The following is a 72,089-nucleotide window of genomic DNA, read 5'->3' as shown; positions in this document are numbered from 1 at the left end:
CTCTCTGCCATACCGTGTTTTATTATCTCTCTGCCATACTGTGTTTCATTATCTCTCTGCCATACTGTGTTTAATTATCTCTCTGCCATACTGTGTTTAATTATCTCTCTGCCATACTGTGTTTAATTATCTCTCTGCCATACTGTTTCCAACCGTATTTAATTATCTCTCTGCCATACTGTGTTTCATTATCTCTCTGTCATACTGTGTCCAACCCGTGTTTAATTATCTCTCTGCCATACTGTGTTTTATTATCTCTCTGCCATACTGTGTCCAACCCGTGTTAAATTATCTCTCTGCCATACTGTGTTTCATTATCTCTCTGCCATACTGTGTCCAACCCGTGTTTAAATATCTCTCTGCCATATTGTTTCCAACCGTGTTTAATTATATCTCTGCCATACTCTGTTTCATTATCTCTCTGTCATACTGTGTCCAACCGTGCTTAATTATCTCTCTGCCATACTGTATTTTATTATCTCTCTGCCATACTGTGTCCAACCCGTGTTTAATTATCTCTCTGCCATACTGTTTCCAACGGTGTTTATATTATCTCTCTGCCATACTGTTTCAAACCCGTGTTTAATTATCTCTCTGCCATACTGTGTCCCACCGTGTTTAATTATCTCTCTGCCATACTGTGTTTTATTATCTCTCTGCCATAATGTGTCCAACCGTGTTTAATTATCTCTCTGCCATGCTGTGTTTTATTATCTATCTGTGATGCAGTGTTTAATTATATCTCTGCCATACTGTGTTTTATTATCTCTCTGCCATACTGTGTCCAACCCATGTTTAATTATCTCTCTGCCATACTGTGTCCAACCCGTGTTTAATTATCTCTCTGCCATACTGTGTCCAACCGTGGTTAATTATCTCTCTGCCATACTGTGTTTTATTATCTCTCTGTCATACTGTGTCCAACCGTGTTTTATTATATCTCTGCCATACTGTGTCCAACCGTGTTTAATTATCTCTCTGCCATACTGTGTTTTATTATCTCTCTGTCATGCTGTGTTTTATTATCTCTCTGTCATATTGTGTTTTATTATCTCTGTCATGCTGTGTTTTATTATCTCTCTGTCATGCTGTGTTTTATTATCTCTCTGTCATACTGTGTTTTATTATCTCTCTGCCATACTGTGTTTTATTATCTCTGTCATGCTGTGTTTTATTATCTCTGTCATGCTGTGTTTTATTATCTTTGCCATGCTGTGTTTTTTTATCTCTGTCGTGCTGTGTTTTATTATCTCTCTGTCGTGCTGTGTTTTATTATCTCTCTGTCATGCTGTGTTTTATTATCTCTCTGTAATGCTGGGTTTTATTATCTCTCTGCCATGCTGTGTTTTATTATATCTCTGCCATGCTGTGTTTTATTATCTCTCTGCCATGCTGTGTTTTATTATCTCTCTGTCATACTGTGTTTTATTATCTCTGTCATGCTGTGTCCAACCGTGTTTTATTATCTCTCTGTCATGCTGTGTTTTATTATCTCTCTGCCATGCTGTGTTTTATTATCTCTCTGTCATACTGTATTTTATTATCGCTGTCATGCTGTGTTTTATTATCTCTGTCATATTGTGTTTTATTATCTTTGTCATGCTGTGTTTTATTATCTCTCTGTCATATTGTGTTTTATTATCTCTGTCATGCTGTGTTTTATTATCTCTGTCATGCTGTGTTTTAATATCTCTCTGTCATACTGTGTTTTATTATCTCTCTGCCATATTGTGTTTTATTATCTCTGTCATGCTGTGTTTTATTATCTCACTGTCATGCTGTGTTTTATTATCTAACAGTCATACTGTGTTTCATTATCTCTCTGCCACGCTGTGTTTTCTTATCTCTCTGTTATGCTGTGTTTTATTATCTCTGTCATGCTCTTTTTTATTATCTCTGTCATGCTGTGTTTTATTATCTCTCTGCCATGCTGTGTTTTATTATCTCTCTGCCATGCTGTGTTTTATTATCTCTGTCATGCTGTTTTATTATCTCTGTCATGCTGTGTTTTATTATCTCTGTCATGCTGTGTTTTATTATCTCTGTCATGCTGTGTTTTATTATCTCTCTGCCATGCTGTGTTTTATTATCTCTCTGCCATGCTGTGTTTTATTATCTCTCTGTCATGCTGTGTTTTATTATCTCTCTGTTATGCTGTGTTTTATTATCTCTGTCATGCTGTGTTTTATTATCTCTGTAATGCTGTGTTTTATTATCTCTCTGTCATGCTGTGTTTTATTATCTCTCTGCCATGCTGTGTTTTATTATCTCTGTCATGCTGTTTTATTATCTCTGTCATGCTGTGATTTATTATCTCTGTCATGCTGTGTTTTATTATCTCTCTGCCATGCTGTGTTTTATTATCTCTCTGCCATGCTGTGTTTTATTATCTCTGTCGTGCTGTTTTATTATCTCTGTCATGCTGTGTTTTATTATCTCTGTCATGCTGTGTTTTATTATCTCTGTAATGCTGTGTTTTATTATCTCTCTGCCATGCTGTGTTTTATTATCTCTCTGCCATGCTGTGTTTTATTATCTCTCTGTCATGCTGTGTTTTATTATCTCTCTGTCATGCTGTGTTTTATTATCTCTCTGCCATGCTGTGTTTCCCTGCTGCAGTGTGTGCAAACCTGGTCAAGAACTACAGCAAACGTATGATCTCTGTAATTGCAAACAAACGTTTCTGTACCAAATATTAAGTTCTGCTTTTTTGATGTATCAAATACTTATGTCATGCAATAAAATGCATATTAAATGCTTAAAAATCATACAATGTGATTTTCTGGATTTTTGTTTTAGATTCCATCTCTCACAGTTGATGTGTACCTATGATAAAAATGATAGACCTCTACATGCTTTGTAAGTTGGAAAACCTGCAAAATCGGCAGTGTATCAAATACTTGTTCTCCCCACTGTATCTCTCCCTCCCTCCCTCCCTCCCTCCCTCCCTCCCTCCCTCCCTCCCTCCCTCCCTCCCTCCCTCCCTCCATCCCTCCCTCCATCCCTCCCCCTCCCTCCGTCTCTCTCCATGTCCCTCCCTCCCTCACCCTCTCTCTCTCAATGGGATCCCACTGCTGCCACCATCACACAGATTGAGCTTCTCCTCCCTGAGGCTCAAAGGGATTCCCTCTTTCTTTCTCCTCTCTCACTCCCTTGTCCCTTTTTCTTCTCTCTCTTTTCTCTATCCCCCCCTCCCCCTTTACTCTCTGTCTCTCCTTCTCTCTCTTTTCTCTATCCCCCCCCTCCTTTACTCTCTTTACTCTCTGTCTCTCCTTCTCTCTCTTTTCTCTATCCCCCCCTCCCCCTTTACTCTCTGTCTCTCCTTCTCTCTCTTTTCTCTATCCCCCTCCTTTACTCTCTTTACTCTCTGTCTCTCTCTTTTCTCTATCCCCCCTCCCCCTTTACTCTCTGTCTCTCCTTCTCTCTCTTTTCTCTATCCCCCCCTCCTTTACTCTCTTTACTCTCTGTCTCTCCTTCTCTCTCTTTTCTCTATCCCCCCCTCCTTTACTCTCTGTCTCTCCTTCTCTCTCTTTTCTCTATCCCCCCTCCTTTACTCTCTTTACTCGCTGTCTCTCCTTCTCTCTCTTTTCTCTATCCCCCCCTCCTTTAGTCTCTTTACTCTCTGTCTCTCCTTCTCTCTCTTTTCTCTATCCCCCCTCCTTTACTCTGTCTCTCCTTCTCTCTCTTTTCTCTATCCCCCCCTCCTTTACTCTCTCTCTCTCCTTCTCTCTCTTTACTCTAACCCCCCCTCCTTTACTCTCTGTCTCTCCTTCTCTCTCTTTTCTCTATCCCCCCTCCCCCTTTACTCCCTGTCTCTCCTTCTCTCTGTTTTCTCTATGCCACCCCCTCCTTTACTCTCTGTCTCTGAGACAGAGCTGATCTGAGTTGAGCTGTTCTGTAGGCCCTACTGAGAGTCAGACTCAATTGCGTTAGTCAGCACCTCCGAGGTTTAAACCCTTGATTCTAGTCCTCCCAGTCCTCACGATTACCTGGAGAGTATTCTCACAGGAGGAATTTGAAAAACAATCACAGAGGGCTGCAGGATTCAGGCTGCTCAGAGCAAAGTGTAAGAGGCAGTGTAATTTTTCCTGCTCATGCCGTGGCTTCGCTCAACTTGTGTAATAACATATTTTCTATTGTTTTTATTATTTTTTTATTTTTAAGTACTGTAAATGTTTAGCCATAACTTTGTATTGACCATCCTAAAGGGTGGACCTTTACTACAGCAATGACAAGCAGGTCGCCCTTTGGGCTAGGAGGCCTGGGACTTCATTTACAAACATTGCATAAGCACAAAATATGCCCCAAAACATGCATGGACCAGTTGGCATTTGTAAAAACTAAACTTGATGTGAGAATGTGCTCATTTATGTGCACATAGAATTTTTAAAAAGTATATATATATATATCTATTCACATTTTCAAACAGTCCATTTATATTTCCCGTATCGGCCTCACGGCCTTCCTCAGAGCTTTACGTATCGGCCTCACGGCCTTCCTCAGAGCTTTACGTATCGGCCTCACGGTCTTCGTCAGAGCTTTACGTATCGGCCTCACGGTCTTCGTCAGAGCTTTACGTATCGGCCTCACGGTCTTCGTCAGAGCTTTACGTATCGGCCTCACGGTCTTCGTCAGAGCTTTACGTATCGGCCTCACGGCCTTCCTCAGAGCTTTACGTATCGGCCTCACGGCCTTCCTCAGAGCTTTACGTATCGGCCTCACGGTCTTCCTCAGAGCTTTACGTATCGGCCTCACGGTCTTCGTCAGAGCTTTACGTATCGGCCTCACGGTCTTCGTCAGAGCTTTTGTGATTTTTTTTTTAAATTAGCACCCTTAGCCCCACCCACATCCGTTCCACACATGGAAGGGGGTTGGAGGCAAAAGGAAAAACAAATAAGTGCTGCCAAATATATCAATATGCATTTCATAAATATTACATAAGTGTATAAATAAGACGTATGAAACACGTCTGTAAAACCACACTGAGGACATAGCAAGTTTACATTAGTCATTGGGTACATCTTATGAAAAACAGAGTCATCTTAAATAGGCACATAATTCATGTTCAAATTCACAACATAACATACATAGGCATTTCATCATTAAGTCCTTTAGGAAATAATGTCTGGAGGGTGAAAATCCAAAAACGTTCCCTTTAACTCAGAGTATTCTTAATTTCACCTCCCCCTGACTGATATCTTAACTTTCTCTATGCCACAAAATCTAAAAGGTAGAAATGTCATGCTTTAGGTCATTAAAATGTACGTACATACATAACACAGCCCACATGGATATTTAATAATGTAGATAACATGTGTGGTGGAGCACGTAATAATGTCATTTATTTAGAACCGTTTTCCTGTGTGTGGGTGGCAGAAATATTCACACTTCATCATATTGTTGCACTGTGCGCAACCTCTGCATTTATAGCTACCATTTGGAAGAGGGCGTAAAAGGGCCTGGCTGATTTTCTTTTGTGGCTGGCAGTTGGCATGAACCAATTTATCGCGTAAATTGCGACCTCTCCTATAGACAATAAGTGGTGGATTTTTTAAATTCAACCGGCAAAACTGGGTCCGATAATAAAACATGCCAGTGTTTCTTGACCGCATCTCCCACTTTTCGCGAGTTCAAAGTATATGTAGTTGTGGACATTGTGTTCTTTAGCTTTAGCGGGTCTTTTTAGTAGCAGTTCATCTCGTGTTTTTTACAATGCCAAATTAAAGAGCTTCATCCACACATTGTGACGAACAGCCTCTTCTTAGAAACAAACCTATTGCTCATCTCCGCTACTTTCTCTAGAGTGACATACACGTCACAGTCTGAACAACTGGCTTCTTGGAAGTCCTCTTTTTAATGGCTCAGGGTGGAAGCTGTCAAACTGCAATTGAGTATTTCTGTCTGTTTCTTTTCTATACAGGGTAAACAGGGATCCATTTGATTTCTCAATCCACATATCGAGGTAATGAACTCGTTGAGTGTCACGTTCGATAGTGAATTTGAGATTTGGGTCAATGTCATTGAGTGGTGCCTTAAATTCTGACAGCTCGTTTGCAGTTCCTTCCCATATGCAAAAAAAATGTCATCAATATATCAATACCACTTCAGGACTTTATTCAAAAATGGATTTTCGTTTTCATTATTAACAAAACGTTATTTAAAAAAGACCCACATAAAGGTTAGCATATCTCAGAGCGAATGTGGAATTTTTCAGTTTTTGATTTGTTAAAAAAGTTTGAAATATCCAATAAATGTCGTTCCACTTCATGATTGTGTCCCACTTGTTGTTGATTCTTCACAAAAAAAAATACAGTTTTATATCTTTATGTTTGAAGCCTGAAATGTGGCAAAAGGTCGCAAAGTTCAAGGGGGCCGAATACTTTCGCAAGGCACTGTACACGTCAAAACATATTCAGCTCTAGAATGAAGTTTGTTGGTGGATATTCATTAGTATCTCTGTCTCCCAAATACTCCCAAATAGTGTGCTAGTGCACACATAGTCTAAAACAACCACAGCACCCCCACTAATCTGCAGGTCTTATAACCAAAGATGGATCTTTCATTAATTCATTGAGTGCCTTGTTCTTCTGTTCTTCTGAGATTCTTCTGAATGTGGTTTGTTTGTCTGGTATATACTGACATGGCTTCTTGTTCGACTAGGTATTAATCGAGGAGTTGTTAAACCATAGGACCGAATTTGCTTTTTGGGGCTTAAAATGGGTACCAGTTCTATGATGTGTTTCTAGGCCCGAGAAAGTGTTTTGTGAAAACACATGCTTAAGTTTAATCTCGTGAAATAACTTAAACAGATCTACTTTCGTATTCGAATGGTTTATCTGTACATGTAGGTGTACAAAAGAGAGGCCCTTAGATAAGACTGAGACTTGAGCGTCAGTAAGGTTGCCTTTCAACCTGGAATTATTTTTTTTATTTTTGGGGGGGGGGGGGGGGGGGGGGGTTGTATCATTTCCATTATACAACATGCCACTTTGAAGATTCAACATATTTTTATTGTGAAACAAACATGAAATACAAAAAACAAAATACTTGGGCCCCAAAGTCAATACTTTACAGAGCCACCATTAGCAGCATTTACTGGTGCACGTCTCTTGGGGTATGTCTCTATAAGCTTGGCACATCATAGCCACTGGGTTTTTGCCCATTCTTCAAAGCAAAACTGCTCCAGGATTCCACTGGCGTATAGCAATCTTTAAGTCATACCACAGATTCTCAATTGGATTGAGGTCTGGCCTCTGACTTTGCCATTCCAAGACATTTAAATGTTTCCCTTTACACCACTAGAGTGTTGCTTTAGCAGTATGCTTGGGGTCATTGTCCTGCTAGACGGTGAACCTCCGTCCCAGTCTCAAATCGCTGGAAGACTGAAACAGGTTTCCCTTAAGAATTTCCCTGTATTTAGCGCCATCCATCATTCCTTCAATTCTGACCTGTTTCCCAGTCCCTGCCGATGAAAAACATACCCACAGCATGATGCTGCCACCACCATGCTTCACTGTGGGGATGGTGTTCTCAGGGTGATGAGAGGTGTTGGGTTTGCAACAGACATAGCATTTTTCTTGATTGGCAAAAAGCTCAATTTTAATCTCATCTCACCAGAGTACCTTCTTCCATATGTTTGTTGAGTCTCCCACATGCCTTCTAGCAAACAGCAAGTGTGTTGGCTTTTTTTCTTCTTTGAGCAATGGCTTTTTTTCTGGCCACTCTTCTGTAAAGCCCAGCTCTGTGGAGTGTATGGCTCAAAGTAGTCCTATGGACAGATACTCCAATCTCCGCTGTGGAGCTTTGCAGCTCCTTCAGGGTTAACTTTGGTCTCCTTGTTGCCTCTCTGATCAATGCCCTTCTTCCCTGGTCCGTAAGTTTTGGTGGATGACCCTTTCTTGGCAGGTTTGTTGTGGTGCAATATTCTTTCCATTTTTTAATAATGGATTTAATGGATTTAATGGTGCTCTGTGGGATGTTCAAATTTTCTGATATTTTTTTATAACCCAACCCTGATCTGTACTTCTCCATAAGTACACCCCTGACCTGTTTGGCTCCTTGGTCTTCATGGTGCTGCTTGCTTGGTGGTATTGCAGACTCTGGAGCCTTTCAGAACAGGTTTATATATACTAAGATCATGTGACAGATCACGTGACACTTGGATTGCACACAGGTGGACTTTATTTGACTAATATTTGTGACTTCTGAAGGTAATTGGTTGTACCAGATCTTATTTAGGGGCTTCATAGCAAAGGGAGTGAATACATATGCACACACCAATTTTCAGCTTACATTTTTAAAAATTTCACTTCACCAATTTGGACTATTTTGTGTACATCCTTTACATGAAATCCAAAAATAAATCCACAAATTGGAAAAATGCTAAGGGGGATAAATACTTTTGCAAGGCACTGTACACTTGTTGTTAGCCCAGCTAGCATGGACACTGACAGTTGTGATGCAGCCGAAGAGCTACTGCCCCCTTACCCGGGAAAGCACCAAACTACTGCCCCCTTACCTGGGAAAGCACCAAGCTACTGGCCCCTTACCAAGGAAAGCACCAAGCCACTGCCCCCTTACCTGGGAAAGCACCAAGCTACTGCCCCTTACCTGGGAAAGCACCAAGCTACTGTCCCCTTACCTGGGAAAGCACCAAGCTACTGTCCCCTTACCCAGGAAAGCACCGAACAACAGACAGGAACGTTGGACCATCGAAGAGGCGCAAATATGACGAGAACTACATTGATTTGGGGTTCACTGATATTGGGAGTAGTGCCTTTCCTCAGCCACAGTGTGTTATGTGTGCAAGAGTACTATCTCACAACTCAATGAAACGTTCACTCTTGCGCAGACATTTAGAAACAAAACATGCCAATTTGAAAAATATGCAAACGGGAGTTTTTTTGAGCGAGAATTAAGATGCCGTTGAGTAGTAAAACAAGAATAAAAACAACAGATACAATTAATAAGAATTAATAAGAATTAATAAGAATTAATAATAATTAATAAGAAGGGGCTAGAAGTGTCTTATATGGTGAGCTACCGAGTGGCTAGGACAGGCAAGACCCATACTATAGTGGAGGACTTAATTCTTCCTGCTGCCATGGATATGGCCTGAACAATGCTCGGAGAAACGGTCCAAAAAAACTAGTATACAGACAATACCTTCTTCAAACAACACTGTTTCACGACACATCAGTGACATGGCAGGAGTTGTTTTGAAACAATTACTGCTTTGCATACAAGACAGTTGAATTCTATGCGTTACATCAGTCAACAGACATGGCGGGCCTGGCACAGCCTGGCACAGCTCCTGGTATATATCCGTTACGTTAATGGGGGGTCAATTAAGGAAGATATCCTCTTCTGCAAACCACTGGAAACCAGGACAACAGGAGAGGATATTTTTAAAGTACTGGACAGCTTTGTGACATCAAATGGACTTTTGTTGTCAAGATGTGTTGGTATCTGTACTGATGATGTAAAAGCCATGACAGGGAGACAGGGTGGAGTGGTAACGCGCATGTAAGCAGTTGCTCCCGACACCACTTGGGTCCACTGCAGCATCCACCGAGAGGCTCTTGCTGCCATGTTTTGGACACTACAGTGAAAATAGTTAACTGTTAATAACTGTTAATAAAGCAAGGCCCCTGGACTCTCATGTATTTTCTGCACTATGCAACGACATGGGCAGCGACCATGTGTCACGGCCGTCCTCCTCTTCATCTGAAGAGGAGAGGCGAGATGGATCGGAAGACCAAAATGCGGCGTGGTAAGTGTCCATGGTAAATCTTTAATAAAGAAAGTACTGACACTGCATACAACACAATAAACAAATGACGACCGTGAAGCTACAAATTAGACCTGTGCTGAACACAAGCCACTGACATAGACAATCACCCACAAATTGCACCTGGGCTGGAAAAATACATTATGGCCTTTCTCTTGTATTTCAGAGATGATGGTACAAAAGAAAATCGCAAAGAAAAGAACGGTTGGTTTTTAATTTTTTTACCAGATTTATAATGTGATATTCTGCCACATTCCTTTCACAAATGTCAAAGTCTTTCATTTCAAATGGTACCAAGAATGTGCAACACACCAAATAACGCATACAGAGCAAAATTAGGCCAAAAACTGCTAATTATCAATATCCAGAAAAAAAACGTTAAATTCAACAATCACTTAAAATGGAAGAGATTCACAAACTTTCCATAACGTAGAGGTGAACCTGGAGAAGAGTCCCCTAATCAAGCTGGTCCTAGGGCTCTGTTCACAAACACAAGAGAGAGTGATAGAGAGTGACAGGGAGATGAGCGAGAGACAGATAGAGAGTGATAGAGAGAGACAGGGAGATGAGCGAGAGACAGATAGAGAGTGATAGAGAGTGACAGGGAGATGAGCGAGAGACAGATAGAGAGTGATAGAGAGTGACATGGAGATGAGCGAGAGACAGATAGAGAGTGATAGAGAGTGACAGGGAGATGAGCGAGAGACAGATAGAGAGTGATAGAGAGTGACAGGGAGATGAGCGAGAGACAGATAGAGAGTGATAGAGAGTGATAGAGAGTGATAGAGAGAGACAGAGAGTGATAGAGACAGATAGAGAGTGATAGAGAGTGATAGAGAGAGACAGAGAGTGATAGAGAGTGATAGAGAGAGACAGAGAGTGATATAGAGTGATAGAGAGTGATAGAGAGTGATAGAGAGAGACAGAGAGTGATAGAGAGTGATAGAGAGAGATAGAGAGTGATAGAGAGTGATAGAGAGTGATAGAGAGTGATAGAGAGAGACAGAGAGTGATAGAGAGTGATAGAGAGTGATAGAGAGTGATAGAGAGAGACAGAGAGTGATAGAGAGTGATAGAGAGTGATAGAGAGTGATAGAGACAGATAGAGAGTGATAGAGAGTGATAGAGAGAGACAGAGAGTGATAGAGAGTGATAGAGAGAGACAGAGAGTGATAGAGAGTGATAGAGAGAGACAGAGAGTGACAGAGAGTGATAGAGAGAGACAGAGAGTGACAGAGAGTGATAAAGAGTGATAGAGAGAGACAGAGAGTGACAGAGAGTGATAGAGAGTGATAGAGAGTGATAGAGAGTGATAGAGAGTGATAGAGAGAGACAGAGAGTGATAGAGAGTGATAGAGAGAGACAGAGAGTGATAGAGAGTGATAGAGAGTGATAGAGAGTGATAGAGAGAGACAGAGAGTGATAGAGAGAGACAGAGAGTGATAGAGAGTGATAGAGAGAGACAGAGAGTGACAGAGAGTGATAGAGAGAGACAGAGAGTGACAGAGAGTGATAGAGAGTGATAGAGAGAGACAGAGAGTGACAGAGAGTGATAGAGAGTGATAGAGAGAGACAGAGAGTGACAGAGAGTGATAGAGAGTGATAGAGAGTGATAGAGAGTGATAGAGAGTGATAGAGAGTGATAGAGAGTGATAGAGAGTGATAGAGAGTGATATAGAGTGATAGAGAGTGACAGGGAGATGAGCGAGAGACAGATAGAGAGTGATAGAGAGTGATATAGAGTGATAGAGAGAGACAGAGAGTGATAGAGAGTGATAGAGAGTGATAGAGAGTGATAGAGAGTGATAGAGAGTGATAGAGAGTGATAGAGAGTGACAGGGAGATGAGCGAGAGACAGATAGAGAGTGATAGAGAGTGATAGAGAGTGATAGAGAGTGATAGAGAGTGATAGAGAGTGATAGAGAGTGATAGAGAGTGACAGGGAGATGAGCGAGAGACAGATAGAGAGTGATAGAGAGTGATAGAGAGTGATAGAGAGTGATAGAGAGTGATAGAGAGTGATAGAGAGAGACAGAGAGTGATAGAGAGTGATAGAGAGAGACAGAGAGTGATAGAGAGTGATAGAGAGAGACAGAGAGTGACAGAGAGTGATAGAGAGAGACAGAGAGTGACAGAGAGTGATAGAGAGTGATAGAGAGAGACAGAGAGTGACAGAGAGTGATAGAGAGTGATAGAGAGAGACAGAGAGTGACAGAGAGTGATAGAGAGTGATAGAGAGTGATAGAGAGTGATAGAGAGTGACAGGGAGATGAGCGAGAGACAGATAGAGAGTGATAGAGAGTGATAGAGAGTGATAGAGAGTGATAGAGAGAGACAGAGAGTGATAGAGAGTGATAGAGAGAGACAGAGAGTGATAGAGAGTGATAGAGAGAGACAGAGAGTGACAGAGAGTGATAGAGAGAGACAGAGAGTGACAGAGAGTGATAGAGAGTGATAGAGAGAGACAGAGAGTGACAGAGAGTGATAGAGAGTGATAGAGAGAGACAGAGAGTGACAGAGAGTGATAGAGAGTGATAGAGAGAGACAGAGAGTGACAGAGAGTGACAGAGAGTGATAGAGAGTGATAGAGAGTGATAGAGAGTGATAGAGAGTGATAGAGAGTGATAGAGAGTGATAGAGAGTGATAGAGAGAGACAGAGAGTGATAGAGAGTGATAGAGAGTGATAGAGAGTGATAGAGAGTGATAGAGAGTGATAGAGAGTGATAGAGACAGATAGAGAGTGATAGAGAGTGATAGAGAGTGATAGAGAGTGATAGAGAGTGATAGAGACAGATAGAGAGTGATAGAGAGTGATAGAGAGTGATAGAGAGTGATAGAGAGTGATAGAGAGTGACAGGGAGATGAGCGAGAGACAGATAGAGACAGATAGAGACAGATAGAGAGAGAGAGAGACAGATAGAGACAGATAGAGACAGATAGAGAGAGACAGATAGAGACAGATAGAGACAGATAGAGAGAGAGAGAGACAGATAGAGAGAGAGAGAGACAGATAGAGAGAGAGAGAGAGAGAGAGAGAGAGACAGATAGAGAGAGAGAGAGACAGATAGAGAGAGAGAGAGAGAGAGAGAGACAGAGAGAGAGAGAGAGACAGGGAGAGAGAGAGAGATAGGGAGAGAGAGAGAGACAGGGAGAGAGAGAGAGACAGGGAGATGAGCGAGAGACAGATAGAGAGTGATAGAGAGTGATAGAGAGTGATAGAGAGTGATAGAGAGAGTGATAGAGAGTGATAGAGAGTGATAGAGAGTGATAGAGAGTGATAGAGAGTGATAGAGAGTGATAGAGAGTGATAGAGAGTGATAGAGAGAGATAGAGAGTGATAGAGAGTGATAGAGAGTGATAGAGAGTGATAGAGAGTGATAGAGAGTGATAGAGAGTGATAGAGAGTGATAGAGAGTGATAGAGAGAGATAGAGAGTGATAGAGAGTGATAGAGAGTGATAGAGAGAGATAGAGAGTGATAGAGAGTGATAGAGAGTGATAGAGAGTGATAGAGAGTGATAGAGAGTGATAGAGAGTGATAGAGAGAGATAGAGAGTGATAGAGAGTGATAGAGAGTGATAGAGAGAGATAGAGAGTGATAGAGAGTGATAGAGAGAGACAGAGAGTGATAGAGAGTGATAGAGAGTGATAGAGAGTGATAGAGAGTGATAGAGAGAGATAGAGAGTGATAGAGAGTGATAGAGAGTGATAGAGAGAGATAGAGAGTGATAGAGAGTGATAGAGAGAGACAGAGAGTGATAGAGAGTGATAGAGAGTGATAGAGAGAGATAGAGAGTGATAGAGAGTGATAGAGAGAGACAGAGAGTGATAGAGAGTGATAGAGAGTGATAGAGAGAGACAGAGAGTGATAGAGAGTGATAGAGAGTGATAGAGAGTGATAGAGAGTGATAGAGAGAGTGATAGAGAGTGATAGAGAGTGATAGAGAGTGATAGAGAGTGATAGAGAGTGATAGAGAGTGATAGAGAGTGATAGAGAGTGATAGAGAGAGATAGAGAGTGATAGAGAGTGATAGAGAGAGACAGAGAGTGATAGAGAGTGATAGAGAGTGATAGAGAGTGATAGAGAGTGATAGAGAGTGATAGAGAGTGATAGAGAGAGACAGAGAGTGATAGAGAGTGATAGAGAGTGATAGAGAGTGATAGAGAGTGATAGAGAGTGATAGAGAGAGATAGAGAGTGATAGAGAGTGATAGAGAGTGATAGAGAGAGATAGAGAGTGATAGAGAGTGATAGAGAGTGATAGAGAGTGATAGAGAGTGATAGAGAGTGATAGAGAGTGATAGAGAGAGATAGAGAGTGATAGAGAGTGATAGAGAGTGATAGAGAGAGATAGAGAGTGATAGAGAGTGATAGAGAGAGACAGAGAGTGATAGAGAGTGATAGAGAGTGATAGAGAGTGATAGAGAGTGATAGAGAGTGATAGAGAGAGATAGAGAGTGATAGAGAGTGATAGAGAGTGATAGAGAGAGATAGAGAGTGATAGAGAGTGATAGAGAGAGACAGAGAGTGATAGAGAGTGATAGAGAGTGATAGAGAGAGATAGAGAGTGATAGAGAGTGATAGAGAGAGACAGAGAGTGATAGAGAGTGATAGAGAGTGATAGAGAGAGACAGAGAGTGATAGAGAGTGATAGAGAGTGATAGAGAGTGATAGAGAGTGATAGAGAGTGACAGGGAGTGATAGAGAGAGATAGAGAGTGATAGAGAGTGATAGAGAGTGATAGAGAGTGATAGAGAGAGATAGAGATAGAGATAGAGAGAGAGAGAGAGAGAGAGAGAGATAGAGAGAGATAGAGAGTGATAGAGAGTGATAGAGAGTGATAGAGAGAGATAGAGAGTGATAGAGAGTGATAGAGAGAGACAGAGAGTGATAGAGAGTGATAGAGAGTGATAGAGAGTGATAGAGAGTGATAGAGAGTGATAGAGAGAGATAGAGATAGAGATAGAGAGAGAGAGAGAGAGAGAGAGTGATAGAGAGTGATAGAGAGTGACAGGGAGTGATAGAGAGAGATAGAGAGTGATAGAGAGTGATAGAGAGTGATAGAGAGTGATAGAGAGAGATAGAGATAGAGATAGAGAGAGAGAGAGAGAGAGAGAGTGATAGAGAGAGATAGAGAGTGATAGAGAGTGATAGAGAGTGATAGAGAGTGATAGAGAGAGATAGAGAGTGATAGAGAGTGATAGAGAGAGACAGAGAGTGATAGAGAGTGATAGAGAGTGATAGAGAGTGATAGAGAGTGATAGAGAGTGATAGAGAGAGATAGAGATAGAGATAGAGAGTGATAGAGAGTGATAGAGAGTGACAGGGAGAGCAGAGCGATGAAGCCTTTAACGCTTCAAATCTGCCCCGTTCCCTTGGCCTTATATGGCAGGCGAGGACAAGCACGTCTAACTCACTGACAGCTGCATTCTGGGTAATGAACGTCTCCAATCTGACGATTCCGTTGAAGGTCAAGCCAAAAGGTAGCAATTCAACCTTCTCTGCAGCGTCATTTCTTTTCAAACTCTCTCTTTCTCATAATGTCATAATGAATGGTTCAGTAACACCGTCTCGCTTCACTGGATTCCCATCAGGAAAGATTAACTTTCCTTTTTTGGAATTACACTCATTACGTACTGTGACAATGTGGTGATGAATTCACACACACACACACACACACACACCCGTTCACACACACTCTTACACACCCCATCACACACTCACCCCATCACACACAGACATAACCCATCACATATACACACAGCAGCTCCTCTGACTCGTCTCATCTGCTCAAAGATCTGTAAGAACAAAGCTTCTGTGGACAACAGTAAGAGCAGAAAACAGAAGGCTGGTTTGAGGATTAAGGTTTTGTGAGAAATAGTTTTCTATTGGTCACTGTTTCTGAGAGGAGGAGAGGTGGACGACCAATCAAATGTTTTAGAACACCTACTCATTCAAGGGTTTTTCTTTTCATGTTACTATTTGCTACATTGTAGAATAATAGCGAAGACATCAAAACTATGAAATAACACATATGGAATCATGTAGTAAGAAAAAATAAATTTAGTAGTAAGAAAAACGTTATTATTATTATTTATTTATTTTTATATTTTTTTTACAATCGCTAGGAACCATTTCTTAGGTCACTTTTTTTCAAAACTCTTCACACAGTTCTCCTAACCAACTTTCAGCTTGACTGGGTCATTTCATTTCACCTCCAAAATCCACTAAAACTACCAAAACACTTCATACATGTCTCAAATCAACTCATTCTTCCAGAACACTAGCAAAGGTTGTCACCCAACAAGCACACGTTGTCACTCATAAAGCAGTGACCTTAAAAAAACACTGACAACAGTCAATGTTTTTCTTGTGTAAAATGTCTTTACAAAACAAGACTGACACCTCTCTAGAATTCACTGCATTTTATGTTACAGGAATGAATCAGACATGATGCAATTGACACCATATACTGGCACACCTCTGGCCCGGGACATCTCTGAGTTGGAAAATTGACACCATATGCTGGCACACCTCTGGCCCGGGACATCTCTGAGTTGGAAAATTGACACCATATGCTGGCACACCTCTGGCCCGGGACATCTCTGAGTTGGAAAATTGACACCATATGCTGGCACACCTCTGGCCCGGGACATCTCTGAGTTGGAAAATTGACACCATATACTGGCACACCTCTGGCCCGGGACATCTCTGAGTTGGAAAATTGACACCATATGCTGGCACACCTCTGGCCCGGGACATCTCTGAGTTGGAAAATTGACACCATATGCTGGCACACCTCTGGCCCGGGACATCTCTGAGTTGGAAAATTGACACCATGTGCTGGCACACCTCTGGCCCGGGACATCTCTGAGTTGGAAAATTGACACCATGTGCTGGCACACCTCTGGCCCGGGACATCTCTGAGTTGGAAAATTGACACCATGTGCTGGCACACCTCTGGCCCGGGACATCTCTGAGTTGGAAAATTGACACCATGTGCTGGCACACCTCTGGCCCGGGACATCTCTGAGTTGGAAAATTGACACCATATACTGGCACACCTCTGGCCCGGGACATCTCTGAGTTGGAAAATTGACACCATATACTGGCACACCTCTGGCCCGGGACATCTCTGAGTTGGAAAATTGACACCATGTGCTGGCACACCTCTGGCCCGGGACATCTCTGAGTTGGAAAATTGACACCATATACTGGCACACCTCTGGCCCGGGACATCTCTGAGTTGGAAAATTGACACCATATACTGGCACACCTCTGGCCCGGGACATCTCTGAGTTGGAAAATTGACACCATATACTGGCACACCTCTGGCCCGGGACATCTCTGAGTTGGAAAATTGACACCATATACTGGCACACCTCTGGCCCGGGACATCTCTGAGTTGGAAAATTGACACCATATACTGGCACACCTCTGGCCCGGGACATCTCTGAGTTGGAAAATTGACACCATATACTGGCACACCTCTGGCCCGGGACATCTCTGAGTTGGAAAATTGACACCATATACTGGCACACCTCTGGCCCGGGACATCTCTGAGTTGGAAAATTGACACCATATACTGGCACACCTCTGGCCCGGGACATCTCTGAGTTGGAAAATTGACACCATGTGCTGGCACACCTCTGGCCCGGGACATCTCTGAGTTGGAAAATTGACACCATATGCTGGCACACCTCTGGCCCGGGACATCTCTGAGTTGGAAAATTGACACCATATGCTGGCACACCTCTGGCCCGGGACATCTCTGAGTTGGAAAATTGACACCATATGACACCATATGACACCATGTGCTGGCACACCTCTGGCCCGGGACATCTCTGAGTTGGAAAATTGACACCATATGCTGGCACACCTCTGGCCCGGGACATCTCTGAGTTGGAAAATTGACACCATATGCTGGCACACGGGACCTCTGAGTTGGAAAATTGACACCATATGCTGGCACACCTCTGGCCCGGGACATCTCTGAGTTGGAAAATTGACACCATATACTGGCACACCTCTGGCCCGGGACATCTCTGAGTTGGAAAATTGACACCATATACTGGCACACCTCTGGCCCGGGACATCTCTGAGTTGGAAAATTGACACCATGTGCTGGCACACCTCTGGCCCGGGACATCTCTGAGTTGGAAAATTGACACCATATGCTGGCACACCTCTGGCCCGGGACATCTCTGAGTTGGAAAATTGACACCATATGCTGGCACACCTCTGGCCCGGGACATCTCTGAGTTGGAAAATTGACACCATATGCTGGCACACCTCTGGCCCGGGACATCTCTGAGTTGGAAAATTGACACCATATGCTGGCACACCTCTGGCCCGGGACATCTCTGAGTTGGAAAATTGACACCATATGCTGGCACACCTCTGGCCCGGGACATCTCTGAGTTGGAAAATTGACACCATATGCTGGCACACCTCTGGCCCGGGACATCTCTGAGTTGGAAAATTGACACCATATACTGGCACACCTCTGGCCCGGGACATCTCTGAGTTGGAAAATTGACACCATATACTGGCACACCTCTGGCCCGGGACATCTCTGAGTTGGAAAATTGACACCATATGCTGGCACACCTCTGGCCCGGGACATCTCTGAGTTGGAAAATTGACACCATATGCTGGCACACCTCTGGCCCGGGACATCTCTGAGTTGGAAAATTGACACCATATGCTGGCACACCTCTGGCCCGGGACATCTCTGAGTTGGAAAATTGACACCATATGCTGGCACACCTCTGGCCCGGGACATCTCTGAGTTGGAAAATTGACACCATATGCTGGCACACCTCTGGCCCGGGACATCTCTGAGTTGGAAAATTGACACCATATACTGGCACACCTCTGGCCCGGGACATCTCTGAGTTGGAAAATTGACACCATATGCTGGCACACCTCTGGCCCGGGACATCTCTGAGTTGGAAAATTGACACCATATGCTGGCACACCTCTGGCCCGGGACATTGACACCATATCTGGCACACCTCTGGCCCGGGTTGGAAAATTGACACCATATACTGGCACACCTCTGGCCCGGGACATCTCTGAGTTGGAAAATTGACACCATATGCTGGCACACCTCTGGCCCGGGACATCTCTGAGTTGGAAAATTGACACCATATGCTGGCACACCTCTGGCCCGGGACATCTCTGAGTTGGAAAATTGACACCATATGCTGGCACACCTCTGGCCCGGGACATCTCTGAGTTGGAAAATTGACACCATATACTGGCACACCTCTGGCCCGGGACATCTCTGAGTTGGAAAATTGACACCATATGCTGGCACACCTCTGGCCCGGGACATCTCTGAGTTGGAAAATTGACACCATGTGCTGGCACACCTCTGGCCCGGGACATCTCTGAGTTGCTTGACTCGTTCAGAGTTCCTCTCAAAGGAGACCGTGTACAACTGCTTCATCTTGACTTGACGTTGTTTCAGGACTCTAGAAATAGTTATGCTTGCATTGTAAATATTTCCAAAGATAATGTTGTCTGCCAACACTCTGTCCCGAATCTCTGTGAGTTTTATGCCATTGTTGTTTCTGATGACCATATCAACGATTTGGAGAAATGTCCTCTGGTCTGATGAAACAAAAATAAAACTGTTTGGCCATAATGACCATCGTTATGTTTGGAGGATAAAGGGGGAAGCTTGCAAGCCGAAGAACACCATCCCAACCGTGAAGCATGGGGGTGTCAGCATCATGTTGTGGGGATTCTTTGCTGTATCCATGAGTAACCAGCTCAAAGGAGATTGCAAGCCTGACTATTTACACTGACTACACAGGTGAATGATGCACTCACAAACTGAATGGGTCAACACCAGGGCTGATCCTTCAGGCCAACAACTGTTCCTTATAGCTTCATTATCTTTCCTCTCTCTCTGTAAGAAGAATCCTAGAGTGTCAGCTAAAGACTTACAGAAATCTCTGGAACATGTTAACTTCTCTGTTGACGAGTCTATGATACGTAAAACACTAAACAAGAATGGTGTTCATGTGAGGACACCACGGAAGAAGCCACTGCTGTCCAAAAAAAACACTGTGAAGCACGGGGGTGGCATCATCATGTTGTGGGGGTGCTTTGCTGCAGGAGTGACTGGTGCACGTCACAAAATAGATGGCATCATGAGGTGGGACAATTAAGTGGATATATTGAAGCAACATCTCAAGACATCAGTCAGGAAGTTAAAGCTTGGTCGCAACTGGGTCTTCCAAATGGACAATGATCCCAAGCATACTTCCAAAGCTGTGGCAAAATGGCTCAAGGACAACAAAGTCAGTCTGTTGGAGTGGTCATCACAAAGTCCTGACCTCAATCCTATAGAACATTTGTGGGCAGAACTGAAAAAGTGTGTGTGAACAAGGAGGCCTACAAGCCTAACTCTGTCAGGAGGCCTTACACCAGCTCTGTCAGGAGGAATGGGCCAAAATTCACCCAACTTATTATAACCTTCATGTGGGACGGTTGTGGAAGGCTACCCGAAACGTTTGACCCAAGTTAAACAATTTAAAGGCTATGCTACCAAATACTAATTGAGTGTATGTAAACTTCTGACCCTCTGGGAATGTGATGAAAGAAATAAAAGCTGAAATAAATCCTTCTCTCTACTATTATTCTGACATTTCACATTCGTAAAATAAAGTGGTGATCCTACCTGACCTAAGACAGGGAATTTTTACTAGGATTAAATGTCAGGAATTGTGAAAAACTAAGTTTAAATGTATTTGGCTAAGGTGTATGTAAACTTCCGAATTCAACTGTACGTAGAGTTTTGGTGGTGGTTGTGTCTGAGTGAGAAAGTAATTAATGAAATTTGAAAGATGTAGTCATTGAATGCATTTTGTGCCAAAGCAATGAAGAATGAGCCACAGTTTAGCCCACAGAGTTATGAAAATGCGACCTAAGCATTGAGAAATAGATCCTAGCGATTGTAAAAAACAAACTGTAAGCAAATCAAAATATATTTCATATTTGAGATTCTTCAAATAGCCAACCTTTGCATTGATGACAGTTTTGCACACTCGTGGCATTGTCTCAACCAGCTTCACCTGGAATGATTTTAAAACTGTCTTTTAAGGACTTCCCACATATGCTGAGCACTAGTTTGCTACTTTTCCTTCACTCTGCGGTCCGACTCATCCCAAACCATCTCAATTTGGTCAGGTGATTGTGGAGGCCAGGTCAGCTGATGCAGCACTCTGTTACTCTCCTTCTTGGTAATAATAGACCTTATACAGCCTGGAGGTGTGTTGGGTCATTGTCCTGTTGAAAAATAAATGATAGTTCCATTAAAACAAAAACCAGATGGGATGGCTTATCGCTGCAGATGCTGTGGTAGCCATGCTGGTTAAGTGTGCCTTGAATTCTAAATACATCACAGACAGTGTCACCAGCAAAGCACCCCCCACACCATAACACCTCCTCCTCCATGCTTCACGGTGGGAAATACACATGCGGAGATCATCCGTTCACCCACACCGCGTCTCACAAAGACACGGATGTTGGAACCAAAAATGCTCAATTTGGACTCCAGACCAAAGGACAATTTTCTACCGGTCGTCCATTGCTCGTGTTTCTTGGCCCAAGCTAGTCTCTTCTTCTTATTGGTGTCCTTTAGTAGTGGTTTCTTTGCAGCAATTCAACCATGAAGGTCTGATTCACACAGTCTCCTCTGAACAGTTGATGTTGAGATGTGTCTGTTACTTGAACTCTGTGAAGCATTTATTTGTGCTGCAATCTGAGGTGCAGTTAAGTCTGATGAACTTATCCAATTTCTGAGGCTGGTAATTCTAATGAACTTATCCTCTGCAGCAGAGGTAACTCTGGGTCTTCCATTCCTGTGGCGGTCCTCATGAGAGACAGTTAACTCTAATGAACTTATCCTCTGCAGCAGAGGTAACTCTGGGTCTTCCATTCCTGTGGCGGTCCTCATGAGAGACAGTTAACGCTAATGAACTTATCCTCTGCAGCAGAGGTAACTCTGGGTCTTCCATTCCTGTGGTGGTCCTCATGAGAGACAGTTAACTCTAATGAACTTATCCTCTGCAGCAGAGGTAACTCTGGGTCTTCCTTTCCTGTGGCGGTCCTCATGAGAGACAGTTTCATCATAGCCATTGATGGTTTAGGCGAATGCACTTGAAGAAACGTTCAAAGTTCTTGAAAATGTTCTGCCCTGACTGACCTTCATGTCTTAAAGTAATGATGGACTGTCATTTCTCTTTGCTTATTTGAGGTGTTCTTACCATAATATGGACTTGATCTTTTACCAAATAGGTGAGCCAATTTCTGTAGGGGTATACCACCCCTACCTTGTCACAACACAACTGACTGGCTCAATCGCATTAAGAAGGAAAGAAATTCCACAAATTAACTTTTAAGAAGGCACACCTATTAATTTAAATGCATTCCAGGTGACTACCTCATGAAGCTGGTTGAGAGAATGCCAAGCATGTGCAAAGCTGTCAATATATTAAATATATAAATATATTTAGATTTGTTTAACACTTTTTTGGTTACTACATGATTCCATTTGTGTTATTTCATAGTTGTTATGTCTTCTCTATTTTTATACAATGTATAAAAAATAGTAAAAGTAAAGAAAATCCCTTGAAGGTGTTCTTGAACTTTTGACTGGTAGTGTGTGTCTTTTCAAGTCTACAGTTCTATTTTTTCTGCAGTTGAACTAAATGACTTTGATAAAGAGTTAAGGCTGTTCTCTCTCTCTCTCCCGTGATCCTGACTTAAACTGGGAGACAGAGGGGAGTTCGTGAGAGTCTGCCAACTAGCTAATGAGGACAACTCCACCTTGTGGAGACAGCACAGAGACAACACGAAGACAGCACAGAGACAACACAGACTTTAAATAGACAAGCAGAGAAACCAGAGAAGGCAATTCTGTGTCACCTTCCTAAAAAGATGTGTACTTCTTAGCACTACTTTATACACTACACGGACAAAAGTATGTGGACACCTGCTGGTCGAACGTCTCATTCCAAAGAATTTGCCGCTATAACAGCCTCCACTCTTCTGGGAAGGATCTCCACTAGATGTTGGGACATTGCTTCTATAACCTTCTCCACTCTTCTGGGAAGGCTTTCCACTAGATGTTGGAACATTGCTGCTATAACAGCCTCCACTCTTCTGGGAAGGCTTTCCACCAGTGTTGGAACATTGCTGCTATAACAGCCTCCACCTGCACTCCACTAGTGTTAGTGAGGTCGGGCACTGATGTTTTGGCGATAAGGCTCGCAGTCGGAGTTCCAATTCATCCCAAAGGTGTTCAATAGAGTTGAGGTCAGGGCTCTGTGCAAGCCAGTCAAGTTCCTCCACACTGATCTCGACAAAATATTTCTGCATGGACCTCTCTTTGTGCACGGGGGCATTGTCATGCTGAAACAGGAAATGGGTTTTCCCCAAACTGTTGCCACAAAGTTGGAAGCACAGAATAGTCTAGCATTTCATTGTATGCTGTACCATTACGATTTCTCTTTACTGGAACTAATTGGCCTAGCACGAATCATGAAAAACAGCCCCAGACCATTATTCCTCCTCCACCAAACTTTAGAGTTGGCACTTTGCATTGGGGCAGGTAGCGTTCTCCTTGCATCCGCCAAACGCAGATTTGTCCGTCGGACTGGGCTCTTGAGTGGTGCAGCTGTCTAAGGCACTGCATCTAAGTGCTAGAGGCGTCACTACAGACACTCTGGTTAAAATCCGGGCTGTATCACAAACGGCCGTGATCGGGAGTACCTTAGGGTGGCGCACAATTGGCCCAGCGTCGTCCGGATTTGGCCGGTGTAGGCCTTCATTGTAAATAAGAATTTGTTCTTAACTGACTTGAATAGTTAAATAAAGGTTAAAAAATAAAAACTGCCAGATGGTAAAGCGTGTTCACTGGTTGATTAGCATGAGGTTATAAGTAAAATGAACATTTCCCAGGACATAGACGTATCTGATATTGGGAGAAAGCTTAAATTCTTGTTAATCTAACTGCATTGTCCAATTTACAGTAGCTATTACAGTGAAATAATTACCATTCTATTGTTTGAGGAGAGTGCACAGTTTTGAACATGAAAAGTATAAACAAATTAGGCACACTTGGGCAGTCTTGATTCCACGTTTTTAAGAGAAATACAATGGTTCATTGGATCAGGCTTAAATTTGCACATGCACTGCTGCCATCTAGTGGCCAATATCCAAATTGCACCTTGGCTGGAATAATATATTATGGCCTGTCTCTAGCATTTCAAAAATTATGGTAAAAAAAAATATACAATTATATATTCATCTCTTATCGCACAACCATCTCTCTCTCCCTATCTCTCTCTCTCCACATCTGTATCCCTCTCTCTCTCTCTCCATCTCTTCATCTCTCTCTCTCCCTATATCTCTCTCTCCACATCTGTATCCCTCTCTCTCTCGCTCTCTCTCTCCCTATCCCTCTCTCTCTCTCTCTCTTTCTCTCTCCCTATCCCTCTCTCTCTTTCTCTCTCTTCTATTTCTCTCTCATCACATTACTTCTGACTCCATCTCTTTCTCAATTCAATTTCAATTTAAGGGCTTTATTGGCATGGGAAGCATATGTTAACACTGCCAAACAAGTGAACTAGATGACACAAAAGTGAAAAAAAAGAATAAAAATTAGCAGTAAACATTACACCCACAAACGTTCCAGAAGACATTATACATGTTATATTATGTGTAAATAGTTAGGCTTAAGGTTATCTCTCTCTTTCTCTCCCCTCTCTCCCTCTCTCTTCTTGGTGAGAGTTCTGCCCTTCATTGCTTCATTTTCCCTGTTCATAGGTCTCTCTGTTCTGCTCTTCACTGCTTCATTTTCCCTGTTCATAGGTCTCTCTGTTCTGCTCTTCTCTAACCTATTGATTCCTCCTCCCTCCAGCTCACTGCTAGAGAAACAACTCTCTGATTGGGATCAGAATGTGATCTAATCTGTTTATTCTCACTGAATACATTTGTCCTCAGTGGACATGCAACGAAAATACAGTGCTGAAAATGTCCTTTCTCGTCCTCCTCCTCCTCCTCCTCCTCCTCCTCCTCCTCCTCCTCCTCCTCCTCCTCCTCCTCCTCCTCTCCTCCTCCAACTCCTCCTCCTCCTCCTCTCCTCCTCCTGATATCCTCCTCCTCCATCTCCACCTCCTCCTCTCCTCCTCCACCTCCTCCACCTCCTCCTCTCCTCCTCCTCTCCTCCTCCTGATATCCTCCTCCTCCATCTCCACCTCCTCCTCTCCTCCTCCACCTCCTCATGATTTCCTCCTCCTCCTCCCCCTCTCCACCTCCTCCTCCTCTCCTCCTCCTCCTCCTCCACCTCCTCCCCCTCTCCACCTCCTCCTGATTTCCTCCTCCTCCACCTCCTCCATCTCCACCTCCTCCTCCTCCTCCTCTCCTCCTCCACCTCCTCCTGATTTCCTCCTCCTCCTCTCCTCCTCCTCCTCCTCCTCCTCCTCCTCCTCCTCCTCCACCTCCTCCCCCTCTCCACCTCCTCCTGATTTCCTCCATCTCCACCTCCTCCATCTCCACCTCCTCCTCCCCCTCACCTCCTCCACCTCCTCCTAACTTCCTCCTCCTCCTCCTCCCCCCCTCCACCTCCTCCTGATTTCCTCCTCCTCCTCTTCTTTAAAACCCTGTTGTATTATTAAGCCCCAGGGCCTCACCTAGCTGTAAAACCTTCTCCTGGTTGACACGTTATCAGAGTTTTTCCGCAAACAAATGGCTCTGATTCCTATGGCTGCATCAGTCAGGACAAATTAGTTAAAAAAAAACCAAAGAGGACACTTAAAGTAACTGTCCAGTGTTTTCAGATTTCTATTAAATATGACCTATAATTAATTACAATATGAGTTGAGTCGTTTTCCTTCCTAAAAATGGTAAATAAGTATGTTCAAATGCAGCTTTTCTATGTTTGAAGGGTGTGGGCGTACCTCAACATCAGAAGGGTGTGGGCATACCTCAACAACAGAAGGGTGTGGGCGTACCTCAACTAAAGAAGGGTGCGGGCGTACCTCAACATCAGAAGGGTGTGGGCGTACCTCAACATCAGAAGGGTATGGGCGTACCTCAACATCAGAAGGGTGCGGGCGTACCTCAACATCAGAAGGGTGTGGGCGTACCTCAACAACAGAAGGGTGCGGGCGTACCTCAACATCAGAAGGGTGTGGGCGTACCTCAACATCAGAAGGGTGTGGGCGTACCTCAACATCAGAAGGGTGTGGGCGTACCTCAGCATCAGAAGGGTGCGGGCGTACCTCAACATCAGAAGGGTGTGGGCGTACCTTAACAACAGAAGGGTGTGGGCGTACCTCAACAAGACAACAGAAGGGTGTGGGCGTACCTCAACAAGACAACAGAAGGGTGTGGTCGTAACTCAACAACAGAAGGGTGTGGGCGTACCTCAACAACACAACAGAATGGTGTGGTCGTACCTCAACAACAGAAGGGTGTGGTCGTACCTCAACAACACAACAGAATGGTGTGGGCGTACCTCAACAACACAACAGAAGGGTGTGGTCATACCTCAAAAACAGAAGGGTGTGAGCGTACCTCAACAACAGAAGGGTGTGGGCATACCTCAACAACAGAAGGGTGTGAGCGTACCTCAACAACAGAAGGGTGTGGGCGTACCTCAACAACAGAAGGGTGTGGGCGTACCTCAACAACACAACAGAAGGGTGTGGTCATACCTCAACAACAGAAGGGTGTGGGCGTACCTCAACAACAGAAGGGTGTGGGCGTACCTCAACAACACAACAGAAGGGTGTGGGCGTACCTCAACAACAGAAGGGTGTGGTCATACCTCAACAACAGAAGGGTGTGGGCGTACCTCAACAATGGAAGGGTATATTATATTATATTTATTAATATTATATTTTATATTATATATTATATACATTATATTATATATATTAATATTATATTATATATATTATATATTATATTATATGTTAATATTATATTATATACCATATTCATTATACTATATTTATTAATATTATATTTTATATTATATTATATATTATCTATAGTCATATTAAATATATTAATATTATATATTATATTATATATATTCATATTTGAAGTGTTTAGCTGATAACAATGGTCAAGACATGTGTTAGGCTGATACAATAAACCAGGAGTATTGTGTTGATATTGGTCAACACATCTAATAGGCTGATACAACTAACCAGGTGTATTGTGTTGATATTGGTCAATACATCTAATAGGCTGATATAGTTAACCAGGTGTATTGTGTTGATATTGGTCAACACATCTAATAGGCTGATACAACTAACCAGGTGTATTGTGTTGATATTGGTCAATACATCTAATAGGCTGATATAGTTAACCAGGTGTATTGTGTTGATATTGGTCGATACATCTAATAGGCTAATACAGTAAACCAGGTGTATTGTGTTGATAATGGTCCTGTGAGGGTCAGCTGATAGAGCATAGTGCAACGCCACAGTGAGGGCATTGAGTTCTGCTGGGGCCGTCCATACATCCACGGACGCACTACTGCAAGTCACGTTGAATACAAGTGTCTGCTAAATGGCACGTGTTATTATATGATACAAAGAGCAGTGAGCTACCGCTGTCTCTGTTAGCGTTGGAAACTGACGCTAATTATGCCTTAACAATCTCCTGAAGGTGCTCCGGCTGGCTTCGCTTCGATGCACCTGGTTTACTTTACTATTCATGAATAATGCATCCCAAATGGCACCCTATTCACTATATAGTGCACTACTTTTTGATCAGGGCCCATAGTGCACTATATAGGGAATAGGGTGCCATTTGGGACGCTACCCTTGGTGTATTTACTGTGTCGTATCAGGAGCTCTAGATAGACCATTCATTATTGTAATAGGGAGCCACTGTAGTTACCCTGCCAGGGGTAATGGTCCAGATAATGTAAAGGTACTGTAGTTACCCTGCCAGGGGTAATGGTCTCAGTAATGTAGAGGTACTGTAGTTACCCTGCCAGGGGTAATGGTCTCAGTAATGTAGAGGTACTATAGATACCCTGTCAGGGGTAATGGTCCTGATAATGTACAGGTACTATAGATACCCTGCCAGGAGTAATGGTCCTGATAATGTAGAGGTACTATAGATACCCTGCCAGGGGTAATGGTCCTGATAATGTAGAGGTACTGTAGTTACCCTGCCAGGGGTAATGGTCTCAGTAATGTACAGGTACTATAGATACCCTGCCAGGGGTAATGGTCCTGAATTTGTAGAGGTACTATAGATACCCTGCCAGGGGTAATGGTCCAGATAACGTAGAGGTACTATAGATACCCTGCCAGGGGTAATGGTCCAGATAACGTAGAGGTACTATAGATACCCTGCCAGGGGTAATGGTCCTGATAATGTAGAGGTACTATAGATACCCTGCCAGGGGTAATGGTCATGGTAATGTAGATGTACTGTAGTTACCCTGCCAGGGGTAATGGTCCTGATAATGTAGAGGTACTGTAGTTACCCTGCCAGGGGTAATGGTCCTGATAATGTAGAGGTACTATAGATACCCTGCCAGGGGCAATGGTCCAGATAATGTAGAGGTAATGTAGTTATCCTACCAGGGGTAATGGTCTCAGTAATGTACAGGTACTATAGATACCCTGCCAGGGGTAATGGTCCTGAATTTGTAGAGGTACTATAGATACCCTGCCAGGGGTAATGGTCCAGATAATGTAGAGGTACTATAGATACCCTGCCAGGGGTAATGGTCCAGATAACGTAGAGGTACTATAGATACCCTGCCAGGGGTAATGGTCATAGTAATGTAGAGGTACTTTTGATACCCTGCCAGGGGTAATGGTCATGGTAATGTAGAGGTACTATAGATACCCTGCCAGGGGTAATGGTCATGGTAATGTAGAGGTACTTTTGATACCCTGCCAGGGGTAATGGTCATGGTAATGTAGAGGTACTGTAGTTACCCTGCCAGGGGTAATGGTCCTGATAATATAGAGGTACTGTAGTTACCCTGCCAGGGGTAATGGTCCTGATAATGTAGAGGTACTATAGATTCCCTGCCAGGGGTAATGGTCCTATTAATGTAGAGGTAATGTAGTTACCCTGCCAGGGGTAATGGTCGTAATGGTCGTAATGAAACGAATCCAAAACAATCATACACACAAAACAAGCATACACACAAAACAACCATACACACAAAACAAGCATACACATGATGCAATCATAAAAAACTAATAAGAGTTCCCCTAACAGCCGTCTGAAAAACCCTAGAGGCACCAATTCCTCCAATGTCAGGGTGCTGTTGAGATTGTTCCACATGAAAGGTTCAGAAAAACTAAAAGCACATCTACCCATTCCGTGTAGATGGAAGGGATCCTACATTAGCCAACACCAGCCATCCCTGAGGGTCTGGTAGCCCGTATGCCTGCACATCAACACTGTACTAACGTACGGTGAGAGATTACTTAAGAAGGCTTTATAAACAGACAGAATGTTAACAGACAGACAGTTAACAGACAGGCAGTTAACAGACAGAATGTTAACAGACAGAATGTTAACAGACAGACAGTTAACAGACAGGCAGTTAACAGACAGGCAGTTAACAGACAGAATGTTAACAGACAGAATGTTAACAGACAGAATGTTAACAGACAGACAGTTAACAGACAGGCAGTTAACAGACAGGCAGTTAACAGACAGAATGTTAACAGACAGACAGTTAACAGACAGACAGGCAGGACAGTTAACAGACAGAATGTTAACAGACAGACAGTTAACAGACAGGCAGTTAACAGACAGGCAGTTAACAGACAGAATGTTAACACACAGACAGGCAGGACAGTTAACAGACAGAATGTTAACAGACAGACAGACAGACAGACAGACAGACAGACAGACAGACAGACAGACAGACATGTAGTTAACAGAGAGATCTGTCATTCTAACCTCATTGTTGTCTTTTGTTCAGCTGTTCTACAATGTCCCAAATGGCAACCTATTCCCTTGGTAGTGCACTACTCTTGACCCGAGGCCATAGGAGCTGCCATAGGGTGCCCTTGGTGCCATTTGGGATGAACCCTGCTAACACAAACACACAGTATTACCTACACACCACAAAGAGGACTGAGGTGAAAAGATCAGGGATTCTCCTACTCAACGTCATCAAACTGTTTGAGCTTAATTCCCTGTTCCTCTGTCAAAGTAATCAAGACAGTGTGCTACCTAGCTATAACTTTCCCTACAGGTGTGGTTTACACCAGATGGTTACCATTAAAATGGCTGCCAACAGTCAGTCTGTTGCCACGGCCTAGATAGTATCCTTGTCCAGTACACACAGGATAGACCAGAAGTTGGCATAGCACCTCAGCCTTTTTCTGTCACATAGACATGTTTACCGCTTATTTGTTCATTTTTCCTCTCGCATTTTTGTAGACTTTTGTGGACTTCAGTTTTCCTCTACATCAGAAATATAGTCTCAATGTTGGGGGGTAAAAAAAACAACAACATGCATTTGGCCCACAACAGAGAAACAACGGAACAGCTATCTCAGCTGACTCAGAGTAATAATGTACCTCAGCTCCTGTATTTAATGCTTGCCCACAAGGCTCCTATAATTAATGCTAGCCCAAACAGCTCCTACATTTAATGCTAGTCCATACAGCTCCTAAATGTAATGCTAGCCCATACAGCTCCCGTATTTAATGCTTGCCCACACAGCTCCTATAATTAATGCTAGTCGATACGGCTCCTAAATGTAATGTTAGCCCAAACAGCTCCTATCTTTAATGCTATCTTTAATGCTAGCCCACACAGCTCCTATAATTAATGCTAGCCCATACAGCTCTTATCTGTAATGCTAGCCCACACAGCTCCTATAATTAATGCTAGCCCATACAGCTCCTATCTTTAATGCTAGCCCACACAGCTCCTATCTGTAATGCTAGCCCAAACAGCTCCTATAATTAATGTTAGCCCATACGGCTCCTATCTGTAATGCTAGCCCAAACAGCTCCTATCTTTAATGCTAGACCAAACAGCTCCTATAATTAATGCTAGCCCAAACAGCTCCTATCTGTAATGCTAGCCCACACAGCTCCTATTTTTAATGTTAGCCCATACAGCTTGAACTCCTGTTCAAAAGGTCAACATGGTAGTGATGAGGCAGAGGTGTCAAACTCATTCCATGGAGGGCCTAGTGTCTGTTGGTTCAATTAAGACCTAGACAAACAGGTCAGGGGAGCTCCTTACTAATCAGTGACCTTAATTCATCAATCAAGGACAAGGGACGAGCAAAGCCTGCAGACACTCGGCCCTCTATGGAAAGAATTTGACAAATATGCTCTAAGTGTTCACCTTGATGGGGCTGGACATAAGTCATCTCTCTCTCTCGTTTTATCTATCTCTCTCTCTCTCTCTTTCTCTCTCGCTCTCTCAAGTCACCTCTGGGAAAATTTGAAAAAAACTGAGCAAACAACAACATGAAGAGTTAGCTATCCAAAATGGGGATGTATGGACAAACCACTTCTCCAATCCCTAAAACAAAGAACAAACAGCAGAAACATGATGAAGGACAATTCTTAGAACCAGCTTATTAAAGACTACCAGAAACCATTGGATTGTCGAGTTACATTGAATGAACTACAGGTCAAATTACTGACCCTCCAAACCAAACAGACCTGTAGTGTTGATGGTATCCTAAATTAAATGATCAATTATACAGACCACAAATTCAAGGTGGCGATACTTAAACTATTTAACATCATCCTCAGCTCTGGCATCTTCCCCAACATTTGGAACCAAGGTCTGATCACTACAATCCACGAAAGTGGAGACAAATTTGACCCCAATAATTACAATCTGTGTCAACAGTAACCTCTGGACGATCCTCTGCAGTTTCATCAACACCAACATTTCCTCAGTGAAACAAATGTCTGGAGCAAATGTCAAATTGACTTCTTACCACAATATCGTGCGACAGACCATGTATTCACCCTGCACACCGTTAACGACAAGCAAACAAAACAAAGGCAAAGTCTTCTCATGCTTTGTTGATTTCAAAAAAGCTTTTGATCCAATTTGGCATGAGGGTCTGCTGTATAAACTGATGGAAAGGGGTGTTGTGAGAAAAACCTACATCATTATAAAATCCATGTAGCCCAACAATAAGTGTCTGGTTAAAATTGTAAAAAAAAAAACACAGATTTGTTCCCTCAGGGCCGGGGACTGGGACAGTGATGTATCTTGAGCCCCATCCTCTTCAACATTTATATCAAGGGCCCAGAACAGTCTGCAGCACCTGACAGCTTACTAGACTCTGAAGTCAAAACAGACCACAAAATGAGGTTGAAACCGAGCTGCACTTTTTAAACCTCCTGCCAAATGTACGACCATATAAGAGATACATATTTTCTTCAAATTATACAAACCCACAAAGAATTCAAACACAAATCCCCATTTTGACAAACTCCCATATCTGTTTGGCGAAATAGTGTGCAACCACCAGCAGCAAAATGTGTGACCTGCTGCCACAAGAAAAGGTCAAACAGCAGGTCAGAAACAACAACGTTTTTATTGTTGTTATTATTGTTCTTATTACCTATGTGTATCTGTATCATTGTAACATTATAAATGTTATGTTACATTTCTTTACCGCTAAAAATATAATATTTTGAAACGTCGTTATTCTCTTGGAACTTTTTATAGTGTTGACTGTTAATGTCTGGTTGTTGTTGTCTTGGTCTTGTTTCATTTGCTTTATTGTTTTTGTCGTTGTTCTGTTTGAGTTTTTTCAATTGCATTGGCAACGTAAATACGTTTCAAATTAATTCACTTTGAATTGAATTGACAGAGAGAGAGAGAGGGAGAGGGAGATAGAGAGAGGAAGATAGAGAGGGAGAGGAAGATAGAGAGGGAGAGGAAGATAGAGAGGGAGAGGAAGATAGAGAGAGAGAGGGAGAGGAAGATAGAGAGGGAGAGGAAGATAGAGAGAGAGAGGGAGAGGGAGATAGGGAGAGGAAGATAGAGAGGGAGAGGAATATAGAGAGGGAGAGGAAGATAGAGAGGGAGAGGAAGATAGAGAGGGAGAGGAAGATTAGAGCGGGAGAGACAGAAACCAGCATATATAGGGAGAGTGGGAGTGTGAATGCCCAGCTGTGGCATTAAGTCTTGTCTCTATGGAGACATGCAGTGTGTTACTTGTAGTTTAGAAGAGAAGATATGGCACAAGGTTCTCTTATGTCAGTGAGCACGTACAGCGCCTTGCGAATGTATTCATCCCCCTTGGCGTTTTTCCTATTTTGTTGCATTACAACCTATAATTTAACTGGATTTCTATTGGATTTCATGTAATGGACAGACACAAAGTAGTCCAAATTGGTGAAGTGAAATGAAAAAAATTACTTGTTGCAAAAAATTCTAAATATAACAAACGGAAAAGTGGTGTGTGCATATGTATTCATCCCCTTTGCTATGAAGTCCTTAAAAAAGATCTGGAGCAACCAATTACCTTCAGAAGTCACATAATTAGTTAAATAAAGTCCACAGAGTCTGCAACACCACTATGCAAGGGGCACCACCAAGCAAGGGGCACCACCAAGCAAGGGGCACCACCAAGCAAGCGGAACCATGAAGACAAAGGAGCTCTCCAAACAGTTCAGGGATGTACTTGCAAAACTCAGGCAAGGAGGACATTAATCAGAGAGGCAACAAGGAGACCAAAGATAACCCTGAAGGAGCTGCAAAGCTCTACAGCGGAGATTGGAGTATCTGTCCATAGGACCACTTCAAGCTGTACACTCCACAGAGCTGGGCTTTACATAGAGTGGCCAGAAAAAAAGCCATTACTTAAAGAAAAAAATAATCAAACTCGTTTGGTGTTCACCAAAAGGCATGTGGGAGACTCTGGCCATCAAAGAAAATGCTATGTCTGGTGCAAACCAATACCATGTTTTTCATTGGCAGGGACTGGGAAACTGGTCAGAATTGAAGGAATGATGAATGGCGCTAAATACAGGGAAATTCTTAAGGGAAACCTGTTTCAGTCTTCCAGAGATTTGAGACTGGGACGGAGGTTCACCTTCCAGCAGGACAAGGACCCTAAGCATACTGCTAAAGCAACACTAGTGGTTTAAGGGGAAACATTTAAACGTCGCTAGCGTCCCACCTGGCCAACATCCGGTGAAAATGCAGAGTGCGAAATTCAAAATAGAACGTCATAATATTAAACGTTCATGAAAATACAAGTGTCCTACATCATTTAAAAGTTTAACTTCTTGTTAATCAAGCCGATTTGTCAGATTTCAAAAAGGATTATCTGAGGACAGCGCCCCACATACAAAAGCATTACAAACTTTTTCCAAACAAGCAGAGGCGTCACAAAAGTCAGAAATAGCGATAAAATAAATCACTTACCTTTGAAGATCTTCCTCTGTCTGCAATCACAATGACCCCAGCTACATAAAAAATGGTTGTTTTGTTCGATAAAGTCCTTCTTTATATGCCAAAAAGTCAGTTTAGTTGGTGTGCTTGACTTAGTAATCCACCGGTTTCCCACGTTCAAAATGCATGCAAATGAATCCGAAAAGTTACCAATAAACTTTGTTCAAACAAGTCAAACAATGTTTCTAATCAATCCTCAGGTATCCTAATATGTAAATAAACGATCAAATTTTAAGACGGAGAGTAGTATGTTCATTACCGGAGACAAATAATGAAGTGTGTCCCTTCATCCAGTTCTGTTATACTCACAGACATTATTCCAACAGTTTTAGAAACTTCAGAGTGTTTTCCATCCAATACTACCATGCATATGCATATCCTATCTTCTGGGCCTGAGTAACAGGCAGTTTTACTTTGGGCACCTCAGTCATCCAAACTTCTGAATACAGCCCCCTAGCCTTAAGAAGTGAATGTGTTTGTTTGTCTGTTAATGTGTTTGTTTGTTTGTTAGGAAATACATTCTGTCCGACCAACTGCAGCAAATTAGCAGGAGATACGGAATTAATCCATAAATTTTTAAATCAGCTAAATTGACAAGAAACAAAACCCGGGGGATTCCAGCCAATCATTTTAATGCCAGGACTTTAGCTGTGTTGCAATCGAGAGAGGGAGGGAAAGGAAGAGAGAAAAAGAGAGAGATGGAGAGATAGAGATGGAGGAGAGAAAAAGAGAGAGGGAGGGAAAGGAAGAGAGAAAAAGAGAGAGGGAGGGAAAGGAAGAGAGAAAAAGAGAGAGAGGGAGGGAAAGGAAGAGAGAAAAAGAGAGAGAGGGAGAGAAATGAATAGAGAAAAAGAGAGAGAGGGAGGGAAAGGAAGAGAGAAAAGGAGGGAGATATAGAGATGGAGGAGAGGAAGAGGGAGGGAGGGAAAGGAAGAGAGAAAAATAGAGATAGGGAGAGATAGAGATGGAGGAGAGGAAGAGAGGGGGAGGGAAAGGAAGAGAGAAAAATAGAGATAGGGAGAGATAGAGATGGAGGAGAGGAAGAGAGGGGGAGGGAAAGGAAGTGAGAAAAATAGAGAGAGGGAGAGATAGAGATGGAGGAGAGGAAGAGAGGGGGAGGGAAAGGAAGAGAGAAAAATAGAGAGAGGGAGAGATAGAGATGGAGGAGAGGAAGAGGGAGGGAGGGAAAGGAAGAGAGAAAAAAGAGAGAGAGGGAGAGATAGAGATGGAGGAGAGGAAGAGAGGGGGAGGGAAAGGAAGAGAGAAAAAAGAGAGAGAGGGAGAGATAGAGATGGAGGAGCGGAAGAGGGAGGGAGGGAAAGAGTGAAATGAGAAAAGAGAGAAGGGACATGGACAGTGTTTTAAATTCGATATTTGGTCTGTGTCATTAACCTTAGATTTTAAATGGACTCTGATTTAAACTGCTCTATATCTATATCTATATATATGTTCAGGGCAGAACAGGGACTCTCTCTTCATCCCAAATGGCACCCTATTCCCTATATAGTGGACTACTGTTGATCAAAAGTAGGGAATACAGTGCCATTTGGGACACAAACTCTCTCTGTCCAACATTGGTAATAGAGGGACCTTCATGTAATGTATAAATGATAAAAAAAGGGGGCACAGAGTCAAGTTGTTTTGGTTTGTTGATCATTCAACTAGTTTTTTTATACCTGACATCAATCTCAAATCAAGTCTGAAGGCCAGGTTTTGTGAATTATAGTTTTTATCCAGTTTATAGTTATAGCTATATTGGCAATTAGTAGCAATTAGTAGCAGTATGTACTGCTACTTGACCGAGCCAGAACGGCCCAAATTGTCAATTACAACTTAATGACTGAATAAGCTACTTTAAATGACCTGTTTTACTACCGATGGATCCTCCTAGAGTTCATTTCCAAAATAAAAATTCCCTTGATCTAGGGATGCAGGATCTAGGTCTGCATTCCAAATAGCACTCTATCCCCTAACCAGCGCACTACTTTCGACCAGGGCCCATAGGTGCGCTTGTGAAAAGTAGTGCACTACGTAGGGATTAGGGTGTCATTTTGAATGTTGACCTTGTCTGGTCCGGACCCTGCACCCTGGATGATTAATCTCTTCTATTATTTCACAGATAGAATCACCAAGCCACACAGTAACTCCAGCGTAGGGTCCAATTACAAAGCAACAACATCAGTGGAAATATTGACCCGGGGAAGCAAAAACATGCTGTAGGTTTTGGACTCATCTTGTTCTGTAATGGAAATGTAATTTAAATATAAAAGTGGTTGATTTAAACGATGACTCTGTTCCTCTGTAGTTTTCTATTACATGCAGGGTAGGGTAGTGGTTAGAGTGTAGAGGAGGCAGGTAGCCTAGTGGTTAGAGTGTAGAGGTGGTAGGGTAGCCAAGTGGTTAGAGTGAAGAGGTGGTAGGTAGCCTAGTGGTTAGAGTGTAGAGGTGGTATGGTAGCCTAGTGGTTAGAATTTTGGACTTGTAATCGAAAGGTTGCAAGTTCAAATCCCCGAGCTGACAAGGTACAAATCTGTCGTTCTGCCCCTGAACAGGCAGTTAACCCGCTGTTCCTAGGCCATTGTTGAAAATGAGAATTTGTTCTTAACTGACTTGCCAAGTTAAATAAAGATTTAAAACAATAAAATATAAACTGAGACTGTGGACAATACACTAGATATTGGAATAGCTGAGACTATAGACATTGGGATAGCTGAGACTGTGGACAATACACTAGACATTGGGATAGCTGAGACTGTGGACAATACACTAGACATTGGGATAGCTGAGACTGTGGACAATACAATAGACATTGGGGTAGCTGAGACTGTGGACAATACACTAGATATTGGGATAGCTGAGACTATAGACATTGGGATAGCGGAGACTGTAGCCAACTCACTAGACATTGGGATTGTGGAGACTGTAGCCAACTCAATAGACATTGGGATTGTGGAGACAGTAGCCAACTCAATAGACATTGGGATTGTGGAGACTGTAGCCAACTCAATAGACATTGGAATTGCGGAGACAGTAGCCAACTCAATAGACATTGGGATTGCGGAGACTGTAGCCAACTCAATAGACATTGGGATTGCGGAGACTGTAAACCAACTCACAAGACATTGGGATTGCGGAGACTGTAGCCAACTCACTAGACATTGGGATTGCTGAGACTGTAGCCAACTCAATAGACATTGGGATTGTGGAGACAGTAGCCAACTCAATAGACATTGGGATTGTGGAGACTGTAGCCAACTCGCTAGACATTGGGATTGTGGAGACTGTAGCCAACTCAATAGACATTGGGATTGTGGAGACTGTAGCCAACTCAATAGACATTGGGATTGCGGAGACTGTAGCCAACTCGCTAGACATTGGGATTGTGGAGACTGTAGCCAACTCACTAGACATTGGGATTGTGGAGACTTTTTCCAACTCGCTAGACATTGGGATTGTGGAGACTGTAGCCAACTCACTAGACATTGGTATTGTGGAGACTGTAGCCAACTCAATAGACATTGGGATTGTGGAGACTGTAGCCAACTCAATAGACATTGGGATTGTGGAGACTGTAGCCAACTCACTAGACATTGGGATTGCGGAGACTGTAGCCAACTCTATAGACATTTGGATAGCGGTTGTGTGTGTGTGTGTGTGTGCATGTGTTCGTGTGCGTACACTCACACACAGCAAATGGTACACTGGGTGTTTTAGTGAAGGATGATGATGTGTGTGTTTGTCGATGTGTTGACTTGGGGGAGACTTGACTCGACTGACGACTGACGGCAGCACGGCCTGTTTCCTGCCTATTATTGACAGCTTGAACCGCACCCCCACATGGTGATGCACTCACACACAGGGTAGCCTAGTGGTTAGAGCGTTGGACTAGTAACCGAAAGGTTGCAAGTTCGAATCCCCGAGCTGACAAGGTACAAATCTGTCGTTCTGCCCCTGAACAGGCAGTTAACCCACTGTTCCTAGGCCGTCATTGAAAATAAGAATTTGGTCTTAACTGACTTGCCTGGTTAAATAAAGGTAAAATAAGAAATCCATTGACCTGCTTACCATACAATCAAACGCACATTACACACAAAAACTTAGTAAACTATGCAGTATTTTGTTTTTTTACGTATTATAACTTACATTGTTGGCCCAGAAAACCTTAAGTGTTAATACATTCAGCCGGGAAGAACTATTGGATATCAGAGAGACGTCAACTTACCAGCACAACCAGCACTAAAACCAGCACTGCAACCAGCACTACAACCAGCACTACGACCAGGAAAATGACCAGCAACCAGGAATACAACCAGGAATACGACCAGCACTACAACCAGCACTACAACCAGCACTACGACCATCACTACGACCAGCACTACAACCAGCACTACGACCAGGAACACGACCAGCACTACAACCAGCACTACGACCATCACTACGACCAGCACTACAACCAGCACTACGACCAGGAACACGACCAGCACTACAACCAGCACTACGACCAGGAATACAACCAGCACTACGACCAGCACTACGACCAGCACTACAACCAAAACTACGACCAGCACTACGACCAGCGCTACGACCAGCACTACAACCAGCACTACAACCAGCACTCCGACCAGCACCACAACCAGCACTACGACCAGCACTACAACCAGGAATACGACCAGCACTACAACCAGGAATACGACCAGCACTACAACCAGCACTATGACCAGCACCACAACCAGCACTACGACCAGCACTACAACCAGGAATACAACCACTCCACTGGACTCTTTGCAAACTGGAAACCATATTTATTGTAGCTGGGGATTTAAAAAAAGCTCATTTGAGAACAAGGCAAGCTAAATTCTATCAGCGTATTGATTGTAGCACTCGCGCTGGAAAAACACTGGATAACTGCTACTCTAACTTCCGCGATATATTCAAGGCCCTCCCCCGCCCTCCTTTCGCCAAATCTGACCACAACTCCATTTTGCTTCTCCCCTCCTATAGGCAGAAACCCAAACAGGATGTACTCGTGACTAGGACAATTCAATGCTGGTCTGACCAGTCGGAATCCACACTTCAAGATTGTTTTGATCACGCGGACTTGTAGATGTTCCGGTGTAGATGTGCCTCAGATATTTTTTTTTATTTATACGCTGATTCGGCGAGTGAGTTTATAAGGAAGTGCATAGGCGATTTTGTTCCCACTGTGACTATTAAAACCTACCCTAATGTCACAATCTGTCACACCCTGACCATAGTTTGCTTTGTATGTTTCTATGTTTTGTTTGGTCAGGGTGTGATCTGAATGGGCATTCTATGTTGTGTGTCTAGTTTGTCTGTTTCTGTAGTTTCTTTATTAAAAGAACCATGAATAATAACCACGCTGCGTTTTGGTCCGCCTCTCCTTCGACACAAGAAAACCGTTACAGAATCACCCACCACAACAGGACCAAGTGGCGTGGTGACAGGCAGCGGCAGCAGGAGCAGCGCACGGAAGACTGGACATGGGAGGATGAGTTGGACGGTAAAGGACACTGGGCACAGCCAGGAGAATATCGCCGCCCCAAAGAAGAGCTGGAGGCAGCGAAGGCGGAGAGGCGCTGGTATGAGGCGGCAGCACGGCTGCGTGGATGGAGGCCCGAGAGTCAGCCCCAAAAATGTCTTGGGGGGGGCACACAGGAAGTGTGGCGAAGCCAGGTAGGAGACCAACTTCCTGTGCTTACCGGGGGGCTAGAGAGACCGGGCAGGCACCGTGTTATGCTGTGGAGCGCACGGTGTCTCCAGTGTGGGTGCATAGCCCGGTGCTGTACTTACCAGCTCAGCGTATCGGCCGGGCTAGAGTGGGCATCGAGCCAAGTGCCATGAAGCCGGCTCTACGCATCTGGTCTCCAGTGCGTCTCCCTGGGCCGGCTTACATGGCACCAGCCTTGCGCATGGTGTCCCTGGTTCGCCTGCATAGGCCAGTGCGGGCTATTCCACCTCGCCGCACTGGCAGGGTGACCGGGAGCATTCAACCAGGTAAGGTTGGGCAGGCTTGGTGCTCAAGAGCTCCAGTGCACCTGCACGGTCCGGTCTATCCGTTACCACCTCCACGCACCAGCCCTCAGGTGGCAGCCCCCCGCACCAGGCTGTCTCTCAGTCTCATCCTTACAGGTGCTCCCGCCTGTCCAGCGCTGCCGGAGTCTCCCGCCTGTCCGGCGCTGCCGGAGTCTGAGGCGCCAGTCTAGTCTATTCATGTATAGTTTCTTTATTAAAGAACCATGAATAATAACCACACTGCGTTTTGGTCCGCCTCTCCTTCGACCCAAGAAAACCGTTACACGATCTTGGAAATGAGCGGACCAAAGTTCAGCGTGAGTATAGATCCACATAGTTATTTAAGTGAAACTAACAAAACTTACAAAGTGAGGACGAAACACACTAACAAAACAATCAATATCCCACAAAACACAGGTGGGGAAATAGCTACCTAAATATGATCCCCAATCAGAGGCAAGGATAAACAGCTGCCTCTAAATGGGAACCACATTAGCACCATCTTAGAAATAGATATACTAGATCGCCCCCTAGTCACGCCCTGACCTACTACACCATAGAGAACCAAGGGCTCTCTATGGTCAGGGCGTGACACCAGAAACCGTGGATAGATGGCGGCATTCGTTCAAAACTAAAAGCGCAAACCACTGCTTTTAACCACGGATGAATTACCGGGAATATGGCCGAATACTAACAGTGTAGTTATTCCCTACGCAAGGCAGTCTGTTGTTCCCACTTGCTTCAAGATGGCCACCATTGTTCCTATACCCAAGAAAGTAAAGGTAACTAAACTAAATGACTAGCACTCACTTCTCACTTCTGTTTTGCATACCGCCCCAATAGGTTCACAGACTATGCAACCTCCATCACAATGCACACTGCCTTATCCCATCTGGACAATGTATGTAAGAATGCTGTTCATTGACTACAGCTCAGCATTCAACACCATAGTACCCTCCACGCTCATCATTAAGCTTGGGGCCCTGGGTCAACCCCATCCTGTGGAACTGAGACCTGGACTTCCTGACGGGCCACCCCCAGGAGGTAAAGGTAGGAAACAACATCGCCACTTCGCTGATCCTCAACACAGGGGCCCCACAAGGGTGGGTGCTCAGCCCTCTCCTGTACTCCCTGTTCACCCATGACTGCGTGGCCATGCACGCCTCCAACTCAATCATCAAATTTGCAGATGACACAACAGTAGTAGGCTTGATCACCAACAATGACGAGACAGCCTATAGGGAGGAGGTGAGGGCACATGGAGTGTGGTGTCAGGAAAACAACCTCTCACTCAACGTAAAAAAAATCAAAGGAGATGATTGTGGACTTCAGGAAACAGCAGAGGGAGTACCCTCCTATCCACATCGATGGGACAGCAGTCTAGAAGTTGGAAAGTTTCAAGTTCTTTGGCGTGCACATCACAGACAAACTGAAATGGTTCACCCACACCGATAGTGTGGTGAAGAAGGCACAACAGCGCCTCTTCAATCTCAGGAGCCTGAATAAATTTGGCTTGTCACCTAAAACCCTCACAGACTTCTACAGATACACAATTGTATCACCTGTATCACCGCCTGGTACATAAACTGCACCGCCCACAACCGCAGGGCTCTCCAGAGGGTAGTGCGGTCTGTACAACGCATTACTGGGGGCAAACTACCTGCCCTCCAGGACATCTACACCACCCGATGTCACAGGAAGGCCATAAAGATCATCAAGGACAACAACCACCCGAGCCACTGCCTGTTCACCCAGCTACCATCCAGCAGACTGTTAAACAGCCATCACTAACATTGAGAGGCTGCTACATAAATACAGACGGGAAATAATTGGCCACTTTAATAAATGGATCACTAGTCACTTTATTAATGTCACTTTAGTAATGGTATTTACATATCTTGCATTACAATTTTTTTGTTACATTTTTTTGATTTCACCTTTATTTAACCAGGTAGGCCAGTTGAGAACAAGGTGTCATATGCATCATCCCAGATGTATACTGTATTCTATACCATGTGTATGTGACTATCCAGCTGTACAGACAGTCCCCCACAGTCCCCGTTCCAACCGTACATCCAACCCCTCCTCTCCGGCTGTACAGCCCCTCCATCATTCCCCTCCTGAAAAATCTTACCACTGTTAATAATTTCACACCTTTTTCTCACGCTTCGAGCACAACGATGACTCTGGGCTGCCGAAGAGAGCCCCTGAGGACAATGTGGGCTATGTTACGGTCTCCAAGGAGGACGTATGTCCGTCATACAAACATGTTAACCCTCGCAAGGCTGCCGGCCAAAAAGCCTCTTTGTAGCATGTGCAGAACAACTGGCTGTCATGTTTTCTGACATTTTTTAATCTCTCCATAGTTTAGGCCACTATCCCCACCTGCTTCAAGATGTCCACTATCCCCACCTGCTTCAATATGTCCACTATCCCCACCTGCTTCAAGATGTCCACTATCCCCACCTGCTTCAAGATGTCCACTATCCCAACCTGCTTCAAGATGTCCACTATCCCAACCTGTTTCAAGATGTCCACTATCCCAACCTGCTTCAAGATGTCCACTATTCCAACCTGTTTCAAGATGTCCACTATCCCAACCTGCTTCAAGATGTCCACTATCCTCACCTGCTTCAAGTTGTCCACTATCCCAACCTGCTTCAAGATGTCCACTATCCCCACCTGCTTCAAGATGTCCATTATCCCAACCTGCTTCCAGATGTCCACTATCCCCACCTGCTTCCAGATGTCCACTATCCCCACCTGCTTCAATATGTCCACTATCCCAACCTGCTTCATGATGTCCACTATCCACACCTGCATCAAGATGTCCACTATCCCCACCTGCTTCAAGAAGTCCACTATCCCCACCTGCTTCAAGATGTCCACTATCCTCAACTGCTTCAATATGTCCACTATCCCCCCCTGCCTCAAGATGTCCACTATCATCCCCACCTGCTTCAAGATGTCCACTATCCACACCTCCTTCAAGATGTCCCCTATCCACACCTGCTTCAAGATGTCCACTATCCACACCTGCTTCAATATGTCCACTATCCCAACCTGCTTCAAGATGTCCACTATCCACACCTGCTTCAAGATGTCCCCTATCCACACCTGCTTCAAGATGTCCACTATCCACACCTGCTTCAAGATGTCCCCTATCCACACCTGCTTCAAGATGTCCACTATCCCCACCTGCTTCAAGATGTCCACTATCCCCACCTGCTTCAAGATGTCCACTATCCCCACCTGCTTCAAGATGTCCACTATCAGTTTCCAACAAAGGGGAAAGTAACTGAACTGAATGACTACCGATCAGTAGCACTCACTTCCGTGCTTCTAAAGGCTAGTCAAAGACCACATCACCTCCTCCCTCCCTCCCCGAACACACTCAACAATCGGCAATTCGCCTTCCGCCCTGACAGGTCCCCTGATGACTCAATCACCACTGCACTGCACACTGCTCTCTGGACAAAGGAAATGCAAAGGTCAGGATGCTGTTCGTCGACTAAAGCTCGGCCTTCCTCTAATCTCACCACAACGCTTACATCTGCAGCCCTGTACGTGTGACTATTAAACTCTCTCTAATAATTGAAATCAACTCTACGGCGTGCAGAGACCATCCCTTTGAATATTACCCCCCGACCCATATGGCCAACTTTGTCTGGCCAAACAAAAAGTTAAACAAAACACATTTGAGCCTTTGAATGCTTGAATACCTCACAATCATACCCACAGAGAACACCACACACAGAGAGAGAGAGGAGAGAGAGCAAGAGAGAGAGAGAGAGAGAGAGAGAGAGAGGAGAGAGAGGAGAGAGCGAGAGAGGAAGAGAGAGAGAGAGAGAGAGAGGAGAGAGAGGAGAGAGAGCGAGAGAGAGGAGGAGAGAGAGAGGGGGAGCGAGAGAGAGAGAGCGGAGGAGAGAGAGAGAGAGGGAGCGAGAGAGAGCGAGAGAGAGGAGGAGAGAGAGAGAGAGAGAGAGAGAGAGGGAGAGAGAGAGAGGAGGAGCGAGAGGAGGGGGTGTTAGGGCCTATTTTAGACTGCTCTCCAACACCGCCCACTGTGTTAATTTCTACGAGGTATTCAATCTAGCCGGGCACCTATTTTTAGAAACGTGTTTGAGTGCTTATTATTATAATTTAACTGAAGGCTTCCTCCCATCCCTCCTCCTCCAACCTGTCAGTAACTCTCTTACTCCTTTTGATTGTTCTCGCTCTTTCTCGACATCCCTCCCCTTCTCTCCATCTCTCATGCTCTCACGTTCTCTTTCCCTCTCTCCATCACTCGCCTCCTTTTTCTCTCTTTCGTTCTGTCTCTCCCTCTCTCTCTCTCGCTTTCTCTCTCTCGCTCTCTCCATCTCTCTCCACTCTCTCCTCTCTCTCTCTCTACTCCTCTTTCCTCTCTCTCTCTCTACTCCTCTCTCCTCTCTCGCTATCTCTCTCCTCTCTCGCTCTCTTTTTCTTTCTCACCTTTCTCTCTCTGCTCTCACTATCTCTCTCTCTCTCTCTCTCTCTCTCTCTCTCTCTCTCTCACTCTCTCTCTCTCTCTCTCACTCTCTCGCAACTCTCTCTCCTCCTCTCTCTCTCTCCCCCTCTCAATTGCTCTCCTCTCTCTCTCCTCCTCTCTCTCTCTCTCTTTCACTCTCTCCAACTTTCTCCTCTCTCTCGCTCTCTCTCTCTCTCTCTCTCTCTCTCTTTCTCTCGCTTCTCCTCTTTCTTCTCTCTCTCTCTCTCTCTCTCTCTCTCTCTTACCTCCTTTTTCCTCCTCTCGCCCTCTCTCTCTTCCCTCTCTCTCTCCCTCCTCCTACGTTCTCTCCTCTTTCACACTCTCAATCTCTCTCTCTCCTCCTCTCTCACTATATCTCTCCTCTCTCTCTCTCCTCCTCTCTCTCCTCTCTCTTTCTCCCTCTCCTCTCTCTTCCTCCTCTCTTGCTATCGCTCTCCACTCTCTCCTCCTCTCTCTTTCTCTCTGGTTCCCTCTCTCTCTCCTCTCTCTCGCTGTCTCTCTCCTCTCTCTCTCTTCTCTCTTTTCTCTCTCTCTAACTCACTCCTCTCTCTCCTCCTCTCTCTCATTATCTCTCTCCTTTCTCCCTCTCCCTCTCTCTGGCTCTCTCTCTCCATTTCCCTCTCTCCATCGCTCTCCTACTCTCTCTCTCTCAAATCCAAATTCAAATTCAAGCTGCTTTATTGGCATGAAAACAATTCTGTTTTATTGCCAAAGCAACATTGTAATATAATTATAAAAAATAACACGTAATAATATTAAAAGGAAGTAAATAATAAAACAAATATATTTGAAATGCAATAAATATAACAATATAAACATGGAAAATGAAATTATAACTAACTTATAACTAAATAACTGTCATCTTCACCATTACATCAGCACTACAACTACTACCATCATTACTACTACTACTACCATCATTTCTACTACCATCATTACTACTACTACTACCACCAATACTACTACTACTACCATCATTACTACTACTACTACTACTACCACCTTTACTACTACTACTACCATCATTACTACTACTACTACCATCATTACTACTACTACTACCACCTTTACTACTACTACTACCATCATTACTACTACTACTACTACCACCACCTTTACTACTACTACTACCATCATTACTACTACTACTACTACCATCATTACTACTACTACTACTACCACCACCTTTACTACTACTACAACCATCATTACTACTACTACTACCATCATTACTACTACTACTACCATCATTACTACTACTACTACCATTACTACTACTACTACTACCACCACCTTTACTACTACTACTACCATCATTACTACTACTACTACCATCATTACTACTACTACTACCATCATTACTACTACTACTACCATCATTACTACTACTACTACTACCACCACCTTTACTACTACTACTACCATCATTACTACTACTACTACCATCATTACTACTACTACTACCATCATTACTACTACTACTACCATCACTACTACTACTACTACCACCACCTTTACTACTACTACTACCATCATTACTACGATAACTACCACCAACCTTTACTACTACTACTACCATCATCACTACTACTACTACTACTACTACTACCACCATTACTACTACTACTACCATCATCACTACTACTACTACCACTATTACTACTACTACTACTACCATCATTACTACTACCACCATCACCATTACTACTACAACTACCATCATCATTACTATTACTACCACCATCATTACTACTACCACCATCACCATTACTACTACAACTACCATCATCATTACTACTACTACCACCATCATTACTACTACTACTACCATCATTACTACTACCACCATCACCATTACTACTACAACTACCATCATCATTACTACTACTACCACCATCATTACTACTACTACTACTACCACCATCATTACTACTACTACTACTACCACCATCATTACTACTACTACTACCACCATCGTCATTACTACTACCACTACTACAACCATCATCACTACTACTACCACCATCATCATTACTATTACTACTACTACTGTCATCATTACTACTACTACCACCATCATCACTACTACTACTACTACTACTACTACTACTACTACTACCACCACCATCATCACTAGTACTACAGCCGTCATTACTACTACTACCGCCACCATTACTACTCCTACTACTACTACTACTACTACTACTACTACTACTACTACTACCACCACATCATTACTACTACTACTACTACTACTACTACTACTTACTACTTCCGGCGCCGACAGAGATGGCCGCCTCGCTTCGCGTTCCTAGGAAACTATGCAGTTTTTTGTTTTTTTACGTGTTATTTCTTACATTAGTACCCCAGGTCATCTTAGGTTTCATTACATACAGTCGAGAAGAACTACTGAATATAAGATCAGCGTCAACTCACCATCAGTACGACCAAGAATATGTTTTTCGCGACGCGGATCCTGTGTTCTGCCTTACAAACAGGACAACGGAGTGGATCCTATGCAGCTACCCAAAAAAACGACTCCGAAAGAGAGGGAAACGAGGCGGTCTTCTGGTCAGACTCCGGAGACGGGCACACCGTACACCACTCCCTAGCATTCTTCTTGCCAATGTCCAGTCTCTTGACAACAAGGTTGATGAAATCCGAGCAAGGGTAGCATTCCAGAGGGACATCATAGACTGTAACGTCCTTTGCTTCACTGAAACATGGCTCACTGGAGAGACTCTATCCGAAGCGGTGTAGCCAACGGGTTTCTCCACGCATCGCGCTGACAGAAACAAACATCTTTCTGGTAAGAAGAGGGGCGGGGGCGTATGCCTCATGGCCAACGTGACATGGTGTGATGAAAGAAACATACAGGAACTCAAATCCTTCTGCTCACCTGATTTAGAATTCCTCACAATCAAATGGAGACCGCATTATCTACCAAGAGAATTCTCTTCGATTATAATCACAGCCGTATATATCCCCCCCCAAGCAGACACATCGATGGCTCTGAACGAACTTTATTTAACTCTCTGTAAACTGGAAACGATTTATCCGGAGGCTGCATTCATTGTAGCTGGGGATTTTAACAAGGCTAATCTGAAAACAAGACTCCCTAAATTTTATCAGCATATCGATTGCGCAACCAGGGGTGGAAAGACCTTGGATCATTGTTACTCTTAACTTCCGCGATGCATATAAGGCCCTGCCCAGCCCCCCTTTCGGAAAAGCTGACCACGACTCCATTTTGTTGATCCCTGCCTACAGACAGAAACTAAAACAAGAGGCTCCCACGCTGAGGTCTGTCCAACGCTGGTCCGACCAAGCTGACTCCACACTCCAAGACTGCTTCCATCACGTGGACTGGGAGATGTTTCGTATTGCGTCAGATAACAACATTGACGAATACGCTGATTCGGTGTGCGAGTACAGTATCCTGTATCCTTATGTAATACATGTATCACTAGCCACTTTAAACTATGCCACTTTGTTTACATACTCATCTCATTTGTACATACTGTACTCGATACCATCTACTGTATCTTGCCTATGCTGCTCTGTACCATCACTCATTCATATATCCTTATGTACATATTCTTTATCCCCTTGCACTGTGTACAAGACAGTAGTTTTGGAATTGTTAGTTAGATTACTTGTTATTACTGCATTGGCGGAACTAGAAGCACAAGCATTTCGCTACACTCGCATTAACATCTGCTAACCATGTGTATGTGACAAATAAAATTTGATTTGATTTGATTTGATTTGATACTACTACCATCATTACTACTACTACTACTACTACCATCATTACTACTACTAATTCTACTACCATCATCATTACTATTACTACCACCATCATTACTACAATCACTACTACTACTACCACCATCATTACTACTACTACTACCACCATCATTACTACTACTACTACCACCATCATCATTACTACTACTACTACCACCATCATTACTACTACTACTACCACCATCATTACTATTATTACTACTACTACTACTACTACTACCATCATCATTATTACTACTACTACTACTACTACTACTACTACTACTACTACCATCATCATTATTACAACTACTACCACCACCACCATCATTACTATTACTACTACTCCTACTACTACTACCATCATCATTACTACTACTACTACTACCATCATCATCACTACAACTACTACCACAATCATCATCACTACTACTACAACTACTACTATCATTATCATCACTACAACTACTACTATCATTATCATCACTACTACTACTACTACTGCCATCATCATTACTATACTACTGCCACCATCATTACTACTACTACTAGCATAATTACTACTACTACTACCATCATTACTACTACTAATACCTCTACTACTAGCATCATTACTACTACTACTATTACTACTACTACTACTACTACTACTACCATCACCATTACAACTACTACCACCATCATCATTACTACTACTACTACTACTACTACTACTATCATCATTACTTCTACTACTACTACTACCCCCATAATTATTACTACTACTAACACCATCATCATTACTACTACTACTACTACCACCATCACTACTACTACTACCATCATTATTACTACTACTACTACTACCATCATTACTACTACTACTACTACTACTACAAACACCAGCATTACTACTACTACTACTACTACTACTACCATCATCATTACTACTACTACTACTATTACCATCATTATTACTACTACTACCACCACTATCATTACTACTACTACTACTACCATTATTACTACTACTACTACCATCATTACAACTACTACTACCATCATTACTACTACTAATACCACCATCATTACTACTACTACTACTACCATCATTATTACTACTACTACCACCATCATCATTACTACTACTACCATCATTACTACTACTACTACCATCATTACTACTACTACTACTACTACCATCATTACTACTACTACTACCACCATCATTATTATTACTACTACCACCACCATCATTATAACTGTGGTAGACGCTGGCTCTATGTCCTACATTAGTATCTCCATCAGTGTGTATGTTAGATGCTGGCTCTATGTCCTACAGTAGTATCTCCATCAGTGTGTATGTTAGATGCTGGCTCTATGTCGTACAGTAGTATCTCCATCAGTATGTGTGTATGTAGATGCTGGCTCTATGTCCTACAGTAGTATCTCCATCAGTATGTATGTTAGATGCTGGCTCTATGTCCTACAGTAGTGTCTCCATCAGTGTGTATGTTAGATTCTGGCTCTATGTCCTACAGTAGTATCTCCATCAGTATGTGTGTTAGATTCTGGCTCTATGTCCTACAGTAGTATCTCCATCAGTATGTGTGTTAGATTCTGGCTCTATGTCCTACAGTAGTATCTCCATCAGTATGTATGTTAGATGCTGGCTCTATGTCCTACATTAGTATCTCCATCAGTGTGTATGTTAGATGCTGGCTATATGTCCTACAGTAGTATCTCCATCAGTGTGTATGTTAGAGGCTGGCTCTGTGTCCTACAGTAGTGTCTCCATCAGTATCTATGTAGATGCTGGCTCTATGTCCTACAGTATTATCTCCATCAGTGTGTATGTAGATGCTGGCTCTATGTCCTACAGTAGTGTCTCCATCAGTGTGTATGTTAGATGCTGGCTCTATGTCCTACAGTAGTATCTCCATCAGTATGTATGTTAGATTCTGTCTCTATGTCCTACAGTAGTATTTCCATCAGTATGTATGTTAGATTCTGTCTCTATGTCCTACAGTAGTATTTCCATCAGTATGTGTGTTAGATTCTGGCTCTATGTCCTACAGTAGTATCTCCATCAGTATGTGTGTTAGATGCTGGCTCTATGTCCTACAGTAGTATCTCCATCAGTATGTGTGTTAGATTCTGGCTCTATGTCCTACAGTAGTATCTCCATCAGTATGTGTGTTAGATGCTGGCTCTATGTCCTACAGTAGTATCTCCATCAGTATGTATGTTAGACGCTGGCTCTATGTCCTACAGTAGTATCTCCATCAGTATGTGTGTTAGATTCTGGCTCTATGTCCTACAGTAGTATCTCCATCAGTATGTATGTTAGATGCTGGCTCTATGTCCTACAGTAGTATCTCCATCAGTATGTATGTTAGATGCTGGCTCTATGTCCTACAGTAGTATCTCCATCAGTATGTGTGTTAGATTCTGGCTCTATGTCCTACAGTAGTATCTCCATCAGTATGTGTGTTAGATGCTGGCTCTATGTCCTACAGTAGTATCTCCATCAGTATGTGTGTTAGATTCTGGCTCTATGTCCTACAGTAGTATCTCCATCAGTATGTGTGTTAGATGCTGGCTCTATGTCCTACAGTAGTATCTCCATCAGTATGTATGTTAGACGCTGGCTCTATGTCCTACAGTAGTATCTCCATCAGTATGTGTGTTAGATTCTGGCTCTATGTCCTACAGTAGTATCTCCATCAGTATGTATGTTAGATGCTGGCTCTATGTCCTACAGTAGTATCTTCATCAGTATGTATGTTAGATGCTGGCTCTATGTCCTACAGTAGTATCTCCATCAGTATGTGTGTTAGATGCTGACTCTATGTCCTACAGTAGTATCTCCATCAGTATGTATGTTAGACGCTGGCTCTATGTCCTACAGTAGTATCTCCATCAGTATGTGTGTTAGATTCTGGCTCTATGTCCTACAGTAGTATCTCCATTAGTGTGTATGTTAGATTCTGGCTCTATGTCCTACAGTAGTATCTCCATCAGTATGTATGTTAGATGCTGGCTCTATGTCCTACAGTAGTATCTCCATCAGTGTGTATGTTAGATGCTGGCTCTATGTCCTACAGTAGTATCTCCATCAGTATGTGTGTTAGATGCTGGCTCTATGTCCTACAGTAGTATCTCCATCAGTATGTATGTTAGATTCTGGCTCTATGTCCTACAGTAGTATCTCCATCAGTATGTATGTTAGATGCTGGCTCTATGTCCTACATTAGTATCTCCATCAGTGTGTATGTTAGATGCTGGCTATATGTCCTACAGTAGTATCTCCATCAGTGTGTATGTTAGATGCTGGCTCTGTGTCCTACAGTAGTGTCTCCATCAGTATCTATGTAGATGCTGGCTCTATGTCCTACAGTATTATCTCCATCAGTGTGTATGTTAGATGCTGGCTCTATGTCCTACAGTAGTATCTCCATCAGTATGTGTGTTAGATTCTGGCTCTATGTCCTACAGTAGTATCTCCATCAGTATGTGTGTTAGATGCTGGCTCTATGTCCTACAGTAGTATCTCCATCAGTATGTGTGTTAGATTCTGGCTCTATGTCCTACAGTAGTATCTCCATCAGTATGTGTGTTAGATGCTGGCTCTATGTCCTACAGTAGTATCTCCATCAGTATGTATGTTAGACGCTGGCTCTATGTCCTACAGTAGTATCTCCATCAGTATGTATGTTAGATGCTGGCTCTATGTCCTACAGTAGTATCTTCATCAGTATGTATGTTAGATGCTGGCTCTATGTCCTACAGTAGTATCTCCATCAGTATGTGTGTTAGATGCTGACTCTATGTCCTACAGTAGTATCTCCATCAGTATGTATGTTAGACGCTGGCTCTATGTCCTACAGTAGTATCTCCATCAGTATGTGTGTTAGATTCTGGCTCTATGTCCTACAGTAGTATCTCCATTAGTGTGTATGTTAGATTCTGGCTCTATGTCCTACAGTAGTATCTCCATCAGTATGTATGTTAGATTCTGGCTCTATGTCCTACAGTAGTATCTCCATCAGTGTGTATGTTAGATTCTGGCTCTATGTCCTACAGTAGTATCTCCATCAGTATGTATGTTATATTCTGGCTCTATGTCCTACAGTAGTATCTCCATCAGTATGTATGTTAGATTCTGGCTCTATGTCCTACAGTAGTATCTCCATTAGTATGTGTGTTAGATTCTGGCTCTATGTCCTACAGTAGTATCTCCATCAGTATGTATGTTAGATGCTGGCTCTATGTCCTACAGTAGTATCTCCATCAGTGTGTATGTTAGATGCTGGCTCTATGTCCTACAGTAGTATCTCCATCAGTATGTGTGTTAGATGCTGGCTCTATGTCCTACAGTAGTATCTCCATCAGTATGTATGTTAGATTCTGGCTCTATGTCCTACAGTAGTATCTCCATCAGTATGTATGTTAGATGCTGGCTCTATGTCCTACAGTAGTATCTCCATCAGTGTGTATGTTAGATGCTGGCTATATGTCCTACAGTAGTATCTCCATCAGTGTGTATGTTAGATGCTGGCTCTGTGTCCTACAGTAGTGTCTCCATCAGTATCTATGTAGATGCTGGCTCTATGTCCTACAGTATTATCTCCATCAGTGTGTATGTAGATGCTGGCTCTATGTCCTACAGTAGTGTCTCCATCAGTTTGTATGTTAGATGCTGGCTCTATGTCCTACAGTAGTATCTCCATCAGTATGTATGTTAGATTCTGTCTCTACGTCCTACAGTAGTGTCTCCATCAGTATGTGTGTTAGATTCTGGCACTATGTCCTACAGTAGTATCTCCATCAGTATGTGTGTTAGATGCTGACTCTATGTCCTACAGTAGTATCTCCATCAGTATGTATGTTAGACGCTGGCTCTATGTCCTACAGTAGTATCTCCATCAGTATGTGTGTTAGATTCTGGCTCTATGTCCTACAGTAGTATCTCCATTAGTGTGTATGTTAGATTCTGGCTCTATGTCCTACAGTAGTATCTCCATCAGTATGTATGTTAGATTCTGGCTCTATGTCCTACAGTAGTATCTCCATCAGTGTGTATGTTAGATTCTGGCTCTATGTCCTACAGTAGTATCTCCATCAGTATGTATGTTAGACGCTGGCTCTATGTCCTACAGTAGTATCTCCATCAGTATGTATGTTAGATTCTGGCTCTATGTCCTACAGTAGTATCTCCATCAGTATGTGTGTTAGATTCTGGCTCTATGTCCTACAGTAGTATCTCCATCAGTATGTATGTTAGATGCTGGCTCTATGTCCTACAGTAGTATCTCCATCAGTGTGTATGTTAGATGCTGGCTCTATGTCCTACAGTAGTATCTCCATCAGTATGTGTGTTAGATGCTGGCTCTATGTCCTACAGTAGTATCTCCATCAGTATGTATGTTAGATTCTGGCTCTATGTCCTACAGTAGTATCTCCATCAGTATGTATGTTAGATGCTGGCTCTATGTCCTACATTAGTATCTCCATCAGTGTGTATGTTAGATGCTGGCTATATGTCCTACAGTAGTATCTCCATCAGTGTGTATGTTAGATGCTGGCTCTGTGTCCTACAGTAGTGTCTCCATCAGTATCTATGTAGATGCTGGCTCTATGTCCTACAGTATTATCTCCATCAGTGTGTATGTAGATGCTGGCTCTATGTCCTACAGTAGTGTCTCCATCAGTTTGTATGTTAGATGCTGGCTCTATGTCCTACAGTAGTATCTCCATCAGTATGTATGTTAGATTCTGTCTCTACGTCCTACAGTAGTGTCTCCATCAGTATGTGTGTTAGATTCTGGCACTATGTCCTACAGTAGTATCTCCATCAGTATGTATGTTAGATGCTGGCTCTATGTCGTACAGTAGTATCTCCATCAGTGTGTATGTTAGATGCTGGCTCTGTGTCCTACAGTAGTATCTCCATCAGTGTGTATGTTCGATGCTGGCTCTATGTCCTACAGTAGTATCTCCATCAGTGTGTATGTTAGATGCTGGCTCTATGTCCTACAGTAGTATCTCCATCAGTATGTGTGTTAGATGCTGGCTCTATGTCCTACAGTAGTATCTCCATCAGTATGTATGTTAGACGCTGGCTCTATGTCCTACAGTAGTATCTCCATCAGTATGTGTGTTAGATTCTGGCTCTATGTCCTACAGTAGTATCTCCATCAGTATGTGTGTTAGATGCTGGCTCTATGTCCTACAGTAGTATCTCCATCAGTATGTGTGTTAGATTCTGGCTCTATGTCCTACAGTAGTATCTCCATCAGTATGTGTGTTAGATTCTGGCTCTATGTCCTACAGTAGTATCTCCATCAGTATGTGTGTTAGATGCTGGCTCTATGTCCTACAGTAGTATCTCCATCAGTATGTGTGTTAGATTCTGGCTCTATGTCCTACAGGAGTATCTCCATCAGTATGTATGTTAGACGCTGGCTCTATGTCCTACAGTAGTATCTCCATCAGTATGTATGTTAGACGCTGGCTCTATGTCCTACAGTAGTATCTCCATCAGTATGTATGTTAGATGCTGGCTCTATGTCCTACAGTAGTATCTCCATCAGTATGTATGTTATATTCTGGCTCTATGTCCTACAGTAGTATCTCCATCAGTATGTATGTTATATTCTGGCTCTATGTCCTACAGTAGTATCTCCATCAGTATGTATGTTATATTCTGGCTCTATGTCCTACAGTAGTATCTCCATCAGTGTGTATGTAGATGCTGGCTTTATGTCCTACAGTAGTATCTCCATCAGTATGTATCATATGCTGTGTTCCCCTGGGACTCCAGCCCCACGCTCCTCTCTGTAGGAGGAATAGCTCAACCTAACAGTTTATTCTGTTCAATTAACAACTTTTACAAACATTGTGTTTTACCGAAGTACGCTGGGTTACCAAGACTACCAAACTCCTAGGTTTTTTTGGAGTAGCCTGAGTGTCAATGTGGGCATGTGTGTGTGTGGGCTGTTGTCTTGGCAACGACGACTGTAGCTTCACATAGAAGTAACACTTTGGCGTTTTGAACCAACTGGACGTGCCAGGCAGACTGGAGAGAGATGGTCGTCTGGTTGGTTACAGTCATTAGTAGAAGTGATCCGTCAGTTTAACCTCTCATATCTAGTGTGTGTATAAAGTTGAAAAAAAAACCACATACTTGATATATGTGAGGCATGACATTTGAACTTGATTGTGTGAACATTGTGTGTGTGTACATAACACTCAACGATACATAACACTCAACGATACTTAACACCTAACGATACCTAACAATCAACGATACTTAACACTCAAAGATACCTAACACTCAACGATACTTAACACTCAACGATACCTAACACTCAACGATACTTAACACTCAAAGATACCTAACACTCAACGATACTTTACACCTAACGATACCTAACACTCAACGATACTTAACACCTAACGATACCTAACACTCAACGATACTTAACACCTAACGATACCTAACACTCAACGATACTTAACACCTAACGATACTTAACACCTAACAATACCTAACACCCAACGATACTTAACACCTAACGATACCTAACACTCAACGATACTTAACACCTAACGATACCTAACACTCAACGATACTTAACACCTAACGATACGTAACACTCAACGATACTTAACACCTAACGGTACCTAACACTCAACGATACTTAACACCTAACGATACCTAACACTCAACGATACTTAACACTCAACGATACCTAACACTCAACGATACCTAACACTCAATGATGCCCAACACTCAACGATACTTAACACTCAACGATACCTAACACTCAACGATACTTAACACCTAACGATACCTAACACTCAACGATACTTAACACCTAACGATACCTAACACTCAACGATACTTAACACTCAACGATACCTAACACTCAACGATACCTAACACTCAACGATACTTAACACTCAACGATACCTAACACTCAACGATACTTAACACTCAATGATGCCCAACACTCAACGGTCAAATCCAAAAATGTATTTGTCACATGCGCAGAATACCACAATAGACCTAACAGTGAAATGCTTCCTTATCCCCAATAGTGCAGTTTCAAAAAAGTATGGATAACAATAAAATATAAACTTAACAAGTAATTAGAGAACAGCAGTAAAAAAAAATAACAATATATACAGGGGGGTGCCGGTACCTCTCTCTCTCTCCCCATCTCTCTCTCTCTCTCTCTCTCTCTCTCTCTCTCTCTCTCTCCCCATCTCTCTCTCTCTCTCTCTCTCCCCATCTCTCTCTCTCTCTTTCTCTCTCTCTCTCTCTCTCTCTCTCTCTCTCTCTCTCTCTCTCTCTCTCTCCCCATCTCTCTCTCCCCATCTCTCTCTCGCTCTCTCTCTCTCTCTCTCTCTCTCTCTCTCTCTCTCTCTCCCCATCTCTCTCTCTCTCTCTCTCTCTCTCTCTGTCTCTCTCTCTCCCCATCTCTCTCTCTCTCTCTCTCTCTCTCTCTCAAAATTCTAATAATTTACTATATTGGCATGACGTAACAATGTACATATTGCCAAAGCTTATTTTGGAGATTTACAATGTGAAAATAATAAGAATCAAAATTGTCAACGGGACAACAGTAACAACAATAACCAAGGGTCAAAATAACCACACATTCAACAATAACAATAAGCATACAGTAGAGGACATGTGCAGGTTGATTGGTCTGTCAGACACTGTCCCTCATCTTATGGCAATCAGAAGTTTAGTGCGCTGCCAACCCACAGCTCTCTGCGTCCTCCTCCAACAGGACGGGTAGCCTATCCCTATATACATTTTGTCAGGAAATGCAGCTCTGTCTCAGGTTCTGCTGTGGTGCAGTGGTTGGACAGCCTTTCCTCTACAGGGAGCCAGGTTCTGCTGTGGTGCAGTGGTTGGACAACCTTTCCTCTACAGGGAGCCAGGTTGTCCTGTGTCTACCCTTCTCAATGGCAATGCTGTGTTCACTGAGCCTGTAGTTTGTCAAGGTTTTTCTAAGGTTTTGATCAGTAACCATGGTCAAACAGTTAGCCACGGTGCACTGTTGATTTAGGGCCAGATAGCACTGCATTTTGCTTTGTGCTTGTGTTTCCCAATAAGCAATATAGTTTTGTTTTGACTGTGTTGTGATTTGGTATATTCGCATTGGTTGGATGTTCTGGTCCTGAGGCTTCAGTGTGTTAGTAGAACAGGTTAGTGAACTCAGCCCCAGGACCAGCTGGATGAGGGGACTGAGGCTTCAGTGTGTTAGTAGAACAGGTTTGTGAACTCAGCCCCAGGACCAGCTGGATGAGTGTTCTCTTTTCTTTGCTCATCTTAATTCTGCCCTGCGTGCATTGTTTGTAGTTTTCCTCTGGACATGTAGGAGCAACTTACAGATCTCTGCATGCAGGGTTTCAATGGGGTGTTTTTCCCATTTGGTGAAATGTTGTTTTGTAAGTGGACCCCACACCTAGCTGCCTTAAAGTACAATTGGTTCAATGACATATTCAATTAGTTTTAGCCAAATTTTAATAGGTATTTCATTTTTTAATGACGTATAATGCCTTGCGGGCTTTCTCTCTCACTTCATTCACTGCCTCATTAAGGTGTCCGGTTGAGCTTATTTTTAAACCTAAGTAATTTTAGTGTGTGCAGTACTCCATATATTTCGTACCAATTGAGAACTTTGGTCTAATTCCCTGAGATCTGGATCTTCTCTGGAAAATCATTATTGTTGTATTTTGGGGGTTTACTGCCAGGGCCCAGGTCTGGCAGTACTGATCTAGCAGGTCCAGGCTCTGCTGTAGGCCATGTGCTGTGGGGGACAACAAGCATAGGTCATCTGCGACGAGTAGGCATTTAATCGCTGAATTGTGGAGACTAACACCAGGGGGTGAGATTTTTCTAGAATAGTGGCCAACTCGTTGATGTAAATATTGAAGAGTGCAGGGCTCGGATTGCAACCCTGGCGAAGGCCCCGCCCGTGGTTAAAGAATTCTGTTATTTTCTTGCCCATTTTAATTCTGTACATATTGCCAGTATACATTGATTTAATTATGTCATATGTGTTACCACCTACACCACTTTGTAGAACAGTCCTGTATGCCACATAGAATCAAATGCTTTTTGGAAGTCGATAAAGCGAGCGTAGATTTTGGTATTATTTTGGTGGACATGTTTATCTATCAGGGTGTGTAGGGTGTAAATATGATCAGTCGTGCGATGTTTTGGTATAAATCCAATTTGGCTTTTACTCAAGACATTGTGCTTATTAAGGAAGTTTAGAACTCTTACATTTATAATACTACAGAAAACCTTCCCAGGTTACTGTTCACACAAATGCCTCTGGAATTGTTAGGGTCAAATTTGTCTCTGTTCTTAAAGATTGGGGTTATGAGTCCTGATTCCAGATGTCAGGGAAATAACCTACACTCCAGGATCAAATTAAACAGTTTTAATATAGCCAATTGAAATTTTGTACTAGTGAGTTTGAGCATCTCATTTAGGATGCCATCAGGTTCGCATGCCTTTTTAAATCTGAGGGCCTGAAGTTTCTTATAGAGCTCCTGGTCAGTAATAGTTTAGTTTCTTATAGAGCTCCTGGTCAGTAATTGTTTAGTTTCTTATAGAGCTCCTGGTCAGTAATAGTTTAGTTTCTTATAGAGCTCCTGGTCAGTAATAGTTTAGTTTCTTATAGAGCTCCTGGTCAGTAATTGTTTAGTTTCTTATAGAGCTCCTGGTCAGTAATAGTTTAGTTTCTTATAGAGCTCCTGGTCAGTAATAGTTTAGTTTCTTATAGAGCTCCTGGTCAGTAATAGTTTAGTTTCTTATAGAGCTCCTGGTCAGTAATAGTTTAGTTTCTTATAGAGCTCCTGGTCAGTAATAGTTTAGTTTCTTATAGAGCTCCTGGTCAGTAATAGTTTAGTTTCTTATAGAGCTCCTGGTCAGTAATAGTTTAGTTTCTTATAGAGCTCCTGGTCAGTAATTGTTTAGTTTCTTATAGAGCTCCTGGTCAGTAATAGTTTAGTTTCTTATAGAGCTCCTGGTCAGTAATAGTTTAGTTTCTTATAGAGCTCCTGGTCAGTAATAGTTTAGTTTCTTATAGGGCTCCTGGTCAGTAATAGTTTAGTTTCTTATAGAGCTCCTGGTCAGTAATAGTTTAGTTTCTTATAGAGCTCCTGGTCAGTAATAGTTTAGTTTCTTATAGAGCTCCTGGTCAGTAATTGTTTAGTTTCTTATAGAGCTCCTGGTCAGTAATAGTTTAGTTTCTTATAGAGCTCCTGGTCAGTAATAGTTTAGTTTCTTATAGAGCTCCTGGTCAGTAATAGTTTAGTTTCTTATAGAGCTCCTGGTCAGTAATAGTTTAGTTTCTTATAGAGCTCCTGGTCAGTAATAGTTTAGTTTCTTATAGAGCTCCTGGTCAGTAATAGTTTAGTTTCTTATAGAGCTCCTGGTCAGTAATAGTTTAGTTTCTTATAGAGCTCCTGGTCAGTAATAGTTTAGTTTCTTATAGAGCTCCTGGTCAGTAATAGTTTAGTTTCTTATAGAGCTCCTGGTCAGTAATAGTTTAGTTTCTTATAGAGCTCCTGGTCAGTAATAGTTTAGTTTCTTATAGAGCTCCTGGTCAGTAATAGTTTAGTTTCTTATAGAGCTCCTGGTCAGTAATAGTTTAGTTTCTTATAGGGCTCCTGGTCAGTAATAGTTTAGTTTCTTATAGAGCTCCTGGTCAGTAATAGTTTAGTTTCTTATAGAGCTCCTGGTCAGTAATTGGGGAGTCCAGTGGATTTTGATTGTCCTTTATAGCTTTTGTAATCCATTCAACTTCTCATGAATTTGGCGTTGTTCTGCGTTTGTGTCAATTTGAACTGTGCAGTAGATTGTTTTAAAATGGGTGGTCCATAATGTCACCATTTTGTATCGCTAATTCCTGTTGTTAACATTTTTTTATTTTTTTCCCAAATTTGACAGAAGTTGTTTGTGTTTATGGACTCCAAAATTAGAGTCAGCTGCTTGCTGTTGTACTGTGCTTTTTTGGCTCTGAGTGTTACGTTTATAGAGTTTTAAAGTCTCACGGTAATGAAGGCCTAATTCACCATTATTTGGGTCTCTGTGCTTTTGGTTGGACAGTGTTCTAAGTTTTTTTTCCCTTATAATTACAATCTGCAACAAACCAGTTGTCATCTGTTGGCTTTTTGTTTTGTTTTTTATACATTTCAGATTGATGCCTTCTTCACTGTGAGTGAATGTGGTGTCCAGAAAGTTATCTAAGAGTGTTTGGATATTTTGGTTACTGGTTGCTTTCTGGTTTTCTTCTGTGCTGTTTTGGGCCCATTTGTATGAATTTCTGATGTTGTGCAGCTTACTGGGCTGTGAATGTTTGATGTTGTACAGCTGACTGGGCTGTGAATGTCTGATGTTGTACAGCTGACTGGGCTGTGAATGTCTGATGTTGTACAGCTGACTGGGCTGTGAATGTCTGATGTTGTACAGCTGACTGGGCTGTGAATGTTTGATGTTGTACAGTTTACTGGGCTGTGAATGTCTGATGTTGTACAGCTTACTGGGCTGTGATGTTGTACAGCTTACTGGGCTGTGAATGTCTGATGTTGTACAGCTGACTGGGCTGTGATGTTGTACAGCTTACTGGGCTGTGAATGTCAATGTTGTACAGCTTACTGGGCTGTGAATGTCTGATGTTGTACAGTTTACTGGGCTGTGAATGTCTGATGTTGTACAGTTTACTGGGCTGTGAATGTCTGATGTTGTACAGCTTACTGGGCTGTGAATGTCTGATGTTGTACAGCTGACTGGGCTGTGAATGTCTAATGTTGTACATCTGACTGGGCTGTGAATGTGTGATGTTGTACAGCTGACTGGGCTGTGAATGTCTGATGTTGTACAGCTGACTGGGCTGTGAATGTCTGATGTTGTACAGCTTACTGGGCTGTGAAGGTATGATGTTGTACAGCTTACTGGGCTGTGAATGTCTGATGTTGTACAGCTTACTGGGCTGTGAAAGTATGATGTTGTACAGCTTACTGGGCTGTGAATGTCTGATGTTGTACAGCTGACTGGGCTGTGAATGTCTGATGTTGTACAGCTTACTGGGCTGTGAATGTGTGATGTTGTACAGCTTACTGGGCTGTGAAAGTATGATGTTGTACAGCTTACTGGGCTGTGAATGTCTGATGTTGTACAGCTTACTGGGCTGTGATGTTGTACAGCTGACTGGGCTGTGAATGTCTGATGTTGTACAGCTTACTGGGCTGTGAATGCCTGATGTTGTACAGCTGACTGGGCTGTGAATGTCTGATGTTGTACAGCTTACTGGGCTGTGAATGTCTGATGTTGTACAGCTTACTGGGCTGTGAATGCCTGATGTTGTACAGCTTACTGGGCTTTGAATGCCTGATGTTGTACAGCTTACTGGGCTGTGAATGCCTGATGTTGTACAGCTTACTGGGCTGTGAATGTATGATATTGTACAGCTTACTGGGCTTTGAATGTCTGGTTGTTTCCATGTCTGTACGTTTGAGAAACAACGTAATTTGGCTGTGATCAGACAGAGGTGTTAGTGGCTTGACAGTGAATGAGCTGAGAGAGAAAGGGTCAATGTCTGCAATCATATAGTCTACTGTACTGTGGCCAAGAGGTGAGCAATAGTCCCCCCCGTAACCTACCATTAACAAAGTACAGAACCAGGTTTCTACAGAGCTGCAACAGATCCCTTCTGTTTTTGTTGATGATGCTGTCACTGTTGTTTCTATGGGGGAGATGAAGACAGTTAGAGACAGTATGGCCTGTAATAAAGCTGTCACTGTTGTTTCTATGGGGAGATGAAGACAGTTAGAGACAGTATGGCCTGTAATAAAGCTGTCACTGTTGTTTCTATGGGGGAGATGAAGACAGTTAGAGACAGTATGGCCTGTAATAAAGCTGTCACTGTTGTTTCTATGGGGAGATGAAGACAGTTAGAGACAGTATGGCCTGTAATAAAGCTGTCACTGTTGTTTCTATGGAGGAGATGAAGACAGTTAGAGACAGTATGGCCTGTAATAAAGCTGTCACTGTTGTTTCTATGGGGAGATGAAGACAGTTAGAAACAGTATGGCCTGTAATAAAGCTGTCCCCTTGTGTGGTCTGTCACTGTTGTTTCTATGGGGGAGATGAAGACAGTTAGAAACAGTATGGCCTGTAATAAAGCTGTCCCCTTGTGTGGTCTGTCACTGTTGTTTCTATGGGGGAGATTAAGACAGTTAGAGACAGTATGGCCTGTAATAAAGCTGTCCCCTCGTGTGGTCTGTCACTGTTGTTTCTATGGGGGAGATTAAGACAGTTAGAGACAGTATGGCCTGTAATAAAGCTGTCCCCTCGTGTGGTCTGTCACTGTTGTTTCTATGGGGGAGATGAAGACAGTTAGAGACAGTATGGCCTGTAATAAAGCTGTCCCCTCGTGTGGTCTGTCACTGTTGTTTCTATGGGGGAGATTAAGACAGTTAGAGACAGTATGGCCTGTAATAAAGCTGTCCCCTCGTGTGGTCTGTCACTGTTGTTTCTATGGGGGAGATGAAGACAGTTAGAGACAGTATGGCCTGTAATAAAGCTGTCCCCTCGTGTGGTCTGTCACTGTTGTTTCTATGGGGGAGATGAAGACAGTTAGAGACAGTATGGCCTGTAATAAAGCTGTCCCCTCGTGTGGTCTGTCACTGTTGTTTCTATGGGGGAGATGAAGACAGTTAGAGACAGTATGGCCTGTAATAAAGCTGTCCCCTCGTGTGGTCTGTCACTGTTGTTTCTATGGGGGAAATTAAGATAGTTAGAGACACTATGGCCTGTAATAAAGCTGTCACTGTTGTTTCTATGGGGGAGATGAAGACAGTTAGAGACAGTATGGCCTGTAATAAAGCTGTCCCCTCGTGTGGTCTGTCACTGTTGTTTCTATGGGGGAAATTAAGATAGTTAGAGACACTATGGCCTGTAATAAAGCTGTCACTGTTGTTTCTATGGAGGAGATGAAGACAGAGACACTATGGCCTGTAATAAAGCTGTCCCTCGTGTGGTCGTTAGATCAGGTAGTATTCCTGTGCGCGCATTTGTGTCCCCACAGATGAGCACATTTCTCTGGGCCTGGTAGTGTCACGTCTCTTCCTCAAGGAGGGGGGGGGGGGGGGGGGAGATCTCCTCTGAGTAATATGGGGATTCTGGGGGGGGGGTGTATATTGAGCAAAGGAACATATATTTTTCTGTCAGTACAAGTCATTTTTTCAGTTTTAACCAAATGTGATATTTACCAATTTTGAGGGGATCAATTAGATGTTGTGGTTGGGATTTGTACCAAATCATCAGTCCTCCAGAGTCTCTGCCTCTATTGACAGAGCTGTGTTTCTGTGACGGCACAGTGACCTCTCTGTAGCCTGTGGCACAGTGACCTCTCTGTAGCCTGTGGGGCAGTGACCTCTCTGTAGCCTGTGGGGCAGTGACCTCTCTGTAGCCTGTGGGGCAGTGACCTCTCTGTAGCCTGTGGGACAGTGACCTCTCTGTAGCCTGTGGCACAGTGACCTCTCTGTAGCCTGTGGGGCAGTGATGGCACAGTGACCTCTCTGTAGCCTGTGGGACAGTGACCTCTCTGTAGCCTGTGGGGCAGTAATGTCACAGTGACCTCTCTGTAGCCTGTGGGGCAGTGACCTCTCTGTAACCTGTGGGACAGTGACCTCTCTGTAGCCGGTAGCACAGTGATCTCTCTGCAGCCTGTAGCACAGTGACCTCTCTGTAGCCTGTGGGACAGTGACCTCTCTGTAGCCTGTGGGACAGTGACCTCTCTGTAGCCTGTGGGACAGTGACCTCTCTGCAGCCTGTGGCACAGTGACATCTCTGTAGCCTGTGGCACAGTGACCTCTATGCAGCCTGTAGCACAGTGAACTCTCTGTAGCCTGTGGCACAGTGACCTCTCTGTAGCCTGTGGGGCAGTGACCTCTCTGTAGCCTGTGGGACAGTGACCTCTCTGTAGCCTGTGGCACAGTGACCTCTCTGTAGCCTGTGGCACAGTGACCTCTCTGTAGCCTGTGGCACAGTGACCTCTCTGTAGCCTGTGGGGCAGTGACCTCTCTGTAGCCTGTGGGACAGTGACCTCTCTGTAGCCTGTGGGACAGTGACCTCTCTGTAGCCTGTGGGACAGTGACCTCTCTGTAGCCTGTGGGGCAGTGACCTCTCTGTAGCCTGTGGGACAGTGACCTCTCTGTAGCCTGTGGGACAGTGACCTCGCTGTAGCCTGTGGGACAGTGAGTGACAACGTCAGCCTTACACCATGTCTCCTGCAGAATGATGACGTCAACATCTTTAAGATGTGTGTTGAACTCCAGTGTTAAACTCTTCAGTCTAGAGGTTGATGAGTTTAGGCACTGAATGTTCCACATGCTGACTGATAGGTTGATGAGTTTAGGCCCTGAATGCTCCACATGCTGACTGATAGGTTGATGAGTTTAGGCCCTGAATGCTCCACATGCTGACTGATAGGTTGATGAGTTTAGAACCTGAATGTTCCACATGCTGACTGATAGGTTGATGAGTTTAGGCCCTGAATGCTCCACGTGCTGACTGATAGGTTGATGAGTTTAGGCCCTGAATGTTCCACATGCTGACTGATAGGTTGATGAGTTTAGGCCCTGAATGCTCAACGTGCTGACTGATAGGTTGATGAGTTTAGGCCCTGAATGCTCCACGTGCTGACTGATAGGTTGATGAGTTTAGGCCCTGAATGTTCCACATGCTGACTGATAGGTTGATGAGTTTAGGCCCTGAATGCTCCACGTGCTGACTGATAGGTTGATGAGTTTAGGCCATGAATGTTCCACCTGCTAACTGATAGGTTGATGAGTTTAGGCCCTGAATGTTCCACATGCTGACTGATAGGTTGATGAGTTAAGGCCCTGAATGTTCCACATGCTGACTGATAGGTTGATGAGTTTAGGCCCTGAATGTTCCACATGCTGACTTATAGGTTGATGAGTTCAGGCCCTGAATGTTCCACATGCTGACTGATAGGTTGATGAGTTTAGGCCCTGAATGTTCCACATGCTAACTGATAGGTTGATGAGTTTAGGCCCTGAATGTTCCACATGCTGACTGATAGGTTGATAAGTTCAGGCCCTGAATGTTCCACATGCTGACTGATAGGTTGATGAGTTTAGGCCCTGAATGTTCCACATGCTGACTGATAGGTTGATGAGTTCAGGCCCTGAATATTCCACATGCTGACTGATAGGTTGATGAGTTTAGGCCCTGAATGTTCCACATGCTAACTCATAGGTTGATGAGTTTAGGCCCTGAATGTTCCACATGCTGACTGATAGGTTGTTGAGTTTAGGCCCTGAATGCTCAACGTGCTGACTGATAGGTTGATGAGTTTAGGCCCTGAATGCTCCACGTGCTGACTGATAGGTTGATGAGTTTAGGCCATGAAAGTTCCACATGCTGACTGATAGGTTGATAAGTTTAGGCCCTGAATGCTCCACGTGCTGACTGATAGGTTGATGAGTTTAGGCCCTGAATATTCCACCTGCTAACTGATAGGTTGATGAGTTTAGGCCCTGAATGTTCCACATGCTGACTGATAGGTTGATGAGTTCAGGCCCTGAATGTTCCACATGCTGACTTATAGGTTGATGAGTTTAGGCCCTGAATGCTCCAAGTGCTGACTGATAGGTTGATGAGTTTAGGCCCTGAATGTTCCACATGCTGACTTATAGGTTGATGAGTTCAGGCCCTGAATGTTCCACATGCTGACTGATAGGTTGATGAGTTTAGACCCTGAATGTTCCACATGCTAACTGATAGGTTGATGAGTTTAGGCCCTGAATGTTCCACATGCTGACTGATAGGTTGATGAGTTCAGGCCCTGAATGTTCCACATGCTGACTGATAGGTTGATGAGTTTAGGCCCTGAATGTTCCACATGCTGACTGATAGGTTGATGAGTTTAGGCCCTGAATGTTCCACATGCTGACTGATAGTGATGTCATGTTGCAGAAAGAAAGAATAGCAGTCAGAAAAACAGTAACTACTAACTATTAAGTTGTTAAGAGTGAGATCAACAGGATAACATTTGTTCTATTATAAATATATATATATATATAAATATTCCTATTCACTGAACAAGTCAACTTTTAGTACAATAGGTGTGTGTGTGCGTCCGTGTATGCGTGTGTGCTTGTGTGTGTGTGTGGCGTTGAAAGGGCCTGGGGCTCCTTGGTGGTGCAGTGGTCTGGTAGGGATCTCTGGTAGTCCTCTGTCCCGTAGGCCACACCCTCTGGTGATGTCAGCGTTGACTTTCTGAATGGTACGGGGATGAAAGTCTTTGTGGGGCAGCAGATGGTGATGTGGGAGTTGGGGAACGACTCAGACTCCCTCTCTGCTACTCTGTTGACCAGGCTGCCTACTCTCTACTGCTCCTCTCACAGGTTGTTGGTGCCGGTGTGAATAATAATGTGGCCTGGTGTGCCAAAGTCAAGCTGGGACAGGATGTGGAGTGCATCCTGTGTTTTTTGCACACCTTGTGGTCGGAGAAGAGTTTATCCTCGGATGAATTTCCCATTTGAGTCAATGAGGATGGCCACCTCAGTGAGTTTTACCAGATTAGTGTGTTTATGGTCTGTAGCTCGGGTACACAGGGCCTCTCTCTCTCTCTCTCTCTCTCTCTCTCTCTCTCTCTCTGCCTCCCTCTCTCTCTCTCCCCCCCCATTTCTCTCTCTCTCTCTCTCTCTCTGCCTCCCTCACTATCTATCTCTCTCTCTCTCCCCCAGTCTCTCTCTCCCCCTTCTCTTTCTCTCTCTCTCTCGCTCTCTCCCTCCCCTCGCTCTCTCCCTCTCTCTGCCTCTTTATCTCTCTGCCTCCCTCTCTCTCTCTCGCTCTCTCTCTGTTCTCTCTCTCTCTCCCTTCTCTCTCGCTCTCCCCACCGACCCCCCTCTCTCTCTCTGTTGTCATGTTATTTGTCTGTGAATAAGCCACACTTTAGGGGTAAGAGAGAGATCTATGCATTGACCGGAGCCTTGCCATAGGTTGATGCAGAGCTATTGATCTCTTGTCATTGGAAGGAAAGAACATGACAAGTAAATCAATTACACACAATCGGGTTTCAGATAGGAAACTGCTGGCCGTGAAATGTTAAAGTGACACAGTATAAGCTATTTGGGGAATATCCTTTGTGTAATGAACAGCTGTGACAGACAGATGAAAGAGAGGGAGGGAGGGAGAGAGAGAGAGAGAGAGAGAGAGAGAGAGAGAGAGAGAGAGAGAGAGAGACAGAGAGACAGAGAGAGAGAGAGATCACCTGTACAGGGAGACAGTCCACAGCACCACCACCAGTCCACAGCACCACCAGAGAGAGATCACCTGTACAGGGAGACAGACCACAGCACCACCAACCTCAATGCCCACCACAGCCAGCGCAGCACAGACCACCCCAGCCCAGCTTCAGAGCCACCCAGACGAGGCCTCCCACCCCCCTGCCCCCCACCGCAGACCCACACTTGGAGGAGCCACAGCCCAGCAGGCAGAGCTACGCACAGGCTGTGAGAGGAGCAACTGGCCCAGCACCCACCAACCAAAAGAGTGACATTAAAATGCTGAGTCTACCATGCTCACATGTGATAGGCCGAGGGTCATGCATGGTAAGATGAGCACAAGAACTCCACCATCCTCACACTACACCCACCCAAGTGGCATGACACAAATTATATCTTAAATGATAAACAAATCTCATTTGCATAATAAGTTTACTTCAATTGAAAAATCCTATTTTAATAGTTCTTGTTGGATTGTTTGTCTCATTTTGAAGGTAAAGAAAGAAAAAAAGATATGAAATCTTTTTACGTTGGAATTTACAAGGGTTGAAGTCCTCTGCTTTTGGACTAAAGAGCAGAAACCCAGACTTCCTGAAAGAAATTGATGATGTTGATATTGTAGTAGTACAGGAAACATGGTGCAGAGGTGATGTTTCCACTGGCTGTCCACTAGGTTATAGGGAGATAATCCTACCATCCACTAAATTAAAAGGAATCTAACAGGGCAGAGACTCAGGACAGGGCAGAGACTCAGGACAGGGCAGAGACTCCGGACAGGGCAGAGACTAAGGACAGGGCAGAGACTAAGGACAGGCCAGAGACTCAGGACAGGGCAGAGACTCAGGACAGAGACTCAGGACAGGGCAGAGACTCAGGACAGGGCAGAGACTCGGGACAGGGCAGAGACTCAGGACAGGGCAAAGACTCAGGGGGAATGCTCCAAAATGGGGATATGTGGAGAAATCACTTTGCAAACCTCTACAGCAAGATAACAAAGAACCCAGAACAAAAAGATATACAAGAAACATGACAAATCCTTGAATCAGCAGTCAAAGACTATCGGAATCCTGTTGATACCCCAATTACAGAAGAATAATTATTGGAAAAACTATGCACTCTCCAACCCCAAAAGGCCTGTGGTGCTGATGGTATTTTAAATGAAAATGATCAAATATACAGACCACAAATTCAAATTGGCTCAAACTCTTCAAAATTATCCTCATTGCAGGTATTTTCCCCGATATTTGGAACCAGGGATTGATCACACCAATCTATAAAAATATAGACAAATTTGACCCAAATAATTACAGAGGAATTTGCGTTAACAGCAACTTGGGTAAAATTCTCTGCAGTATTATAAATAGCAGACGACATAATTTCCTTGACGAACACAACGTCCTGAGCAGAAGCCAGATTGGAATTCTAAAAAATGATCTTACAACACACCATATGTCATGTATTGTCATATTATGTCTTGTTCCTGTTCTTTCTCTTCACTCCGTCTCCCTCTGCTGGTCGTATTAGGTTACCTTCTCTTCCTCTCCTTCCCCCAGCTGCTCCTCATCTTCTCTAACTACCTCGTTCACCCTTTTCCCACCTGTTCCTTTTTTCCCTCTGATTAGGTCTCTATTTCTCTCTCTGTTCCTGCTTCTGTCTTTGTCAGATTCTCGTTTGAGTTTCTCATGCCAGAACCAAACTATCGTCTCGTTTGCTTCACCCTTGTCCCGTCCTGTCGGAATCTGCCTGTTCATCTGATGCTACGTGTGATCAGGTACCTCTGTCCTCTACGACCCGCGCCTACCCAGAGAGACCAGCAGTCTGTCGCCGCTAACCCAGCTATTCTCCTCTGCTGCTGAGAAGGGGACTCTAACCCAGCTATTTTCCTCTGCTGCTAAGAAGGGGGACTCTTCTGTATATATCAGAAGGACTTTTTGATTCATTTGTCGCCCTCTCTGCGGGTTGTCTATTTTGCCATTATATACATCTGAAGAGGATCTATGTCTTCCCTGTGTTTTGACATTAAAGGACTCTGTTTTTGTTAAACCGCTTTTGGGTCCTCACTCACGTGCATAACAGAAGAATCTGACCAAGAATGGACCCAGCGACTTCGGATCCTCTCCACTCAGCTGTCGAGATCCAGGGAGCGATGCTAGGCAGAAACGAGCAGGAATTGTCTGCTGCTCGACATGCCGTTGAGACCCTGGCCGCCCAAGTCTCCGACCTCACAGAACAGATTCACCATCTCCGCCTCGATCCACCGGCCACTTCCAGGGCTTTCGAATCTCCGGAGCCCAGAATCAATAACCCGCCGTGTTACTCTGGGGAGCCCACTGAATGCCGCTCGTTCCTCACCCAGTGTGATATTGTGTTTTCTCTCCAGCCCAACACTTACTCCAGGAGCACAGCTCGTATCGCCTACGTCATATCTCTCCTTACTGGACGGGCTCGTGAGTGGGGCACGGCAATCTGGGAGGCGAGGGCTGAGTGTACTAACCAGTATCAGGACTTTAAGGAGGAGATGATACGGGTTTTTGATCGTTCTGTTTGTGGGGAGGAAGCTTCCAGGGTCCTGTCTTCCCTATGTCAAGGTAATCGATCCATAACAGATTACTCTATTTAGTTTCGCACTCTTGCTGCCTCCAGTGACTGGAACGAGCCGGCTTTGCTCGCTCGTTTTCTGGAGGGTCTCCGCGCGGAGGTAAAGGATGAGATTCTCTCCCGGGAGGTTCCTTCCAGCGTGGATTCCTTGATTGAACTCGCTATTCGCATAGAGCGACGGGTTGATCTTCGTCACCGAGCTCGTGGAAAGGAGCTCGCGTTCTCCGTTGCCCCCCTCTCCGCATCACTACCATCTTCCTCCGCCGGCTCGGGTGCTGAGCCTATGCAGCTGGGGGGTATCCGCATCTCGACTAAGGAGAGGGAACGGAGAATCACCAACCGCCTCTGTCTATATTGCGGTTCCGCTGGTCATTTTGTCACTTCATGTCCAGTAAAAGCCAGAGCTCATCAGTAAGCGGAGGGCTACTGGTGAGCGCTCCTACTCTGGTCTCTCCTTCAAGATCCTGCACTACCTTGTCGGTCCATCTACGCTGGACCGGTTCGTCAGCTTCCTGCAGTGCCTTGATAGACTCTGGGGCGGAGGGCTGTTTTATGGACGAGACCTGGGCTCGGGAACATGACATTCCTCTCAGACAGTTAAGGGAGCCCACGGCCTTGTTCGCTTTGGATGGTATTTCTCTCCCCAGGATTCAGCGTGAGACGCTACCTTTAACCCTCACTGTCTCTGGTAATCATAGCGAAACTCTTTATTTTTTAATTTTTCGTTCACCTTTTACACCTGTTGTTTTGGGCCATCCCTGGCTAGTTTGTCATAATCCTTCTATTAATTGGTCTAGTAATTCTATCCTCTCCTGGAACGTCTCTTGTCATGTGAAATGTTTAATGTCTGCTATCCCTCCTGTTTCCTCTGTCTCTTCTTCACAGGAGGAGCCTGGTGATTTGACGGGGGTGCCGGAGGAATATCACGATCTGCGCACGGTGTTCAGTCGGTCCAGGGCCACCTCTCTTCCTCCGCACCGGTCGTATGATTGTAGTATTGATCTCCTTCCGGGAACCACTCCCCCCCGGGGTAGACTATACTCTCTGTCGGCTCCCGAACGTAAGGCTCTCGAAGATTATTTGTCTGTAGCTCTTGACGCCGGTACCATAGTCCCCTCCTCCTCTCCCGCCGGAGGGGGGTTTTTTTTTGTTAAGAAGAAGGACGGGTCCCTGCGCCCCTGCATAGATTATCGAGGGCTGAATGACATAACAGTGAAGAATCGTTATCCGCTCCCTCTTATGTCTTCAGCCTTCGAGATCCTGCAGGGAGCCAGGTTTTTCACTAAGTTGGACCTTCGTAACGCTTACCATCTCGTGCGCATCAGGGAGGGGGACGAGTGGAAAACGGCGTTTAACACTCCGTTAGGGCACTTTGAATACCGGGTTCTTCCTTTCGGCCTCGCTAACGCTCCAGCTGTCTTTCAGGCATTAGTCAATGACGTCCTGAGAGACATGCTGAACATCTTTGTTTCAGCTCCCCTGGGCAGAATACGCCCACAACTCGCTTCCTTCGTCTGCGACCGGGCTATCTCCTTTTCAGAGTAGCCTCGGGTACCAGCCTCCGCTGTTCTC

This window comes from Oncorhynchus clarkii, chromosome 11 (genome assembly GCF_045791955.1).
Source record: "Oncorhynchus clarkii lewisi isolate Uvic-CL-2024 chromosome 11, UVic_Ocla_1.0, whole genome shotgun sequence".
In the NCBI taxonomy this organism is placed as follows: Eukaryota; Metazoa; Chordata; class Actinopteri; order Salmoniformes; family Salmonidae; genus Oncorhynchus; species Oncorhynchus clarkii.
The sequence above is the reverse complement of the archived record's forward strand: the minus strand, read 5'-3'. Positions refer to the sequence as shown.